This window comes from Rattus norvegicus, chromosome Y, assembly GCF_021556685.1.
Source record: "Rattus norvegicus strain SHRSP/BbbUtx chromosome Y, alternate assembly SHRSP_T2T, whole genome shotgun sequence".
NCBI classification, from domain to species: Eukaryota; Metazoa; Chordata; class Mammalia; order Rodentia; family Muridae; genus Rattus; species Rattus norvegicus.
Window position 1 is genome coordinate 39,894,743 of NC_141555.1, and position 72,089 is coordinate 39,966,831.

Sequence of the window (72,089 nt, forward strand, 5' to 3'; positions counted from 1 at the left end):
TGATGTATACATTAGTACTCAAGAATTTTAAAAGCTGCTTTATAAATTTTGATTCAGGTTAAATTTCAGTTCAGAAAACAGATTCAATAAAGATAATTAATTTTTATGCTATCAAATTTCTCAACTATTTCATAAAAACACAAATATTTACTTTAGTTATGTGACTGTATACCTTTTAGCATGAAACATAACTAATTAGCTTTTCCAGCATGTGATATAATTAGAGGATAATACTAGACCTATGTGAGGGAGAAAATATATCAAAGTACTCAATATGTGATAGATCAGAGTGATAGATAGATAGATACATACATACATACATACATTCATACATACATACATGCATATTACACTGATTAAAGATCACAGATGATATTGTCTACTTTCCTGTCCATCTCCGCTAACCTCTACCCCTCAACTTTTATAGTGATTGTCCCCTCCACATTAATATCCCCTTACTTAATGTCCCAGACAAATAAATATCCAAACTTTTAAAATTGGTTAGAGTGCTAAACCAAGAATTCTCAACTGAGGTACCTCAATAGCTGAGAAAAACATCAAGAAATGTTCAACATCCATACTTATCTGAAAAAGGCAATTCAAAATGAACCAGAGATTCTACATTACACCAATCTCAATGACTAAGATAAAAAACTGATGCAGTAGCAGAGTAAGCTAGGATGTAGACAAATGGAACACTCCCTCACTGCTGGTGTTATTAGTACCTGTAGAGCCACTTTGGATATCAATATGGACGTTCAGAGAAAATTGCAAATAGCTTTACCTGAAGACCCAGCTTTACCACTCACTTCAACACATATACTTAACCTTGATCCACATACAAAAAGGACATGAGGTTGAACAGGTTCACAACAGCCTTACTTACAATAGTCGAATGCTGGACGCAAGCGTGATTTACCTCAACTCCACTGAGGAATAAATAGAGAAAGTGTGCTATATTTAAACAAAGGAACACTACTAAGGTATTAAAAATGAGGACACCAAGAACTTTGTAGGCAAAGGGATGGTGCTGGAAATTAGTGAAGTAACAGAGATCAAAAAGGACATAACATGGGATGAACTTAGTGACAAATGGATGTTAGCCTTAAAGCTCAGAACTCCCATTATTGAGAGCATTTATCACATGAAAGGTAACATGTTACGAGGCCAGATTGCGAATCCTTGCAAACAACTTAGAATGGAGAACAAAATAATCATGGAAGGCAGAGGGACGGAGGGACTTATTTAGAGGTAGAGAATGATGGACAAAGTGGGGGGAGTTGCAACAATGAAAAGAGACAGGAGAGAATTCCAGAGGCAAAGTGTAATAAATGACAACAAACATCAGTGGTTGGTGGTGAACTTGGGTTTCCCCAGGAAAGTCCCAGGTGCCAGGGATGCAAGAGGTTCTGATAAACCTAATGGGATGATGGTAGTTGAAATACCAAGCAGCAAAGAGATAGAACCATTAGAGACTGCCTCCTGTAGCTAGACATGCCCACCAGTGAAGGAATGGTGCTTCCCACACAATTCAAAATCTTTATCCTATATACATCCAAGGTCTAAAAAAAGACAAATACAAAAACAGAGCAAAAACTGAAGGAAAGGCCCTTCAGAGACACACCACCATAAGAAACATTTCTTCCACAGACTCTAAATCCTGGCCCTATTCCTGATTTCAAATGTGCTTACAGATAAGACCCTAATATGTTTGCCCTCTGAGGGGCTCTGCCATCACCTGACTGTGACAGATGCAGAAACACCTAAGCATTTGACAGCACCTGACAGCCACAAAAGAAGAGTTAGGGGAATGCCTTAAGTATCTGGAGGGGATTGCAACCCAATTTGAAGAATAACAGTATCAACTAAATATAACCTTCAGACCCTCAAGAAATTTTCCACATCCTAGAGTATGCTTTGCCCAGTCGAAGACTTCTGCTACACAAATAGCAGAGTACATAGTGAAGACAACTGCCTCATCTGCCATATGTGTGAAGGGAGGCATTTGGTCCTGTGGAGACTTCATATCCCAAAGAAGGGGGATGTTAGAGGACTAAAGCGGAAGTGCGCATGTAGATGGGGAGCACCATATTAGAAAAATGAGGAACAGAATAGCTTAGGGGATTCAAGAAAGAAAGACCAGTTTGGGAAATGACATTTGAAATGTAAGCAAATAAATAGATTATTTTACATATATAATGTATATAATTAATATTTTTTTATCAGCAGAGATATTCCCATCTGTCTCCTTAAGGACTGTATATTTCACTATCTGTACTATAGCTTTATTGAAAGTTGAAATCCATAAGTACTGTGAGTTTCTTATTATTGAAATTTCACATAGAAACACCCAATCAATGTTTTATCTTCTGTCCTTATAGCTTTAAATCTTTAGTTTGACAAAAAACATAATTAAATAAAAAAATAGTTTTTATTTCTGTTGCATATGGTTTTCATTCAATGCCTCAAACGTCTCCCAATTTAACTGTACATCTCTACATTCCATCCATTGTCATACTCTTCCCACTCTCTTCACATTTGACATTCCTGTTCCTGACAGTGTTCCTCTGCAATCCATAAGTACATTTGTACATCACAAAGTGAGGATAGTCTGGACCACATCCCTTGACTTTTACACTAAACTATTCAAACAGATACAGTGTGGAGAATTAATATTCAGATTAAAGTGAAAATGTATCCCATTTTTCTCTTAGGTCCAGATTATCTCAACTATGATGACTTTCACATGATCCATTCATTATCCTGAAAATTACATGCTTTCCTTTTCCAATCTGTAAAAGCACCACATTTTCTTTATGCATTCATTTGTTAAAAAACAACGTGAATATTTCTAAATATTCAAGAGTCTCTATACTAGCATGAATCAACATTTGGATATATTTTCCTCGCGTTATATCTTTAGGTGCATACATTTCCATGTTCCTGAAGAAACATCATACTGATTTCCAAAGTTGCTGTTGAAGTTTGCATTCCCACCAGAAGAATATCAATGTTCCCCTCTCCCCATAACACAGCAAACATAAGTTGACTCATGTGTTATAAAACTAAAATTTCTGAAAGGGAGGAAAAAAATCTCAGAATAATTTTGATTTGCATTTCTGTATTGTATAAGGATGATAAATATTTCACTTTCGATTCTTAGTCACTTGAGTTTCTTCACTTTTGAATATTTTGCTTAGACATGTAGCCAAATTTAATTATGTTTTCTTGATATATAGTGTTTTAGTTTTTTCTATTATTATAATTTATAGAAGCCTGTTTTTGAACATGTACATGGAAATAATGCTTACTATTTTTGAAAATAGCCACTTTAAACTTATTAAAATCAAATTACATAATGCACATATTCAACTCACAAAATTGGCAGATCTGTTTTAACCAAGCGAAATCATAAGGTCGCTTCATGAAGTATCCCTATATAATAAAATATTTTCTATGTACATAACATTGAGGAATAGAGTTCATATATTTTATTCTTTGAGAATTTCCGCCAATGAATTTTGATGATAATCTTTCCATTTTTTTTACCCACTCACTCTATTTCTTTGAATCCTAAATTTGTATATCTTCTACATTAAAGTACTGTTTAATAACTCTATTATAAACCCTTACAAATAATTTTTCAACCCTCCAACTGAAGATACTTACTGTCCATAGTATGTCAGTTATGTACAGCAGTTTTTAGGCCTTTTCACTGCATTCTTGACTGTTGACTGGCTTGAAGCTTTGCAGGAAACCACAGCTGCTATGTGACATGAGGGCAGCACCTCTTGTATCAAGAAGACGCTTTATGTCTGATCCCATCCACAATTTTGGGGACCTATAGTCTCTTTGCATCTTGTTTCAGGATGGCTTTTTAGCCTTGGGGAAGGGTTATAGCATGTATATCCAACTCATCATGGCTGAAATCAATAAAATGTAGACAAATGTAGAAAATATAATGAATGAAAGGAAGGGGTCACTCTTGGAAAGTATTAACAGGATCGTCATAACCTCTGGCCATGTTAGGTAATGAAAGGTTTGAATTAATAAAATGAAAGAGAAAATCGGAAACATGGAGAAAACACAGATTATTTATATTTACAGTCCAAAATCTAGAATTTTTTTAAGCATTCGGATTTACTGTGGGGAGCGGGTATAGCGGCAATCCCAAAATGGAGCCCGGGACTGCTGCCGCGTCTCATTAATAGCACCTGAAATTAAGCCATTCCCCATCGTGAGAGCTGCGCAGGCACACCATGACGATATATCAGACCATGTGACGTGGACCTAGGAATGGAGGTCACGCAGACTGGACGGTTGAGGTGGTTGAGGGAGGATATAAGGGAGTGGGCTCGGGGGCTGAATGGAGGCATTGTTCCTGCTTGCAGACAAAAGAGTTCCTGAAAAAACTGCTTTGAGAAGAATGTGTGGTGTCTCTCCTTTCCTGCTGGTCGGGGTTGGAAGTGACAGTAAATACTAGATGTATTTATATACCAATATTAAATCAGCTCATTTTGCATAATTTAAAAAGCTATATACTAAACAATTACAAAGAATCAGGTTTTTAATTTCTCCCACCTGAAATATCATAGGACCACATGTATTCAGTTGAACAGAAATGAATATACATTTAAATAGCATTTAAAGTGTCTAAGACTATTCAATAAAGTAGACAAAAGGATTGAATACATTAAAATTGTATTTTGAATCTGGTATTATCTAACAATGACAGACAAAATAAGGAGAGAGAATGAGACATGGGGACAATGAGGCAAAAGGGAAGGTAATGAGAGAGGGAGAAAGAGTTACAAACGACTGACACAAAGAGAGGAAGAGAGAGAATTACACACTAATTTACTCATATACACACATATTCTCAATAAAATACTTGTGAACAGATTCAAGTCAACATTAAAAATAATCTTCTACCAGATAAGCTTTCTTCAAATCCCAACATAAAAGTTTGATTCGTCCTGGGGAAGCTGTAGATATGGAGGATATAGTTCAACATAATAAAGGCAAGGTACAAGAAGCCCAGCACAAGCATCGTGCTAAAGAGAGAAAAATTCAAAGCAGTTCCACTACAAGCAGGAAGAAGACAAGAATATACACTGGTTTCACAACTATGTATTACAGTATGTGTAATTTTAGCTAGAGCAATATGACAACCGAAGAAGATCCAGGGAATACAAATGAAAAATGAAGAAATGAAAGTGTTCTCATTTTCAGATGTCATGATACCATTTTAAAAACTCTAAAAATATGTCAGTCTCTTAAGACTGAAAAATACAGTCATAATAGCAGAATATCATATGAACACACAACATTCCTTAGCCTCCTTTATGCCAATCCAAACCATACTGTGAGGAAATATGGGTGAAATTCCCCTCACAATACTCTGAAAATATAAAACAAAATATTGTGGACGAAAGTATTTAAAATGCAAAGACCACTATGAATTAGCTAGACGTGATCCTGAATAGAGACAATTTTTCTTTAAAAGATTAAGTTTCTTAAAGCTGAAAATGCATTCATGAAATAGTAGAATTCAAAGTGAACACTCAAAACACGTTATCTTTTTGTTTTCCAATTTCAAACTATGGGCGAGTCATCAGGGAAATATTCCACTTAAACACTCTTAAAATATATATCAAATACCCTGAATTCGCATTGTTAGAAAGAACACTGTGAGTTAGAAGACATATGAAGTAACCATGATACATCCAGATTATACATAAGAACGTTCCAGCTGATGTTCTGAAGGACCTTACAGCCTTGAATGAATCAAATCTTTTATAGTTTTAAGGATAACTAGATAGTATAATAATGTCAATTTTTGATTATTTAATAAAGTTAATGCAATAAATATTGATTAGAATATTTTACTACAACAAATCACCCACTTTTATGAAAATCAAAAATTTGACTATACTATTTCTATGGGACATAAGATAACTTAAAACGACAAAGTGCTAACATGTTTAGGGAGATAATTTTAAAGAGAAAAAATGTGGGAGGAAAAATATGAGATTAAAAAAGTAAGTTACATACACAGTGTGATTTTGTTGGCAGAGTGAATATGTCAAAAGTTTGGAGTGACTTGGATTTATTTATTAATTTAAAAGGGTAGGTTACATGCCAGCAGGAGGATGGACTATCGGATCAGATCTCAAGAAAATGCCAAATGTTCCAGTTAGTATGACTATGTTATAGTAAACATAAAAATGCCAGTGTGGGAAATTGAAGGTTTAATTCACCTCACAAGTTCCAGTTCATAATCAATGGAATCCAAGAAAAGAACACAAGGCAGCAGCATGAAAATAAAGAGGAACTCTGCTTACTAATCTGCTCAGCTACCTTTTCTCTGTAACCTCCTCAGCTTACTAGTGCTGTTACCATCCACAGTGGGCTAAGTCACCTTACATAAACTAACCATCAAGAAAATGCAAAATACTGATGCCCGCAAGCCATTCTTATGGAGTCAGTTGCTCAATAATGCATCATTTAGACAGTCACAATAAGCAATCACAGCAAGCCATAAAAGCAAAATAGAAAACTTAGCCAACGAAAGATAAGAGTACCCCTTCATGAACGGAATTTGAGGTCAAAAGTGAAGTTCTATGTGAGGAAGAAATTAGAAGGAATTATGCCAGAAATCACATTTTATTTAAAATAAAAAGTGAAAAAAAGACAAAGCCACAATTAAAATATTGTTATGTTTGACACTTTGAAACCTCTTCTGGATTGCAGGGTAGAGTCAGGACTTGGTTTTTGGCTGGCAGCACAATTGATAGTCCAGAGTTTTGGTGGAGGATTTTCCATCAGAAGCCTTAGCTTTACCACAGAGGCTAGATCCAATTTAAAAATCATAGTCAGTCAACAGTTTGCCAGATCTTGTGCTCCAAAGAAAGGAGCAGTTCATTTAGTGATGATTTGGTGATGACTCTAATTCATTTCAGAGTCATAGATATTGCCAGCATATAGAAAACCACAAAACCCATTGTCAAACACCAATATTCTCTGCATTGCCCACAGTCACCATAGTAATATCAGTGTTGAGCTCTACAGTATGATTTTTTTCTCTTTCCTGTTGTTGCAGCTTATAAACCTTGTTTCTTTGACCCACAGAGAAGTTTCAAATAAAATAATGACAAACTTTTGCATTGAAAGCTATTGGTGACTTGTAGTTGTAGTTAAAAATGAGGACCTCAAGCAATCTTCACTCAGTCCTCTTCTTTTAGGATTGGGTTGATTAGCTATTGCTTTTGCTTTTGGTTTCATTTTGGTGATTTTTTGTTTTATTTTGTTTTCTTTTTCTTTTTGTTCTTTTCTACATGCAGAGATCAAGTGTGGTTAGAAGAATTTCAAGTACAAATTCAGATGGCTGGAAAGAGACCAGTCTTTCTAACAGGTCCACATTGTTTGCTGTACTAGGGATTTTTCTCTTGCCTTTAATGTTGCCAATTTCCACTTTTTGGATCCTTTTATCCTGGCATAATTAATACTACATATATATTATAATTATTTAAATTTCAACTCTGAATCTAAGTGCTCTATCTCCCTCCCAAAACCAGAGACATGGATTGAGTCTTGTTTGCTATCGTTTTGATTCTTAGATCGGGAATCATCCTGCGAACACTGAAGGTCAGGTTCCCAAATTGATTCTGTATAGTTCAATAAAGATGCTCTTGGCCAATCAGTTGTGTGGATTTCTACCAACAGGCTAGTAGACACAAGGGTGGAGAAAAGATTTAGGGTGGAGCAACAGTTACCAGTGATGTGAGATCTAGTATGGAGTGGCCATTGGTGTAGCAGGCAGGATGTTAAAAACACAGTAAGATGAGTGCATATTTGGGGTGCTGAGCTATGACTAATGTCAATTGAGAAATTGAGTTAGGGCAGATTTAGAGGTGTTGAGAAGGGGGTAAAAAGGACAGCTTGCTATTTGGTAGAGGCTTAAAAAAACCTGACAATAGAGCTAAAGCACATCAAAAGTTCCTAAGCATATATGGCTTTCAAGTGCATTGTAAGGGAACTTGAACAGCTCTGGTAGCTTGTAATTCCTGGAGCTTAAAGTGAGGCAGTAGGAACAACCTTCTGCAGAGTATTATGAGAGCAATCCATGACCATAAGGAGCATGTGCAAAGTCATCTTGACCATGAGAGTTAGACTGTCCCACATGTATCTTTTGATTATAACCATTTCTTCTTTGTGATCTTTTAGTGTTCCATTTGCTTAAAACTATTACTTAAAAGGGTAAAATGATTCTAAAGGCTACTCTTCATTGTCAACTATTCATTGGAGATTAATTAAACCCCAACGATAGAGGGAATATGTGAAGAATTTCTGCATAATATAAGGTCAATGTCAAATGAACTTCTTATATGTATCTTTGTGGTAAGATGTTTCAACTTTAACCTAGATCTTTATCAAGAAATATTCTTTCTATTATTTTTTCAGGCATCTGCAGATACATCCTTTTGAGGAATGAATTCTTCTTACTGGAGACTATAGAGGGGACCTGCATTTCAGTGATAATTAAACGTCACTTCAAGACATCAAAGCAAAATATCAAAGTGAGAATGGAATAAATTTATTAAGACAGTGTTTTGCAAACAACTTCTTTCACAAACATCTTTGGAAGGAGAATTCTGAAATTTTGCATTTCCTATTTGACTTTGCTGGTACTCTGACAGAATCAACTCTCAATTGTTTGGGACTTTACGGGGAATTAAACACTACAAACAGAGATGAATGCATCATATGCTCTGCCGTCTGTGTTAATATGGCTTCAGTGAAGAACAACCATGCTACAGCTATTCTTCTGTTTTTTTAAATATTATCCTCATACAAAGTGTGGAATCTAAGGGTTGCTGGATGGATAGGTCGAGAACACTGGCTGAGAGCTACAAATGCAGAAGTGGGATGGTACATGCTTGGGGCGTAAAAAGCCTGTGTGTAGATCATAAACAACTTCAAAATATTCATTGCTTTAATAATTACTTGGAAGTGGACTTCTGTAAAATGACTTCAGCAGACCAGCATGGTAGAGAAACAGTAACTGATTCCCTGGAGATTTAAATGCACTGGATTGTGAAACATGGACTTAGAGGTAGAGACAAGTCAGTGAATGAAGACTGGATTATCAATCCTCTGTTGTCTCTTAAGTTTCCCTGCCCCATGGTTTGAGGCCTACAGCAAAAGATTTTTTGGAATGAGGAATAGAATGAAAGCCAATTTGTTGAAAATCCCAGTCATAAGAAAATACTGACATCATCTGTGACAAACATCAAGTCTCAGCATGGCTTCAGCATGTCTGAATGTCTGCTGTCAGCATGGGCTTTTACTGCCATCCCTTTAATAAATGCAGAGCTCCAATCTGCTTCAGCCACATCATCATCTCTTCATTCTGTTGCAGGTAGATTAGATCACTGTGTCTGCCTATGCAGTCTTTCTCTACATATAAGGACCCAAGGAACAATTCTCACTCCAGGGAGCTGTTGAAAGTAATCTTGAATTGCATTGGTGTTGTTAGTAGATGTAATGTCTTCAAATCCCAGAAGACCATGTTTGCAAAGGAGTTGATTGAGGAAGTCTTGGGTATTTCAGTATTAGGGGCAGGTTGGATCGATGAAAAGGCCGGCCTCCCAGACTAGATCTTGCAGTTCACATACACGTGAGCCATGCTGACAGGGTGCAGCTTCCAAGAAAAGAATGTTCATTTGAAGATATTGGTCTATTTGAGAATGGCAAACCCAATGTATTCTAAACCATGCATTCTATTTGAATCCCCGTAGAAAACAGGGAAGAAAGAAGCCTTTACTTTTTCATTTTTGCACTCACAGTGATACCAAATCCTCATAGACATTAGAACCTGCATACTGAATATTTATCCATATGTCAATGACCAGATAAGACATCTTGCCTTTTGGACTAATAAACTAATGGATTCTAGGACTTTAAAAATACTCAGTCATTGTTAAATTATGTGCTCCATAGTCTGTGATCATTGTGACTAGTCCGATTTCTCTGTACAGAGAGATTCATCCTTTACTGTCTGTTGGGGAACACCAACTACTGCACCAGATATCTAGAGAAGACCTTTTTATGGCATTTTGTCTCTAGTAAGAGTTTCAGGTCAGTTACAAATTTCCAATGGCCACATTACCTTAGTCGGATTTTCATATGATGCTTTGATACAGTCCTTCTTTTTTTCTATAGTTCTTGGCAACATAATTAAAATAGCAATTGTAACCTATTAAAGAAATGCACAGTAATCTATTTGCATGAATGCAGCAGAGAGGATTATAGGATAAACAAGAATTGGAAAGCAAGATATCCTTCCTTCCTAGGACCAAGACCAGGAAATCTTAACTACATAAAAATCTGAGACAAGTTGTCTGAAGTTTGTTCTTTTCTTCAATCATGGGGATCCTAGTGAAGGAGCTCAAGTCTGAAGAGTTGGCAAAAATTACCTTCATTTCTGATCCAGGTCAACTGCTGAATACCTCATTCATGGACCTGAAGAAACTCTGTATCCATCCTTCTATAATGTGTATATATCAATGTATCATTCATAGAATGGACACTTTACTGTTGGTTTGAAAGCAACAATTTGTCCCTGGAGAGACACAGATTTCTTCTTTCGCACATTATTTGACAGGCTGATGGTGGGTCTCATAAGTTCATTCCCGGATTTGCTTTACAATAATCATTCAGTTATCTGGAAGAAACACTTTTTAATGTAGTGAGATCTACTAGAACAATATCAACCATCATCTTCCATTCCCAGTTTAATGCTGAATCATTCTCCACTAATTGTCTGTGGTCTCTGATGACAGCAGCATCTCCACAGACTAGTCTGAATATTGCTCTTAGCACTGCATTTAGGATACATCAATGTGATTTCCTTACCACTTTCATTCCCAGGAGAGTTTTTCAATTTATTTCATCTGATGCGTCTAATCTACATTGTCAGCCAGGATGAGTTTTGAGAGTTTTTCTAAAAAAATAAAGAAAAAATGGAAGAAATGAAAGAAAGGAATCCGGCAAGTATATCTCACCAATTGACTCAGAAATCTAAAGTGTTAGTCAGTGGAAATACTAGTGGAAAGTCTGAGATCATGAAGTCTCAACTAGAAGCACTTCTCTCTCCAAGGTATTAGTGTAAGAGAGAAACTGCACTATTGGTATCCAAAGCATGGAGAAGTTTACTCTGAGCAGAGGACACAATACTTGCCTTTTATTTCTTACTTAGGACCTTTTTATAATTGACAAAAAGAATAAATGCAATGAGCTCTCAGTAAAACATCTGTTACCTTCAAAATTCTTGGCATTTGGAATAAAGAAATGAATGATATAAAAACTCTGACTTCCAGGAGCCATAAGAACTGCGAAGTACAGATGTTTCTGAGAGGCTCACAGCTCTAGATTCCCATATGCAGAAGGCTCAGAACAAGTCTATCTCTTCAGTGATCCTACTCAACTCCTACAAGGACTCACTGAGCTTCCCGAAGTACCATGTATTTCATCCTTTTTTTATAACAAGACAGAAGACCACCTTCCTTCTTCCTATCTCTGATCTCATCATCCTCTTCCTTCTCACTCCACAATGACTGTTTACTCTCGATTAGAGTTAAATTAGTAAACACTAGAGGTACTGAGGGGATATCTGAAGGGAGTTGCAGTCACGACAACACTTGTGACATCACAGAAGAAGCTAGTCCTCTCCAGGTTTCAATAGATGTTTCAGGGAGGGCCTACTGATTATGTCATTGTGATGTGCCATGGCTTACCTGTTAAACATCTTTCCTTACATTGACCAGATTCAAGGGTGCCCATTCCACGTATGTCTCATGTGACACAGTAGAAACCTTTATGTACTCCATCTCTCTAAAGCTAGAGACTTCTCTTTGCTTTATTAGCAGTTACAAACTTGGGATGGAGAAAGGTAGTCAGTGGCTTGGCATGGGTAGAAAAGATTTTGGAACATCTAGTGTAGAAGATTCTTCTAGATAATATTTTTATTCTCAGGTTCATTCCTGAGATATAGAGTTCAATTTTCTTTTTTATCTATGTATCACAAAGGCCAGTATTTTCCCTACAGACCTTTAATTAAATGAATATTGTATATCACTTTCTTATTGTACTTTCCTTGACAGGGGACTTCATAAATATTCCTGAATGTGTACTGAAAAATTCTTTTTTCCTATTCCATTATCTGCAACAAAGTGATTTTGGCAACAAAGTGTGCCCAGTTATAGAGTGAGCATAACAGTGTGAGTACTGTGTACTCACTTCAATTAATAAACTCCTAAAAGCTTCTTTTATGTAAAAATTACCAGGCATCAGAAAAGCAAAGGGCAACATGGACTACAGAATTTGGTTCTCTAGTCCCATTTGATATCAAACGTGCACTACCTATCTTCCTGTGTTCCCATGGCCAGAATTAAGGGTTTTGGATGTTTTATCATTATTCGTCCTTAAGTAGCAACCTTAGATACAGGAGGATAGGCAGGGAGAAGAATGACATGTTTATCAGTCAAACCTCAAACTCAATATGTTCATAATACAGGAGGGAGTCTATTTGACAGTGTCATTTCTGAATTCTACATTCTTGACCTAGTTTGGCAGATTCTATGTTAATATTCCAACGAACCACTTAGCTGTAGGAGCCACCAAAAGTGTATGTGTGTGTATATATATATATATATATATATATATATATATATATATATACACACATCTGGCACCAAAATGATATAAAATTGATGAACCTAAGAACTGCAATCGGCCAGGAATCATATATAGACATTTCCTGAGAGACACTGCTAGAGTATGTGAAATACAGAGGTAAATGATAGTGGCAAACCCATGAACTGAAAATGGACTTCTTGTTGGTAAATGTTGAGAAAGGATTACAAGATCTGAATGGGGCTTTAATCCCCACAAGGACAATGCCAATACACGAAACCTTTCTGGTACTAAATCAATATTCAAAGACTGCTCATGGGCAGACCAATGTCTCCAACTGCAAATGTAGCAGAAGATGGCCTTCGTGACACCAATGAAAAAAGAGGCCCTTGGTCCTCCCTAGATTTGATTCCCAGTTCAATGGACTGTCAAGAGGCAGTAAGGGGGGTTATTGAAAAAGGGGAGGGGGACAGGTTAGGGCTCTTATGGACAGGAAACTGAGAAAGGAAATTACATTTGAAATGTAAATATAGAAGTATCCAATTAGAAACGCAATAAAAATTCCTAAAGAAATGATAGAGTTAAAAGAAAAGAAAACTGTCAATGAATCACACATATTGATACAGAAATCTAAAGGGTAACTGTCATGGAATGGTAATCAGAGAAATACTAGTGGAAAGACTGAGATGATGATGTCTGAACTAGATGCACATCTCTGTCCCAGATATCTGTGTCAGAAACAAAGTGCACTATAGGAATCCAAATCAAGGAGGAGTTTACCTTGAGATGACATGACGATACAATACTAGTTGTCCCTCCTTCCTCTGGACTATTTTTCCTGGGGAAAAAGAATGAAAGTCATTAGCTCTCAGAAAAACAACTGTAAACTTCCGAATACCTGACTTTTGGAATAAAGAAATTAATGATAAACAACCTCTGACTTCCAGGAACCATAACAAGCAATGAAATCCAGATGCTACCGAGAGGCTCCCACCTCCTGAATCCCATATGGGGAAGGCTCAGATCAAGGCTATGTGTTCAGTGAACCCTCACAACCCCTACACAGCACTCCTTGTGCTTTCCCATGTACCACATATTTCTTTGTTTTTTAAACTAAAACTTCCTAGGCCAACTTCCTTCTCCCCATCTCTGATATCTACATCTTCTTTGATCTTCCTCACAAATAGCTGTTTACACTGAAATAAAGGCCAATTAATAAACCCTAGAGGTACTGAATGAATGTCTGAGAGGCAGTTGCAGTCTGGAAAACACTGTGACATCACAGGAGAAGCTAGGGATCTCCAGTATACAAGAGATTTTTCAGGGCCAGCCTAATGATGATGTCACTGAGAACTGCCATGGCCTACCTGCTAAAGAGCTTTCTTTATATTGACCAGATTCTAAGGTGACCTTTCCAGGTGTGTCTCCTTTGACACAGTGGACACATTTATGTAGAACATCACTCTAAAGCTAGACAGTTCTCTTTGCTTTATTAGTGGTTACATGCTCTGAATGGAGAAAGTTATTACGGGTTTCGCATGTGTAGAAAAGATCTAGGAACATGGGATGTAGGACAATCTTCTGGATTATAATTTTATTCCCAGTTCCATTCCTGTGACAAACAGTTCAATTTCCTAAGTTCTATCTGTTTCCCAAAGGCCATTGTTTCCCTACAGATATTTAATTGAGTGGATTTTGTATTTCATTTTCTAATTGTTCATTCCTTGATAGGGCACATTATAGATATTCCTGAATATGTACTCAAAAATTCTGTTTTGCAATTCTAGTTTTTTGCAATGATTTTCGCAACAAAGCTGCTCAAGCTAAAGAGTGAATGTAATAGTGTAAATATTGTGTTCCTACTTCAAGTGATAAACTCCCAAATTTTTATTTTATGCAAAAATTACCTGACATCAGTAAATCAAAGGACAGCATGGACTATAGCATGCGGTTCTGTAGTCCCATTAGGTATCAATTCTGGAATATCTACCTTCCTGTGTTCCAAGGGTGAGACTTCAGGCTTTTAGATATTTTACCATGATTCTTTATTCAGGCCATACAAAAGATACAGGATGATGGGAAGGGAGAGGAATGCCTTGAGGCCCAGTAAAAGCTCAACTTCGATAGGCGCATAAGAACAGGAGGGAGTATATTTGGTATTGGCATTTGTGGATTCTCCATTCTTGACCTAGGACCTCAGAATCCATGTTAAAATTTCAACTAATTTCATAGATGTATAAGCCATCAAATATATGTACATATATATAAAAATAGATATAGATAAATAGATATAGATATATAGAGATAGAGAAGAGATAGAGCTAGAGACAGAGGCAGAGATAGATAAATATATGCATAGATAGATAGATAGATAGATAGATAGATAGATAGATGGATGGATAGATAAATAAATAGATCAGACACCAAAACTAGATACGATTCAGATTAATAAAGCTAAGAAGTGCATGCTGCCAGTAACAGGTTATAGATCTTCCCTGAGAGACACAACTAGAGCATGTCAGTTACCGAAGTGAATGCTAGTGGCAAACCAGAGAATTGTAAACGGACCTCTTGTTGATAAATTTTCAGAAAGGATTACAAGAGCTGAAGAGGCTATCAACCCCATCAGAACAATGAACAAGAACTTTCTGGTACTATACAGATAATCAAAGACTGTACATGGACAGGCCTATTGCTCCAACTGCATATGTAGCAGAGGAAGGCATTGGTGGACACCAAAGGAAGGTCCTCCCTAGGTTTGACTCCCAGTTCAAGGATATGTCAAGGGAGAGTAAGGGTGGTTTAAATGTCAAGGAATGGAAACATTTAGGTCTCTTATGGAGAGGAAACTGGGAAAGGAAATAACATTTAAATGTAGATATAGAAATATCCAAAAAATATTAAAATTAGCTTAAATTAAAAAAAATTATGAAAGAGATAAAAGTAAATAAAACTGCAAGGTAATCAGACATATTGATTCAGAAATCTAGAGGGACACTGTTAGGAAATGGTAGTCAGCATAACACTAGTGGAAAGACTGATATGATTAAGTCTGAACTAGAAGCATTTCTCCCTCCCAGATATCAGTGTCAGACACAAACTACAGTGTAGAAATCATGTACACGAAGGAGTTTACTCTGAGCTGAGGATACAATACTTGTCTTTCCCTTCCTCCTCAGGACGTTTTCCTTCTGGAAGAAAAAATAGAAGCCATGTGCTCTCAAAAAAAAAAAAAAAAAAAAAAGCTGTACCCATCCCAACACCTGACTTTTGGAATAATGAAATTAATGATAAAAAAAAAAAAAAAACCTCTGACTTTCAGGAACCATAACAAGCAAGGAAATCCAGTTGCTACTAACAGGCTCCCACTTCCTGAATCCCATATGTGGAAGGCTCATGTGTTCAGTGAACCCTCACAAACCCTACACGGCACTCACTGCACTTAACCATGTACCACATATTTTTTTCATTTTTTTCAAACTAAAACAGAAAGCCAACTTTCTTCTACTCATTTTTGTTATATACATCCTCTTTGTTCTCTTTCCCAAATGGCTGTTTGCACTGAAATAGAGGCCACTTAGTAATCCCTAGAGATACTGCAGGAATATATGTGATGCAGTTTTCTGTGACATCACAAAATTAGGGCTCTCCAGGGTACAAGAAATTTTTCAGGGAGGGTCAAATGATGATGTCAGTGAGAACTGCCATGGCCTACCTCCTAAATAGCTTTCCTTACATTGACCAGATTCGAGTTTGCATTTTCCAGGAATGTCTACTGTGAAACATTGGTAACATTTATGTACTACATCTCTCTACAGCTGGAAACTTCACTTTGCTTCATCAGTGGTTACAGGCTCTACATGGAGAAACTCAGTTAGGGGCTTGTATTGAGTAGAAAAGATCTAGGAACATGGGATGTAGGCGATTCTTTTGGATAATAATTCTATTCCCAGTTCCATTCCTCTGACAAACAGATCAATTTCCTATTTTTTCCCTGTTTCCCACAGGCCATTTTTTCTTTACAAATGTTTAATTGAGTGAATATTGTATTTCATTTTCTAATTGTTCATTCCTTGAAAGGGGTCTTTATAGATATTCCTGAATGTGTACTCAAGTATTCTGTTTTCAAATTCCAGGTTTTGGCAATGATTTTGGCAAAAAACGTGGCTAAGCTATGAAGTGAATTTAACAGTGTAAATATTGTGTACCTACTTAAAATGATAAACTCCCAAATTTTTATTTTGTGCAAAGAAATAACTGCCTGAGTAAATCAAAGGACAGCGTGGACTATGTAGTCCCATTAGATATGATCTCTGTAATATCAACCTTGTCGTGTTCCAAGGGTGAGATTTCAGGGTTTTGGATGTTTTAAAATGATTCTTTCTTCACGCCAAAGATAAGATACAGGAGGATTGGCAGGGAGGGAAGAACTAGAGGTCCAATGAAACCTCAACTTCATTAGGGTCATAAGAATAGGAGCGAGTCTACTTGGCATTGCCGTTTGTGGATTCTACCTTCTTGACATACCTGCTCAGAATCCATGTTAAAATTGCACGTAATCTCATAGTTGTAGGAACCACCGATATATATATATATAATCAGCCACCAAAACTAGATAACTAGATAAGATTGATGAACCTAAGAAGCACATTCTGTCAGAAACCAGATATAGATCTTCCCTAAGTGACACAAAAAGAGCATGTCAAATACAGAAGTGAATGTGTTGTTGCAAAAATATAAAAATAAAAAAGTTGTCTTATATCCCGCTATCTCTGGCACTGTAGTTTCCCAAGTCTCTGCTAGATTTCTTGGTTGAATACATCACCACTCCTCAGCTGCCCAGTGTCTCTTATTGCCACACATGTTTTTACACTCAAAACCTCACATGAAAGAACACACAACACAATAATCTTTGACCCAATTGATAAGATATAGTAGCCCACATAAGCATACAAAGCCTGGTACGATCCATACCTTAGGGACAATAATAACAACCAGTAAATACACAGAGCAGTATCTTAAATTCACCTGCCATGGCTTCTCACCCTCTCCTCTTCCTGTCTCTCCTTTTTCCTCTAGTCTCTTCTACTTCCTTCAAACTTCATTCCTGCCCATACTTCCTTCTCTTCCAATGATAGGCCTGCTTCGATCCTGTACCTGCCCCTCACCTGTACTTCACAAATTTAATGTGAAAGCTGTTCTGTAGAATTCACCTGAGTTCTGAGTACAGGACAAGGCAGCTGTCCTTGGAGCAGTGGATTAGCATCAAAATACAGATAACTTTAGTGTAAACAACGTTTCCCCCTTTTTGTCCAGTTAAACAGACTTTTCATTTATATATATCAATTGAGTAAGATTATTACTATTCTACAATTTATAAAGCATTTGATATACTCAAAACCCAGTCTGTCACTATATCAGTTAGAAAGAGCATTTAGTTCTTCATTCCAGCTTCAGAAAGGCTTAAAATCTATATTATGTCTTGGCTAGCTTGTATACTATCTGATAACTATCCAGTAAAATATGTATATTCAGAGTTATACAGCCTGATAAGCAATGAGGCTATAATCAGTCTCCTACCCCGTCAGAAATCTGAGAGTGACAAAATATCTATACACATAGGATGTCTTAGAGGGCTTCTAGAACTGAGAGGTTGTAGAGACAAATCTCCAATAGCACAATCCCCTGTTAGCAACATGTGAGCTTAAGTCTTCAGCCTTCTGACACAAGATCAACTGACAGCCTATTGAAAGGCAGACTTGGACGGGCTGATTACCCTGTATTGGCAGGGTTTATTCCTCAAATCCTCTGCATAATTTGTCCTTTTCTGGATAGTATTAATCTGCATATGAAACAGGCATTTTTTTCCAGTGACTGCCTAGCCACAAAGTATTGCCTCATTTGGAGGTAGAGATGTTCAAATTCTTCATTAAATTTGCCAAAGTGGAACAGTTAGGAGAAGATATGACTCAACAAAAGATACGTAAGAACTTTAAATCTCAAATTTTGTGGATTTCTTACATTTTTGAAAAGCATCTATCTATCTAAGACAATCTGGACTGTTGTCTTTATATCTTAATTTTTTCTTGATAGTACTCTTACAAAGTCAGATGCATGACTTTAATATTTCAATCTTGACTCACAGGTTTAATCAACTCAGAAGTGTGTAATGACAAAAATAATAGAACTGGCTCTTGTAATTTTAAATTTTTTTCCAATTATTTCTATACCCAAACAAAGATAAGATTAAGCTTAGTTACCAAATACGATTATGACTGTATAACTAAATCTAGCTTATTCCTCCCTGCTAAATTTCAACCAATTTTCAATTCTTTATAAAAACATCTTTAGAATAACCACTTCCAGCCCCACCCCACAAATTCCAGGTAATTGAGACAATGGATCCACCATAACTTCTTCAAGTTGTACATGGGTGTTGAGATATCCTTAGGTGTAGGGGATAGGAAAAATGAAACAAATGCGATAGCCGATATGTCCTGACTGGACCCAGCTGAAATTCACTGAAACCAGGATTCCAAGTAGGTACACTCTACAAAATACAACTCTCAGAAAAAAGGTTAAGAATTGATATATCTTTTGTTTGATTCTCCCGAATATATATTTGATAGCCGTCTACTGATATCAAACCTGATCAGTATGACTCTGTGAGGTTTCCAGAATCCTAATCACAATTTTTAAAAAGACAAGGACAAAATCTTTCTTCCAAAATACTCTGTTTCTTAATCTGAAACCAGAGAAGCTTGTATCTTGCACTCTCTCCCAGAATAATAATATAAGCATAAAACTCAAAGTCACACCCATCCTGAAGATTAAACAATTTTTAAAAAGGAATTTATGTATAAAATGAGCCTGATATAACTCAGTACTTGGTGATATCAGGAAATAAACCCAAAGTTCCCATGGAGCCCATGTTAAGAGAAATTGAACTTGCTATTGTCGTAAATATCAAAAGTAACCACAAATCATCGCTAAGCGTCATCAACGAGCCATATAGTGGGATAATTCATAAAACTAATCGAATACCTTCTATCAATTCTAATATCAATAAGAAAACTTCAAACCAGGACTTTTGCCCAAAAAAGCTCAGTCTGTTAAGCTCTCTACCTGAAGCCACAGATTTTTCTTTATCGTTAATAACTTCTACAATATATGTCTGCATTCACTTTCCCTGTTGTTACAGACATTTCATCAAAACTCTCTACTTGGTAGTGCCTAATTTTTCCCTAAGTTCTGAGCAGTAGATGAAAATCCCCACCTGATTCAGGTAATTTCTCTACTCTCTTCTTTCTTAAATAAAACTTAATCACTTGTTAATAATACCTTAATAGAAGAAGTATCTTGTGTAACTAGGATTTCCACAAAAAATTCCCCTGTGGAGCCTATGTTAAAAAGAAAATGTGTATCCTGAAAGACTTACTAAACAACTCTCATTAAAAAGCAGCTTTAATCTCTTAACTCTCTGAACTGCCATTACTTATCACACAGCAGGGGACCAACAGCCTGTCAGCCCTTGCTTCTTCCCCATTTTTGTTTTATATTCTGCTCTTAAGTTATCAAGAATTAATATGGCACAGGTGTCCTCTTACTTAGAAAATAAAAAGGTTCTCTCAACTTTTTGATTACTAGTGGATTCTTGCCCATCACCTTGTTTTGCCATCTGTTGTTGTAAAAAAAAAAAGAAAACTTGTCTTTTACCATGCTATCACTAGCACCGTAGTGTCCTAATATAATAGGTAGATATCTTGGTGAAAACACATCCCTACTCCCTGTCAGCCCAGTGTCCCTTGCCGCCACACACTTTCCTATACTCAATCCCTCACATAGAAAACACACATCACAAAAATTTTGACCCAATTGCTAAGATATAATTGCGCACTTAAATATACAAAGCCCTTTACCATCCATCCCTTAGGAACATTAATAATAACCTGTAAATACACAGACCATAATTGTAACCTCACCTGCCATGACTTCTCACCCTCTCCTCTTCCTATCTCCCCTTTTTCCTCCAGTCTCCTCCTCTTTCTTCAAACATCTCTCTCACCCATTCTTCCTTCTCCTCCAATGACCTCCTTCTTTACATGGTAAAGAAAAGTTCTTTACATAGTACAAGTAAAGAAAACAAATTACACCCAAAGCATCCTTCTATCATGTACCTGCCCCACACTTGTACTTTACAAATTCAATAGGGAGGTGGTTTTGGTGAAGTCACCTGAGTTCTGAGTACATGAGTAGGCAGCTGTCCTTGGGGCAGTAGAATTAGCATCAAAATACAGATAACTTCAGGGCAAACCACAGCAAATAGCTTTGATATCCTAGTGAAATCTTTCAAGCCAAGTAAAACTGCAAATGTGATAATGTTCTAGTTTCTTCTCATGCTTGATGCTGAAAAGAGTGATAGTGTATGAGAAGAAATATTACATAGTACACGTAAAATGAACAAATTACTCCCAAGGCCAACAAGGCTCATAAGTAAGCAATTTGTTATAGAGTAACAAAGAGTAAGCAAAGTAGTTTTCTCATTCGGTTTCCCTTCACTGTAGGCAGCATTTTGAATTTACAGAGAAATGGTTGATATTGTATCATTTATCTTTAAAAGTACTCTAATAAGAATCTTTTAAAAAGCACAAATCTAAATATGTGTATAAAAATGTCATATCTACTTTAAATGATCAGAATGCACACCTGTGATTGTCAATCCTTATTAAATCCTATCAGAGAGCTGAGGGTACAACTGGGACAGAAATCAGTCCTCAACAGTCCAGCATGTGTGACAGTCACACCATTAGCCTGTGCCACCATTGTTCTTGATCCCTGGCCTTAAAAAGTCCCTGTCTTTTCGAACTTCAAATTGTTCCCTAATTTTTTTTTTTACATCAGAGGCAGTAGTTAAAACATGTTAGCCAGCTTAACAAACAATTTTATTTTTCCAAATGCTTTTTAAGGGTGCTGGTCGTCACTAATTATTCTACATTTCCTTTGGTGATGGTGGAAGCATTGGTCTTCCACAGAGGAAATTCCTAAAAGACCTCGACCACTATTATTGCAAATGCCAATGATGTTGCTCCCTGAGTGGTGGTAAGCTCCAGGAGGATTTTTATGTACTTCTTAGAATTAGAGAGATATGAGGGGAACAACCGAGCGAAACGCTGCATGAAGTTCTCAGTACAGTTGGTCCTTGGGGCTATGACTCACCAAAGAGCAATGAGGCTGTTCTAAAGAGTGGGCCATACCCCAGGATTTTTAAAATGTTGTGCCATTCCTACTTCACAGCACTTGGCAATACTCCATGTCAGAACCAAATTTGAACCATGCTTTTACCCTGGATGGAATTTCAAATACTATACTGAATAGGGAGAGTGGGCAGCCTTACCTTGTCCTTCACTTTAATGAATTGTTTTAAGTTTCTTTTTATTTAGCTTGACGGTCATTACAGGTTTCCTCTCCCTTGCTTTTACTATGTTTCTCCATAGGACTTGTCTCCCTTATCACTCACACTCTTTTATCATGAAGTGGGGCTGGAATTGCTTTTTCTGCATCTAATGAGATTATCATGTAATTTTTCCTTCAGTTTCACTTATAGTGGATTATACTGATGGATTTTCAGAATTTGAACCATCCCAACCTCCGACTAGAAATTAAAAATTACACAGCATAACCTACGGAAGTACTCGCCTGCATGCTCTAACAACCCCCCCCCCCGAAAAAAACAAAAACAACATGCAAACAAAAAAAAATCATTCACCCTACAGAACAGATTTTATACTAACATACACACTCAAACATCCCACCCAAAAAAAACAAAAAACCAAAATACATGCAAGCAAGAAAACCCTGCACCCACAACATCAAAATAGCATGAAGTTAGTATCACTGGTCATTAATACCGTTAAGCATTAGTGGCCTCTATTCAACAACAAAAGGACAGAGGTTAAAATAATGGATGTAAAAACAGGATCTGTCATTCTGTTGCATTCAAGAAGCACACTCCAGCAATTGAGATAGACATAACCTTAGACTAAGGTGTTGGAACATATTTTCCAAGAAATAAAACAAGAAACAAGATGGTGTAGCCACTCTAACATCCAGCAATCAGACTTCCAAACAAAAGTAATCAAAAGAGAAGGGGAAGGACACTTCATATTTATTAGAGGAAAAACCCACCAAAATGGCATCTCAATTCTGGATGTCTATATCCCAAAGACAAAAGTAGCAACATTGGTGAGAGAAATATTGCTGAAGCTCAAATATCACATCGAACCTCACACATTAATATTGGGGGATATCAATGTCCCATCTCACCAAGGGCAGGCCATTGAGAAAGAAACTAAAAATAAAACAATAAAAATAGAATATATAACTGCCAGGGGTTTCAATTAATCTGACCTCATTCATATCTACAGAATATTTCACATGAACACAAAAGTACACACTTTCTTTTCTGTACCTCATGGAACATTATCCTGAAATGATCATGTTCACCCTCAATAAACAAGTCAAAACAGACAGAGAAAGACTGTGCTAACCATTGGATCTTCTCAGATCACCATGGATTTAAACTGGACTTCAACAATAACAAAAAGTCTATAAACTCATGGATATTCAATAGCTTGCAACTGAAGAACCACAAGTTCAGAGAAGACTTGAAAAAAAAAAGTTCCTAGAATTCAATGATAATGATGGCATATTGTCTCCAAACTTAAGGTACATAAGGAAAGCAGTGTAAGAGGAACGTGCACATGCAGCACAGAGCAATTTTATAAAGAAACTGGAGAGACCCCATACTAGCAGCTTCCCAGCACACATGAAATCTCTAGAATAAAAAGAAGCAAACACATATTAAAGGAGGGGATAGAAAGAAATGATCAGACTCAGGGTGAGAGTGATCCACCAGAAACAAAAAGAATACTAATATTAACAAAAACAAGAGCTAGTTCCTTGGGAAAATCAACCAGACAGACAAACCCTTAAATAGATAATGTAATACGAGGTAAGACAGCATCCAAATAACAAAATCAGAAATGAACATGGAGACACATCGATAGACAAAGATGAAAGTCACAGAATCCTTAGGTCTCACTTCAAAAACCTGCTTTCTACAAAATTAGAATCTCTGAATTAAATGGATGTTTGTGTAGATGGATAACACTGACCACAGGTAAACTAAGGTAAGATAAACTATGTAAATAGCTGTAAAACCCCTAAAAAGACACAAACAGTAATTGAAAGTTTAACCACTGAAAAATTCTCAGGGCCAGTTTCATTGAGCGCAGACTTCTACCAGATTTTCAAAGAATTCTCAACCTACTCCAAAACACAGAAACAGAAGGAAAATCACCAAACAGATTCCACGACAGCCCTGTCGCCTTGACACCGAAATCACAAAATGACTCAACAAAGAAAGAATTTCAGACGAATTTTCTTTACAGACAATGGTGGAAAAAATACTAGGTAAAATGCTCAAAAACAAAATGAAAAGCATTTCAAACTGCCATTCAGTGCAATCATGTAAGCTTTCTCCTGAGGATGCAGGAGTGGATCAATCTATGAAAACCTATTAAAGTGATCCACCATATTAACAAACTTAACTGAAAAAAAATTGTGCCCTCTGCACTTCAAATTAACGTGGGAGCTCCCCTTGGATTTAACTTTTTGGTAGTTGCATATCATAATATATATTTTTTAATAAAATACATATATATCTTAATAAAGTAACATTAAATTGTTATATCCTAACATCATAATATATAACTAATATTAATATACTATGTTAATATTAACATGTATTTATACATTAAATTATTATATTAATAAGGTAAATATAATTAATATTAATATATTTTGTTACTATATTAAATTAATATATTGATATAACAATGTAACTGATATATTGCATTAATATATCAAAAATAATATATTAATTATTAACATATTTAATATGATTTATTAATATTCACTATTACTCAATGGTGTGAAGGAGCAGAATTAAAGAAACAAGGAAAAAATGCAAGACTATCTCTTAAATGCTGAAAATGCTTTTGACAAAATCCATCGTCGTTCCATATTTAAGGTCTCAGGGAGACCAGGGATGTCAGGCACATACCTAATGTAATAAAATACTAAAATAAATACAAAAAATATTACATAAAATGCAATATAGCAAGCCAACAGTTAATATCTAAATAAGGGGTAGGGAAGCAAAAGGCAATTCTACTAAATTGGAGAATGAGAACAGACTGCACACCTCGCAGCATCCTTTCAGTAAAGTCCTTAAATTCCCAGCTAGAGCAATAAGACAACCAAAGGAGGTCAAGGGGATGATATCACAAAAGGAGAACTCAGTGTATCACCATTCACACATCATATAATAGTGAACATATGTGATCCAAAAGTTTTACCAGAAATGACCTACATATGAAAAACACCTTCAGCCAAGTGGATGGATGAAAAATTAAATGAAAATAATATGCCATGCAAATGACAGAGAGGCTGAGAAGAAATTATGGAAGACATGCCAATCACAATGGATATATATATATATATATATATATATATATATATATATTATGAAATATAAATTAACTCTAACCTAGCACATCAGAAGCATATCTGGTGTGAACTCCAAGTCTCTGAAAAGAGACACTGAGGAAGGTAGCAGAAGACAGAAAGACCTCCCATGCTCACAGACGGGTAGGATTAAGAGAGTTAAAGAGGCCATCTTAGTTTTGGGTGTAGATTCAAAGTTCCTATCTTACAGTCAGGATGACATGGTTGCCAAGGTGCATGCAGGAGAAGAGGCAATCTTGCAGTCACATGTGGAGTCAAAGATGACATCATCTTGCTGTTTGGGTGTCACATGGTTGCTCATTGTGCACATGTGACATCATTGGCTGTGGAAGCAGGGTCAACCTGAAACATCTCTGGCTTTCTACCATGCAGATGGTGTTACAATTTCTAAATCACATCAATCACCAAAAATAACCAGGGTAAAAACCTGTGACAGAGGGATGGCAGCCATTACTGGAGAAGGAAATGGCTTTGATGTCCCTAAGAAAAAACTGCTCATACCATGGCCATTCAGGCAAAGCAAGCATAATGGGATGAGGAGATCTAGATTTAGAGACTGAATGTTTAATGTTTTCTTGGGAAATTTTAGCCTACTCACGAAGGTTCACTGTTATCAGAAAATTTTTAAAGTGGAATAATATGCAGGTATGAGCAATAAGGACATTGTGAAGCTGCAGTTAACTAAGTGGAACAAGTTGAGAAACCTGAAACTCCTCTGGGTGAGATCATTGAAAACCTTGAGAAAAAGGAACACTGGGCATGGATCACTGAAGAAACAGATATCCACAGAAAATACAAGAGACATGACTGAGGAAGAAACAGCTGTATCTACTGGACTATGGAGCAATAGTTAGAGCCCCTACAAGGGGTGATCTCTATTAACAGAAAATTTGATTCAGAAATACTGTTGAGGAAAGCTTGTTGGAATTTCCAAACCCAATGACCCATAAAGAAAACACACAATTTGGTTATTATAATTATAATCTATAAACGTGTATTGGGTAGATCCAACGTTATCATAACTTATACTCCAACCATAAAACCCCTGCTACATGTGCATTCTTCAGGCCACATGGATTGTTTCCATCATTACTTCCTCCTCTTTTTCTTCAGTCTTCTCCCTTCCCCTCTTACCCTCTTCTGCCTCTCTACCTAACCCCACTGTCATACCTCCGGTACCAACTTTCCCCTCCGGCTATCTGTAATAGGCTCTAGCATTTACTGACCGGTTAAAATGGGAAGAAGTTTCATATGTGATCACCAGTGTCCATGATAGAGGGCTAGTTGGTGGGGGGAGACCTCCTTTGAGGAAGCAAATAAATATCAGGATACAAATTGCATTTGCTTGGGAAGAGCAAATCTGTATAATGCTATCAATATCTGTCCAGTGGATTGTGAGAAAATGGGGAATATTCTTCCTAAAGACCCAGCTATACTACACCTGGTCTTATATCTGAAAAGACCTCTGCCATGCAGAGAGTACATGTGCTCCATCATGTTCCTAGTGGATTTCTTCATAATGAACAGAAAATAGAAATAAGCCAGATGCCCCTCAACCAAACAGTGGCTACAGATAATTTAGTTCATTTACACTATGAAATACTATACACATATGAAAAATAAGGACCCCAGCTCTGAAAAAAAGAAAAAAAAAGAAAGAAAAATAAGGACATTGAGAAGCTGCGGTCAAGAAGATGGAGTGAGAAAGTATTTTCCTGAATGAAGTAATTGAGACCCAAAATAACATGTATATAATCACTTAAAAGATGGTATTAGCCATTAAGTACAGAATTCACACACTAAGTTCTATGGAACCAAAGAGGATAAACAATAAGAAAGGGCCAAGAAAAATGTTTGAATTTTACTCAGAAGGAGGAACAAAGTAATGAGAAGAGGCAGTTGGAAGGAAAGGATTGGGTGACTGAGGGGATGGGAAGGTAAATAGGGTTTGAGAATCATTTCTTGGGAGAGACGAGAAAGAGGGACAGAGCGCCAAGAGAATAAACTGAAATCAGTGACTGTCCAGGGTTGGTACTATCTCTATGATTTGCCAGCAATCTGGGATGGGTGAGGATACCCTGGCGTCCATGAGGGTGACTTTAGCTGAGACTCGTAACAGTGGGGATACGGACACCGAAATGGTCAATTTCTGTAGCCACAGAGGACCCAAGGTGGAAGGATAAGGAACCAAACACATCCCCAAAATTTTGACCCAGAAATTGCCCCCTCTATAAGAGACACACGGAGAGAGATGGAAGAGGAAATGAGGAAATGGCCAAAGGAAAAGTGGCCGGATGTGAGACTTATCCTATGGGCAGACGGCAAACACTGACATTATTAATGGTTCTTTCTTATGTTTGCAGACGGCAGTGTAGCATTATTGTCCTCTGCAAGGCTCCAACGAGCAGCCGACTGATACAGATGCACAGGCACAGGGCTTGATATCAGACAGTGCTCAGTGAGTCTCACTAAAGAGCTGAGGGAAGGACTGAGAGAGGTAGAGGAGCACAATGGTTCTCACATGAGTTCAGTAAACCCGTTGCCTGTCTGTGGATCCTGTTCTCCTACCCGGGCTGCGTTTTCAGGACCTAGTGGGAGACGATGAGTCTAGTCCTGCAGAGACTTTATGTGCCAGGAGATGGGGTGTACCCAGAGGGGTCCTCTACTCAATAAGAGTAGAAGGGGAGAGGATAGGAGGAAGAACTGTAAATGGTGGGTGCCTGGAGGAGTCTGGTGACAGGGCAGAATTCAGAATGTTACCTGGTGAATATATACAACCATTCTAACAAGGGGCCAAGGCATGACATCATGGGGGTGGGGCATGACATCATAGGGGTGGGAGAATGACATCATAGTGGTCGAGGCATGATATCCTGAAGCCAAAGAGAAAATAGATGAAACTAGAAAAAAAAATCAGCCCAAGAGGGAAATGAGACCTAGAGACACAAACATGGCAGGCGTTTACCTATGCATGGTATCGGCTGTGAGATAAATCATATTCCATCTACAATCCACAAATGCAGAGAGGACAAAGGAAAGGAGAAGGCACCTTGAGAAGAAAAGCATCGACCTATCTGAAAGGAAAAACTGGAACAGGTTCTGTGAGTGAGTGAGTGCGACTGAGGACAGGAGCAGAAGTTCAGAGGGGAAGATGGAGGGATAGTGGGGTGTAGAGAGAACCGGCCAGAAATAGAGGACATACGGGTTAATGCAGAAACTCGATGGAAGCACTGGTTAATTCATGATGTCTAGAGGGCCACGTTCCTGAGGATTTATTCTGACAGAGAATGCATAACATGAACCTGCAATCCTTTGAAATCGAGCAAGTAGGACCTCAGGGTTGGGTATGGGGCACATTCAGTGGAGTCGATTTCTGAGTAGGTAAAATGGAGATCACTGAACAACAGACCGATGCTGGGTCAGAGATTATAAAGATAAAGCAATAGAGGACTTCCTGGTACCTTAAGCCTGCAACTGATGTAAGTGCACACAAAAACCCCTTCCTGCTCCCCAAGGTTCGTTTAGCCCTTTTGACCCTGAGTAAATTATATGCACACAACCATAGCGTGTCCTTGAATACCTTCTAACAGAGCTGTGACACTGAAATCCTTGGAAGACACCAAAATTCACTTGCACGCAGACCAATATTCTGCTGACTAACTGTTTCCTGGGTCCACTTCATCCTTTCACACGTTTTATGCACCTGGACACTCTAGGTAGGAGACAAGAGATGAGTGTGTGTGTGTGTGTGTGTATGTGTGTTTATGTGTGTGTGTGTGTGTACATAAGTGTGTTTGTGTGTGTGTCTGTCTGTCTGTGTCTGTGTGTGTATCTGTATATTGGTTATCGTCTCTGTGTCTGTGCTTCTGTATATGTGTGTGTGTCTGTGTGTTTGTGTCTGTGTATGTGTGTCTGTGTGTTTGTTACTGTCAGTCTCTCTGTGTGAATGTCTGTTTGTCTAACTGTCTATGTCTCTTTCTGTGTGTCTCTGTGTATCTGTGTGTGTGTACATACATATGTGTCTGTGTGTGTGTTTGTGTGTTTGTGTATATGTTGGGTGTGTTAGCCATGCATAAGCTAACCATCCTCACACAGAATATCTGGATTGCTTTTCTTTATAGAATGTTGGCGAATCTTTCTCTTGTCCTAAAAGACCACTCTGGTTCTCAACTCTCTCTGTGAAGCCATGACAGTTTGAGTGATTTTCATGTGAGAGGAGTCTGTCCTATTGAAAATTGCTTTCCTGGATACAATATCACTTAAAAAAACACATCTCAACATTTATTTTCCTTATAACGTGATCCCTCGAGGGGATTTTTCCATCATCATCATCATCATCATCATCATCATCATCATCATCATCATTATCATCATCATCATCACTATTATTATTATTACAGGACTATTCCATTATATTGTTATCTGTGTTGTTACCAGTGTGCTAAAGTTCATTGATGGCAGAAAGAAAGATATTGTTTCATGTGGGTCTTGGACAGCCACGATTTTGTTCTTGAAACTGAAAGATTTATTTGCATGCTCCCATGAGTAAATACATGCAAGTACAGAAAGTTCCTTGGTCTTCTACATGAGAGTGACATCCTCACATAGTCCTCAGATCTACATGAGAAACAGAGAATTTAGATGGGCAATGAAAAGTAGGGTGATCAAAAACCAAGTTGGGGAGAAATAGGACAGTTTTCCACAATGTTTCAGGCTTTGGGGATTGGTAGGCATTACATAACCATCTTATTATTCATAGCAGAAATAGTCAAAATTAATAAAGGCAGAAATTTTAACAACATATTTATGCTGGCTAATTTAAATTCCCATATTTCATCTGTGGAACATTATATATTCTCTTTCAGGTTCTTCTTGAAATTATTTGAAGAAGTGAAAACTGGTATGTGTTTATCTATTCACATTCATAAAGCATCACCGTTGCTCTAGTGATGAACAGACTGCACAACTGTCAAGAGACAGACTGACTTTCTTGCCAAAGAAAAAAATCTTCACCTTCATGGAGGCAGTTTCATTCTTAGGTGCAGAAGTTTAAAATCCCCTGAGAATGCTTCCTACAGGTACCATTTCCTGTATATTGTAATATCCTAGAAAATGGGTTTCTTTTTGCATTTTATTTCAAGTGTTAAGATCTACAAACAAGTTTTGAGTGCGTGTACTATTTGTAGATGTAGTCTTTTTTCTTTCCTATAGATGGATTCTGGTTTGTGGACTCTCAGGCATTTTTGATCCATCTCTCACAGCAGGGGCTGCAAATGAGATGAGTCTTAATCAGGAATAAAGGAAAGAAGAAAGGTAAGGTAATAGATGATGCCCTTATGTATTTAACCCTTCTGAGTCTGAGATGGCTGTTGTCATCAACCTGTATATCTAAACTTTAACTTTGTAACAAAGTACACTCACATGAGTTTAAGCCTTTGTACTTTTCATTGTGTAAATATATGCAATAAAGAGAGCTTTCAAAGTAATAAAGTTGTGTGATGTGTGTTACTCATTTAACAGATGCCCTTGTATAACTTAAAAGAATATATAAATGGTTTTCCTTCATGTTGAAGGTAATGAAGACAGTGTCTCTTCTAACAGTATATGTAGTAATTTTGACAACTATTAAAATAAATATGTTCGTATCTTGACAAAACATCAACCACAATTGCTAATAGGATACTTCCTATACTTTCTCAGTGTTTTTTCCTAAATATTGACTTTAAAATGCAGTTAGCAGAATTGATATTGAGGAGGATGGTGGGAGAGAGGAAACTGAATGAGAGGGGAGGTTGGGAAGGGAGTGGCCTTTGCAGGAATTAGGTATAGGGAAAGCAGGGAAATGAGAATGGAAGATAACCTCATACTAATACTGTCCAAACTCTTCCACAAAATTGAAACAGATGGAGCACAACCACATTCCTTATATGAATCCACAATTACTCTTATACCTAGCCCACACAAAGACTCAGCACAGAATGAGGAATTCAGACCAATTTCCCTTAGGGATATTGATGAAAAAATTCTCAATAAAATTCTTGCAATCCGAATATTACAACACATCAAAAAAATCATCCATCATGATCAAGTAGACTTGAACCAAGGGATGGAAGGATGGTTTAATATAGGAAAATTCATAAATGTATTCCATCATGTAAACAAACTCAAAGATAAGGAGCGCAAGGTCATTTCATTAGATGGTGAGAAAGCATTTGACAAAATTCAACAACCCATGTGAATAAAAGTCCTGGCAAAATCACGAACTGAAGGCTCATATCAAAATATTATGTAAGAAATATACAGGAAACCTGTAGCTAACATCAAACTAAATGGAAAGAAACTTGAAGCAATCCCACTAAAATCAGGGACTAGACAAGGCTGCCCACTCCCTCCCTACTCATTCAAAACAGGACTCCATGTTATAGTCAGAGAAACCAGACCACAAGGGGGTCAAACTGACACAAATTGGAAGGGAAGATATCAAAATATCACCATTTGCAGATGATATGATAGTATATACTTAAGTGACCCAAAAGTACCGCCAGAGAAATTCTTAACCTGATAAATAACTTCATCAAAGTGTCAGGGTATAAAATTAACTCAAACATACCAGTAGCCTTCCTCTCCTCAATGGATAAACAGGCTGAGAAAGAAAATATTGAAATCACACACTTCACAATAGTCCCAAATAATATAAAATATCTTGGTTTAAGTTTATTCAAGCAAGTGAATGATCTGTATGACAAAAGATCAAGTATCTGAAGAAAGAAATTGAATACTATCTCAGAAGATAGAAAGAGCTTACATGCTCATGGATAGACAGGATTAATATAGTAAAGATGACCATTTTGCCAATCAATTTAATTTTACACATTCAATGCAATCTCCATCAAAATTCCTACTCACTTCTTTAATAGAGATAAAAAGAGAAATTTCCAAATTTATTTAGAATAAGAAAAAACTAGAAGAGCTTAAACTATCCTCCACAAGAAAAGAACTTCTGGGGGAATCATCAACCTTGAACTCAAGCAGTATTACAGAGCAATAGTGATAAATACTGCATGGTATTGGTAAAGACACAGATGGATAGACCAGTGGAATAGAAGTGAAGACACAGAAATGAACCCACACACCTATCATTTTATATTTGGAAAAGTAGATAAAAACCATTCAAAGGCAGAAACATAGCATTTTCCAAAAATAATTCTGGTTCAACTGGAAATCAGCATGAAGAAGAATGCAAATTATCTCATTTTTATGACCATGTACAAAGCCTAAGTCAAAGTGAATCAAGGACCTACACATCAAACCAGAGGGAGAGGAGAAGGAGAAGAAGAAGAAGAAGAAGAAGAAGAAGAAGAAGAAGAAGAAGAAGAAGAAGAAGAAGAAGAAGAAGAAGAAGGAGGAGGAGGAGGAGGAGGAGGAGGAGGAGGAGGAGGAGGAGGAGGAGGAGGAGGAGGAAAGGAGAACAGGAAGAAGAAGAGATTGAGGAGGAGGAAGAAGAGCAGGAAGAAGCAGAAGAGGAAGAAGAAGAAGGAGGAACAGGAGGAAGACAAGGAGGAGGAGACGGAGGAAAAGGAGACGAAGATGAAGAAGAAGGAGGAGAAGAAGAAAAAAGAAGAAGAAGAAGAAGAAGAAGAAGAAGAAGAAGAAGAAGAAGAAGAAGAGGAAGAAGGAATTTAAACAGAAAGAGAACTAAACTTCCATTCTTCCCCATTCCCTCTCTTCCTCAGCTGTTGTTTAGGCAGTTGTGTTAGTGAGACGTTAACAGTGTAATTTCTGGTGTTACTTTGAGACACCAACTCATAGTAAATTTTAGTCTCTTAAAATCTTCTTTCATGAAGTAAGACACCCATGGCTACATCATTCTCTCTTCTCCAGCACTTCACTTAGTTCTTTTGAATAGGCAGTGTCAAAATTATATAGGGTCTGTTCAGATAGATGTAAGTATTTTGAGTTCTGGAGGGCCACAATTGTATCATGCTCAGTGGACAGCACCTCACAGATCTCCTTACCTATTAATAAGCCCTTGAAAGAACCCAAGGCCTGCATATCACCTTATCTCTAATTTGGAAGTTATCTCCATTGGATAATCATGTGAAAATGAAAACTTAGTTTTCTCCAAGGGAATATCACTGGGTACACAAACTAATTTTAAGGGTAGACTGCGTATAAAGCACTAAGGGAACTGAACATCATCTTTGGAGGATCCTTGTTTCATAATGGGTCAGGACTTTTTCTTCAGAATGTCTTTTTCATTTTGTTTTATGTTTATTTATCTATTAATTTTTGCTCTGTATGTTTTGTGTATATATTTTTCCTGGTTCTATGTTTCCATGGAATTCCAGAGTGTGTGAATGGAAGTCTGGGTCTCCGTGTCTGTATCTGATTCTTGACCCTTGTTTTGGCTCTTTTCTATATGCTTGTTTTGTTCTACTCCAATTCATTAACTTTCATTTTATTTTTATCCCTTAGATGATGGTTTGTTTTGAGAGTCAGAAGGATGTAGATACAGATGATAGGAGAGGAATAGAAGGGGGGAATAGAGGGTAGAGTAATCATAATTCAAATATATTGCATGAAAAAGTCTAATTTTAAGAAAATAATTTTAAAAACATACTTTCTGGGGCCTGTCTGCCCCCTTTTCTCAAAATCCTTACTAGTTTCATATAAAAAGTTAATGAAAATATTTTAAATCTTTTCCAAGGCAAAGAAAATTGTTTGTTTACATCTGATCTGGAACTGCCACTATGGGAGTGAAGCTTCTGTAGAGTTGCAATAATGCAGTAGGAGAGTCTATAAATGCTTTCAGAGAAATCAATACACTGAGGTTCAGCGGGAGTTTCACATGACTGATGTTACAAATTTTCAATGGGAAGATATACATTTTCGATACTTCAGTTTTCATGAAATTCTTCAAGATCAAATAACAAGTAGTATGGAATACAATCATAAAATAGGTTTGTTCCTTTGAAAATTTCAAAATTACCCCAAATAATACTTAAATATCATTAATAAATCAGAACATTTTGTATCCTAAACCCATATAAACATGACAATTATGAAATAGAAGTAGATGCGTATTTGTGGATAAAAGCTGTTTCTGGAGAGGCACTATTTTATGTCTGGGATAATTTCACTTCATTGGTAGATGGGTTAAATCAAAGTCTGATAATGAAGACCTTGCTGTAAAAGACCATTCTCTCACTAAGGGACTCTAAAACCCTGTTGTATAGAGTGCTAGCATTTCAATGTATCTCTTAATGACACTCCATTGGTTAGATGTGCCATATTTCCTGTATTCATTCCTCTGTGGAAGATCATCTGGGTTCTTTCAGCTTCTGGCTATTATAAATAAGGCTACTATGAACATAGTGGTGCTCATGTCTTTGTTATATATTGGGGCATCTTTTGGGTATATGCCCAAGATAGGTGTAGCTTTGTCTTCAGATAACTCAATGTCCAATTTTCTGAGGAACCTCTACACTGATTTCCAGAATGGTTATATCAGTCTGCAATCCCACCAACAATGGAGGAGTGTTCCTCTTTCTCCACATCCTCTCCAGCATTTGCTCTCACCTGAGTTTTTGATCTTAGACATTCTCACTGGTGTGAGGTGGAATATCAGGGTTGTTTTGATTTGCATTTCCCTTATACTATAGTTGTTGAATATTTCTTTAGGTATTTCTCTGCCAATTGATATTCTTCAGCTGTGAATTCTCTGTTTTGCTTTGAACCCCATTTTTCAAATGGTTATTTGTCTCCCTGTAGTCTCACTTCATGTGTTCTTTGTATATTTTGGATATAAGCTGTCTATCAGTTGTAGGATTGGTAAAGATCTTTTTCCAATCTATTGGTTTCCATTTTATCCTAACAACAGTGTCCTGTACCTTACAGAAGTTTTTCAGTTTTTTTAAGATCACATTTGTTGATTCTTCATCTTAGAACATGAGCCTTTGGTGTTTTGTTCAGAAAATTTTCTCCAGTGCCCATGTGTTTGACATGTTTCCACACTTTGTCTTCTATATGTTGGAGTGTATCTGGTTTGAAGTGGAGGTCCTTGATCCAGTTGGACTTATGCTTTCTACGGGGCAGTAAGAATGGATTGATCTGCAATCTTTTACACACTGACCCACAGTTGAACCAGCACCACATGCTGAAAATGCTGTCTTTTTTTCCATTGGATGGTTTTGACTTCTTTCTCAAAAATTAAGTGACCATGGTTGTAGGGGTTCATTTCTGGGTCTTCAATTCTATTCGACTGGTTTATTTGCCTGCCTCTGTCACAACGCCATACAGTTTTTTTTTTTTTTTTTTTTTTTTTTTTTTTTTTTTTATCACTGTTGCTCTGTAATACTGCTTGAGTTTAGGGATAGTGATTCCCATGGAAGTCCTTTTATTGTTGAGGACAGTTTTAGCTATTCTGTGTTTTTTTTATTACAGATGAATTAATGAATGTTCTGTCTAAATCTTTGACGAATTGGATTGGAATTTTGATGGGGATTGGAATGAATATGTAGGTTGCGTTTAATATAATGGCCATTTTTACTGTATTAATCCTGCCAGTCCATGAACATGGGAGATCTTTCCATCTTCTGAAATCTCCTTCACTTTCTTCAGAGACTTGAGGTTCTGCTCATATGCTCATATTTTTTACTTACTTGGATAATGTCACCCCAAGACATTTTATATTATTTGGGGCTATTGTGAACGGTGTCATATCCCTACTTTCTTTCTCTGCTTGTTTAGCTTTGTGCAGAGTTATTTTTATACTCAGCCACTTTGCTGAAATGTTTATCAGGCTTAGTAATTCTCTTGTGGAATGTTTGAGGTCACTAAGTATACAATCATATCAACTACAAACAGTGCTATTTTAACTTCTTCTTTTCCAATCTATATCCCTTTGACCTCCTTCAGTGTCTGCTTGCTCTGACTAAGATGTCTAGAACTATATTGAATAAGTTGTGAGAGAGTGGGCACCCTTGTTCAGTCCCTGATTTCAGTGTGATTGCTTTAAGTTTCTCTCCACTTAGTTTAATGTTAGTTACGGATTTGCTGTATATGTTTAGGTGTGGGCCTTAAATTCCTGTGCTTTCCAGGACTTTTTTCATGAAGTGATGTTGAATTTTGTCAAAATCTTTCTCAGCATCTAATGAAAGGATCATGTGGTTTTTATCTTGGAGTTTATATAGTGAATTATGTTGTTTGTTTTCTGTATATTAAAGTATCCCTGCAAGCCTGGGATGAATCCTACTTAAACATAGTAGATGATTGTTTAATGTGTTGTATGAATAGGTTTGCAAGAATTTCATTGAGTATTTTTGTGTTGATATTGATAAGAGAAATTGGTCTGAGTTATCTTTCTTTGTTGAGTCTTTCTTTGTTTTAGTTATAAGAGTAATTGTGACTTCATGAAAGCAATTTGGTAGTACTCCATCTGTTTCAATTTTATGGAATAGTTTGGACAGTATTGTTATGAATTTTTCAATGAATTTTGGATGGATTTCTGCACTAAACCCATCTAATCCTGGACTCTTTTTGGGTGGGAGAGTTTTGATGATTGCTTGTATTCCTTTGGGAGTTATGGGTTGTTTAAATGGTTTATCTTTTCCTGATTTAGGTTTGGTATCTTGTATTTGTCTGGAAAATTGTCTTTTTTTTCCAGATTTTCAAGTTTTTTGAACCTAGGCTTTTGTAGTACAGTAATTTTTTTAATTTCCTCTGATTCTGCTGTTCTGTCTCCATTTTTAATATTTGATTTTGTTAATTTGGACACACTCTCTGTATCCTCTGCTTAGTCTAGCTATGGGTTAATATATCCTGTTGATTTTTTCAGAGAATCGGGTATTGGTTCTGTTGATTCTTTGTATGGTCCCTTTTTTTCTACTTGGTTGATTACAGCCCTGAGTTTGATTATTTTCTGCCTTCTACTACTCCTGCATGTATTTGCTTCTTTTTGTTCTAGAGCTTTTAGGTGTGCTGTCAAGCTGCTGATGTATGCTCTCTCCTGTTTCTTTCTGCAGGCACTCAGAGCTATGAGTTTTCCCCTTAGCACAGCTTTCATTGTGTTCCAAGAGTTTGGGTGTGTTGTACCTTCATTTTCATTGAATTCTAAGAAGTCTTTAATTTCTTCCTTTATTTCTTCCTTGACCAAGTTATCATTGAGTAAAAAAATTGTTCAACGTCCATGTATATGTGGGCGTTCTTTCCTAATTTTTATTGAAGAACAGCCTTAGCCCATGGTGGTCTGATAGGATGCGTTGGATTATTTCTATCTTTCTGTATGCTTTGAGGCCTGCTTTTTGACTGATTATATGATTAATGTTGGAGAAAGTGCCAGGAGGCTGTGAGAAGAAGGTTTATCTTTCTGTTTTAGGATAGAATGTTCTGTAAATATCTGTTAAGTCCATTTGGTTTATACCTTCTGCTAGTCTGTCTATATCTCTGTTTAATTTCTGCTTCTGTGATCTGTCCAGTGATGAGAATGGGGTGTTGTAATCTTATACTATTATTTTTTGCGGTGCAATATGTGCTTTGATCTTTAGTAAGGTTTCTTATGTGTATGTAGGAGCCCTTGTATTTGGAGCATAGACATTTATGATTTTGAGTTCATCTTGGTGGATTTTTCCCTTGACGAATATGAAGTGTCCTTCCTTATGCTTTTTGATGACTTTTGGTTGAAAGTCGATTTTATATATTCTTCAGATCATTTGCTTGGAAATTTGTTTTCTAGCCTTTTACTCTGATGTAGTGTCTGTCTTTGTCTCTGAAGTGTGTTTCCTGTAGTGCAAAATGCTGGGTCCTCATTACATATTGTGTGTCAATCTGTGTATTTTTAGAAAGGAATTGAGTCTATTGATGTTGGAGATATTAAGGAATAGTGATGGTCACATTCTGTTATTTTCATAATTGGAGGTTAGTTTATGTTTGTGTGCTTCTCTTCTCTATGTGTTGTTGTGAAAAGACTAATTTCTTGCTTTATCTATGGTTTTACTTGAATCCTTGTGTTCGGTCTTGCCAGTTAGTGTCCTTTATAAGACTAGATATGTAGAAAGGTATTGTGTAAATTTCGTTTTGTCATGGGATATCTTGGATTCTCCGTCTTTGTTAATTGAGAGTTTTGATGGATACAGTACCCTGGGATGGTGTTTTTATTCTCTTAGTGTCTGTATGACATCTGTCTATTATCTTCTGACTTTCATAGTATCTGAAAAGAATTCTGATTTAATTCTGATAACTTTGCCTTTATATATTACTTGACCTTTTTCCTTACAGTTTTTAACATTTTTATTTGTTTTGGGCATTTGGTGTTTTGACTATTATGTGATGGGAGAATATCCTTTTCTGGTCCAATCTATTTGGAGTTCTGTAGGCTTTGTGTATGTTTATGGGCATCTCTTTCTTTAGATTAGGGAAGTTTTATTCTATAATTTTGTTGAAGATATTACTGTCCCTTGATGTTGACAGTCTTCACTTTCTTCTATACCTGTTAAGACTAGGTTTGATCTTCTCATTGTGTGTTGGATATCCTTTATGTTTTGAGCTAGGTCTTTTCTGTTTTACATTATGTTTGACAGTTGTGTGATTCTTCTGCTCCTTAGATTATGTCTTCTATGTCTTTTATCCTGTTGGTGATTCTCACTTCTATGACTCCTGGTCTCTATCCTAGGTTTTCCATTTCCAGGGTTATCTTCCTTGTGCTTACTTTATTGTTTCTATATCCATTTTTAACTCCTGGGTGGTTTTGTTTATTTCCTTCTCCTGTTATGCTGTTTTTCAAGTAGTTCTTTAAGGTAGTTTTGTGTTCCCTCTTTCTTGCATTATATTTGTTTACTTCAGTTTTTTCTATTGTCCTGCATTTTCTTAAGGGAGTTACTATTCTTAACATCCTCCATCATCATGATAAATGTGAAATTATATTTAGATCTTCCTTTTCTGGTGTGTTTAGATATCCAGTGTTTGTTTTGATGGGAGAATTGGGTTCTGTTGAGCCCAAGTAGTCTTGGTTTCTGTTGTTTGTGTTCCTGTGCTTTCCTGTGGCCATCAGGTGGTCTCTGGAATTAGCTTGTCTTGCTCTTTCTGACAGTGGCTTGACCGTCCTGTAGGCTCGTGTGTCAGGTCTGCTGTAGACCTGTTTTCCTGTTTTCTTTTACCCAGTTAAGGGAACAGGGTATTCTGCTCTCAGGCATGTAGTTGCTCCTGTCTACTTACTTTCAGCTGTCCCTGTGGGCGGGAACCAGAAGGAACTTCCCATACTTCTCCTAGGTCCCTCTGTGGGGGGAGGGGGCACAGATGGTACAAGGTGTTTTCCTCTTGAGTCAGGAATCTGGGCAGAGAGTAGTCTCCTCTGATTTCCCAGGAGTGTCTGCTTCTCTGAGGCTCTAGTTACCCCACCATCATGATTTGGTTACAGGGAGCTGTTTGACAAGATCAGTTCTGATCCAGGCACAGTCTGGAACATGGTGCTCCAGTAGATTTACTCCTCCTCTAGTCCAGAGTCACTATGCAATTTTGTCTTGGGCCAGAGATGTGGGTAATTGTGGGCAGAAGTGGTAGTCTGTGTGCATTGTATGCTCAGTATTGCCCACACTCCTGGGTGATCAGCTCTCTCTCCCACAGTTTCTAGGAGAAGGGAGCTTTGTGCTGGAATCAGCAAGGTTCAGGAGCCAGCTTGAAACTGGAAATGCCTGATCCCAGAGGAGTTCTGCCTTTGCATGTCCTGAGTCAACCAGTGAGCTCACTTCAAGCAGAAAAGTTGGAATCACCTCTTCTCTCAGGCCTGAACTCACTTGTTGGGCTGACTTTCAGCTTTCCATAAGGGCTGCAACCAGAAGTGTCTTGACCCTACTGCTCCTAGGTTCCTATGCACAGGAGGCCCAGATGGAGCTAGGTGTTTTTTTCTTGAGTCAGGAATTTGAGCAGAGTTCTCACGGGTTTCTGCCCCTCTGACAGTGTAATACTTCCCCACCCCTCATGACATTTGGGTGTAGAATACTGTTTGGACAAGTTCAGATTCAGCTGCAGTTTGGACTGCAGGGCTCCTGTAGATTGACTGCTCCTATATTCATGTATCCAGTGGCACTATGCAGTTTCCTCTTGGGCTAGGGATCTGAGCACATGTGGGAAGAAGTAGCAGGGTCTCCTCGCTGAGGTCTCAGTATTGCACACTCTTCTGGGTGTTCAGCTCTTGTCCCACAGACTTTCCAAAGGATTTCAAATGTTCACTCCCTATCTTACAGGTCCTCAGTCTTTCCAGTTCTCCTCCAAATTTTGTTTGAGAAGACGCCTCTGGTTAAGGGGAAGTACAACAGGCCCAATCAGAAAAAAAAGGGCTGGAAATCTTCTTCTCTTAAAGGTAATCTCAGTGATTTCTCATATTCCACAAGTGGAATAAGTCCTGCCCCTTCTCCAGAAGAGACTTTAATACCTTTGCCAGCTGCCAAAGCAGGGCAGAGAGCTCTGTCCATTCACAAAGACAGTCAAAGATGTGCCCTATCTCCACCAACGTGCTTATGAAATCTGCTTCGGGTAAAATGAGTTTGAAACCTGATTCTGCTGACAAAGCGGATTGCAGAACTACCCTATTAAGCCAAGAGGACATTCAAAGTCCTCCACTATTAAAAATGCGATTAAATCATCACTTATGATCCAAGGTGTACAAAATACAGTTACAAATACCCAAGTGAACCTCATAACACACATACCAGCCCAAGAAGAGACAAAATTTTCTGCATGTACACCATTAGATCAAGGACCATTGACAGTTTCAGAAGAGGCTCTTGAGAGTTCCACACCCACGCAAGATGTGGTAGAAACTTCTGAATCCACCGATGGAACTCCTGTGCCTTCTGCACATAAAAAATATGTTCTAGCAGCCTCACCATATCCCCCAGTACTTCAAATGTCCCTATATAATAGAGAATTATTCAAATATCCTCTACCACTGAAGGGACCCTCCTGACATCCCATTAGGCCCCAAAAAGCCAAGTTTATCAAAACACACTGTCAATGAGCCATGCAGACTCCATATTTATACAACGTGCAGAGAAGATAAAATATCCCCTACCTCCTCAGGGGACTCTAAGTCGTTCTGTCCTGAAAGCAGAGGCTCCAAAATTTTCCACATATACATCAGAGATGCTAGAACTTCCCAAAACTGAGCAGTATTCTCTGAGTATTACTCTATCTCATAAAGAGACTGTGGGACAAGAAACTTCTACAAAAGGAGGTCTACCCATAGCTACATCTTTAGAAATGTCTTGTGGATGTGACACATATACAAAAGATATTCTAGGACAGATTCCATCTGTAGAGAAGTTTATGGACCCAAACATATGTGAACCATGAAATGCGAACACCAGAGTCTGTAGCATCCTCGACAACTGAGGAAAGGGATTCCTTGTATTCCATTAGTGTAAAAGAATGAATACGACCTCCACAAATTCCACAGTAGGCTATAGGAACTTCCTTATCTCCTCAAAATCAGCCATCTTCCCCAAATACAGAAGATGCTACACACTCTTCCAAATATTCAGAAAGGATTGCCATTCCTTCTATATACCCACAAGCAGACCCAGAACATCTGCCAAATACCTCAAAAGCTCTGGATTTTACCTCATCTTCTGAAGGGGCTTTGGAGCCTGTTTTGCCTCTCAAGCAGGCTAGGGAACCTGACACTTCTATAGGAAAGTCGGTTTCCACTTCTCCAGCAGAAGAAATTTCTCTTGGAACTTCCACAGTTACAAAACAATATCTAGAATATGTCTATGATGCTCAGGGAGAGGTCACATTTTCAGAGGTAGCTCTAATACTCTCCATTCTGATATCACAGTAAGGATTCTACACGTATACACGGTACATTAAGACCTTCCTCATCTGAGAAGGATGTCTTAGGATCTACTGCATCTGAACAGCATGTTTTAGAACTATCCCCATATACCTAAGTAGATTTATTTAACATGTCCACTCTGGGGATAAAGAGGCGACATTCTCCCTCTACCAAAGTGGACCACAGGCATCCAGTTTCTATAAAAAAAAAGGTTAAGATTTGATCCTTCTGATGTAGTCTTGAGAAATTTCCTCTAAAGAAGATAGTTTCAAACATCCCCCTTCTGCCAAAAGGGATCTTGTGCCATCTTCTGCAGCCAAAGAGACAGCAAAAGCTACATTTTCTCCTCAGGTGAGTCCTAACCTTCTCCATCTGTCCAAAGGGCCATGGAATTTCCAAAAAATATGAAGGAATTGTGCAAAGATGCCATTCCTTGAAAGGACTTGCTGGACATTCCATATTGTCCCAAGATGCTCAAGTAACTCCTCCTTCTACAAAAAAGGCATGTTCACCGTCTACCCTAGGGTTTCAGAGAATTTCTTCACTCCTCTCTAGGGCTCCAGAAAGTGTTCTCCATGCTCAAAGTGGTTTGTCATTGTGCAAATTAGACTTCAAACATATAAAACGCTTTTTTTTTATATTACCAAAGGTCTGAGGGAAAGTCCACATCGAAAAAAAATCATTTAGACCTTGTGCCATTAGTCCAAGTATATCAGAAAAATTCCATGTCTTTTAAAGCACCTAAAAATCTATCTTGCTCTAGCAATCATCCTAGGAAACAATTACCTTTAGTCATACAATCCCTAGGATCATTGAAATACAAAAAGGGGTGTCTAGAAACTTTACCATCTGCCAAAAGGTCTTTAGGATGTTCACCAACTTCTCCAAGAGCTCGGTTAACCGATAGAAGAACAAAAGAACTAAAGCCATCTGCTCAGGGTGTTTTCCAAAAACCACTTATTTCTTCTTTACTTTTATACCAAGACAAGAGGCCAGCTTCCTCATCCCCATATCTGATCCCTTCTTCCTATTTGTTCTCTCTCCCAAATCGCTCTTTACTCTGAATTAGATGCCAATTACTAAACCATAGACATATGGAAGGAGGTAGTTGCTGTCAAAACAAAACTTGTGATATCACAGAAGAAGCTACGGCTCTCCAGGACACAATAGAATTTTCAAGGAGGGCCTAATAATGATGGAACTGCCATAGCCTACCTGCTCAACAGCTTCCTTGCATTGACCAGATTTGGTTGTGCACTTTCCAGTAGTGTCTCCTGTGATACAGTAGAAACATTTACATGCTACATCTCTCTAAAGCTAGAGCCTTCTCTCTGCTTTATTAGTGATTACATGCTCTGAATGAAGAAAGTTAGTCAGGGGCTTGTCATGGGTAGAAAAGATCTAGGAACACAGAAGGAAAGATATTCTTCTGGAGATTAATTTTATTCTCCGGTCAAATCCTGTGACATAAAGTTCAATTCCCTGGGTTTTCCCTGTTTCTCTGGTGCCAGTATTTTCCCTACAGAACTTTAATTGAGTGAATATTGTTTTATATTTTCTGATTGTAAATTCATTGACAGGGGACATTATATATGTTCCTGCATGTGTACTCAAAATTTCATTTTTCAAATTCCATTTTTTGCAATGAATTTGGTATCAAACGTGGCTCAGCTATAGAGTGAATATAAGAGTGGAAATATTGTGTACCTACTTCTAATGATCAACTCCCAAATCCATATTTTATCCATTAATTACAAGACATCAGTAAAGCAAAGGACAACATGGAGTAAAGAATGTGGTTCTGAAGTTCTATTAGATATCAGTCCTCTAATATCTACCTTTTTGTGTTCCCAGGGATAGGCTTGAGGGTTTTGGATGTTTTACCATGATTCTTTCTTCAGGCCACACATCAGTTTCTGAGTGATGGGCAGTGATAGGAATGGCTTGTGGCCAATGAAACCTCAAATTCAATAGGTTATAAAAAACAGGAGGGAGTCTATTTGCAATTGTCACTTGTGGATCCTATAGTCTTCACCTTGTTATGCAGAATCCATCCAAATATTAAACCAAAATTCCTAGTTGTAGGATCCACCAAAAGTATATATATATATATATATATGTATATATATGTATATATGTATATATGTATATATGTATATATATGTATATATGTATATATGTATATATGTATATATGTGTGTGTATGTATTCACATATATATATATATATGTATTCATATATATATATATGTATGTATGTATGTATATATATATGTATGTATATATATATATATATATATATATATATATATATATATATATATATATATATATATATATATGGCACAAAAACCAGATAAGATTGATGAAGATAAAATTGCATTCTGCCAATAAATGGTTTTAGATCTTTCATGAGAGACACAGCTAGAGCATGTCAAATACAGAAGTGATTGCTAGTGGCAAACCAGAGAACTGAATACAGACCCCTTGTTTGTAGATGTTGAGAAAGGATTACAAGAGCTGAATGGGCTTTCAACCCCCATAAGAACAACAAGTTCAATTAACCAGGGCTTTCTGGTATTAAACCAATATTCCATGACTGTTTATGTACAGACCTGTGGCTCCAACTGCATATGTGGCATAGTATGGCGATGTTGATCATCAATGGAAGGAGAAGCCCTTGGTTCTCCCTAGTTAAAGGGAATGTCAAAGCACAGTAAAGGTTATAGATAAGGATAAGGGGACCAGCTAGGAATATTAAGGACAGGAAACTGGGAAAGGAAATAACATTTGAAATGTAAATATAGAAATATCCAATTAAAAAAGGTATATACGGGGCTGGGGATTTAGCTCAGTGGTAGAGCGCTTACCTAGGAAGCGCAAGGCCCTGGGTTCGGTCCCCAGCTCCGAAAAAAAGAACCAAAAAAAAAAGGTATAAAATTTGCTAAAAAAAAAAAAGGAAAAAAAAAGATAATTAGCAGCTAATCAGACCTATTGAGTCAGTAATCCAAAGGGTTCCTGTCAGGGATTTATAGTCAGAATAATACTAGTGGAAAGATTGAGATGATGAAGATTAAATTTGGAGCACTTCTCTCTCCCAAATACCAGTATCAGACACTTACTGCTCTATAAGTATCCAAATAATTGAGGAGTTTACTCTGAGCTGAGGTAAGTATACTTATTTTTCACTTCTTCCTTAGGACCATTTTCTTCTGGGCAATAAGAACAAAAATCCATGAGCTCTAAGGAAAAGAACAGTGTCCTTCCAAACACCTGGCTTTTGGGAGAAAGAAATTAATGATATAAACTCTCTGACTTCCAGGAACCATTAGAAGCAGGGAAGTCCAGATTCTTCTGAGAGGCTCCCAGCTCCTGATCCCATGTGTGGAAGGATCAGATCAATTCTATCACTTCAACTTACATATTCCACTCCTACCAAGGCTTCAGTGAGATTTCTCAGGGATGATGTATTTCTTCCTTCTTTTATACCAAGACAGAAGACCAGCTTCGTTCTCCCCATCTCTGATTTCTTCATCGTCTTTGTTCTCCCTCCCTAATGACTGTTTCCCCTGAATTTGAGGCCAATTAGTAAAACCTATAGGTACTGAAGTAATATCTGAGAGGCATTTGCAGTCAGGACAACACTTATTACATCACAGAAGAAGCTAGTGCTCTCAAGGATACAAGAGATTTTTCAGGGAGAGCCTAATGATATTGTCACTGAGAACTGCCATGGCCTGACTCTAAACAGCTTTCCTTACATTAACCAGTTTTGAGGGTGCCAATTTAGGTATGTCTCCTGTGACACAGTGGAAACTTTCGTTCTCCATCTCTCTAAAGCTAGTGACTTCTGAATGGAGAAAATGAGTCAGGGGCATGGCATGGATAGAAATTATTTAGGAACTTGGAGTGGAGGAGATTCTTCTGGATAATATTTTTATTCCCAGGTCAATTCCTGTGACATACAGTTCAATTTTCTAGGTTTTCTTAATTTTATAAAGGCCAGTACTTTACCTACACACCTTTCGTTGAATGAATATTGTATTTCACTTTCCTATTGTACATTCCTTCATAGGGGACATTATAAATATTCCTGAATATGTACTCAAAAATTCTGTTTTCAAATTCCATTCTCTGCTATGATTTTGGAAACAAAGTGGGGCCATCTATAGACTGAGAATAACAGTGTAAATATGGTGTACCTACTTCAATTATAAATTCCCAAATCCTTATGTTATTCAAAAATTACCAACATCAATAAAGCAAAGGACCACATGGAGTATACAATTCTTTTCTCTATTCACATTTGATATCTGTACAACATTATCTACTTCCTGTGTTCCCATGGCCAGACTTGAAGGTTTTAGATGTGTTGCCATGATTCTTCCTTAATGTCATATATAAGAAACAGGAGCATGGGCAGGGGGAAGAAAGACTTCAGGAACAGTGAAACCTCAACTCAATACCTTCATAAGTACAGGAGGGAGTCTCTTTGATATACTCATTTGCAAACTCTACATTCTTGACCTAGTTGTGCAGAATCCATGTAATCATTCCACCTAACCTAATAGGTGTAGGAAGCACCTAAAGTATATATATATATATATATATATATATATATATATATATATATATATATATATATATATATTCAACCACCAAAACTGGATAACATTGAAGAAGCTAAGAAATGCATTCTGCCAGGAAACAGATATAGATATTTCCTGAGATACAAAGCTAGAGCATGTCAAATACAAATGTGAATGTCAATGGCAAACCAGTAAACTGGAAATGGAGTTCCAGTTGGTAGATTCTGAGAAAGGATAATAAGAGCTGAAAAGGCTTTCAACCCTTAAGAACAAAAATGCCAATGAACCAGATCTTTCTGGTACGAGACCAATATTCAAAGGTGGAAAATGGAAAGACCTAAGGCTCCAACTGCATTTGTAGTAGAGGATGGCCTTGTTGGGCACCAAAGGAAGGTTAAGCCCTTGGTCCTCCCTTGGTTTGACTTGCATTTAAAGGGAATGTGAAGGGACAGTAATGGGATGGTTTATAGAAGAAGTGGAGAGGGACCTGTTAGGGATCTTACGGGAGGAAATTCTAAAAGGAAACAGTATTTTAAATATAAATATGTAAATATACATTTTAAAAAAAGAAATAAAATTTGTAGAAAATAAAAGATATAAGAAATAAAAGAAGAGAAAACTACCAGCTAATTACAGCTATTGACTCAGAAATCTAATGAGTCACTATCAGGTAATGACAGTTATAGAAATAATAGTTGAAGGACTGAGATGATGATGTTTCAAATAGAAGCTCTTCTCTATCCCAGATATCAGGGTCAGGCACAAACTGCACTATAGGAATCTAAAGCATGGAGGAGTTTACACAGAGCTAGGGTTACAAAACTTGTCCTTCCCGTGTTCTTTAAGTCCCTTTTCTTCTTGTCAAAAAGAATAAAGGCCATGCACTCTCAGGAAAACAACTGTGCCCTTTCCATCCCTTGGCTTTTGGAATAAAGAAATGAATGATATAAACTCTCTGACTTCCAGGAACCATAAGAACAGGTAAGTCCAGATGATTTTGAGAGGCTCCCATGTCCTATTCCCATTTGTGGAAAGCTGAGATGAAGGCTGTCTCTTCAGGGAACCCACTAAACACCTACCCCGGACTCACTGAGCTCTCAAATGGACCAGGTAATTCTTCCTTTTTGATACCAAAACAGAAGGGAAGCTTTCTTTGCACATCTCTGATTTCTTCATCCTCTTTGTTCTCCCTTCAAAAATGTCTGTTTATTCTGAATTAAAGGCCAATTAGTAAGCTCTAGGGGTACTGAAGAAATATCTGAGAGGCAGATGCTATCAGGACAACACTTGTGACCTCACAAAAGTAGCTAGGGCTCTCTAGGTTACAAGAGATTTTTCAGAGAGGGCCTAATGATAATGTCTCTTAGAATGCCCATGGCCTACATGCTGAACAGCTTTCCTTACATTGACCAGTTTCAAGAGTGCCTTTTCCAGGAGAGTCTCTTGTGTCACAGTGGAAACATTTACGTACTCCATCTCTCTATAAAGTTAGATACTTCTCTTTTCTTCATTAGTGGTTTCATGCTCTGAATGGTGAAAGTTAGTCAGGGGCATGTCACGGGTAGAAAAGATTTAGGAAGATGGAGTGGAGGTGATTCTTCTAGATAATATTTATACTCCCAGGATTATTCCTGTGACATACAGTTCAATTTTCTAGGTTTTCTCTGTTTCGCACGGGCAGTATTTTCCCTATAGACCTTTAATTTATTGAATATTGTATTACAAATGTGATCATATTCTAGTTTTCTTCTCTTGCTTAGTGATGAAAAAAGTGATACCCAGTACTGTATTAGAACAAACATTATATAGTACACCTAAAGAAAACATATTGCTCCCATGGTCAATGTAACTTCATAAGTAAGCAATCTGAATTCACAGAGAAATGGTAAAGTATTGTATTATTTATCCTTAAAAGGATACTTGTAAGAATCTTTTAGAAACAGAAATCTAAACATCTGTATAAAAATGTTATATCTGCTTTAAATGATCAGAATGCACATCTGTGATTGGCAAACCTTATTAAATCCTATCAGGAAGCTGAGGGTAAAACTGGTTCAGAAAGCAGTCATCAACAGTCCAGCATTTGTGACAGTCACACCATTAGCCTGTGCCGCCATAGTTCTTGATCCCTGACCTTAAAAGATCCCAGCCTTTCCGAACTACAAATTGTTCCATACATTGTTTTTTATATCAGAGTCAGTAGGGAAAAGATCTTAGCCAGCTTCACAAACAATTTTATTTTTCCAAAAGCTTTTAATGGGTTGTGGTCCTCGCTAATCATTCTACATTTCCTCGGGCAATGATAGAAGCAATGATCTACCCCAGAGGCAATTGCTAAAAGACCTGTATCACTCTTATTGCAAATGCCAATGGCACTGCCCTCTGAGTGGTAGAAAGCTCCATGAGGATTTTCATGCACTTCTTAGATTAAGAGAGGATGAGTGCAATAACTGAGCACCACTCTGCCTGAAATCCTCGTGGGGTTCATGACTCACCAAGGTTCAACGAGACTGTGCTGAAGAGTGGGCCATACCCCAGGATTTCTAAAGCTCTGTGCCATTCCTCCTTCACAGGCCTTGGCAATACTCCATTTCAGAACCAAATTTGAACTATGCTTTTACCCTAGATATAATTTCAAATACTATACTAATCAGGGAGAGTGTGCAGCCTTACATTGTCCTTGACTTTAATGGAATTGCTTTACATTTCTTTCCATTTAGGTTGATGCTGGGTACCGGCCTGCTGTCCATTGCCTCTATTATGTTTCTGCATAGGACTCGTATCCCTGATTGCTCTCACCCTTTTAACATGAAGGTGGGTTGGAATATTTTTGCAAGCTTTTTAAATATCTAATGAGATTATCATGTGATTTTTCTCTTTCAGTTTCATTATATAGTGAATTATATTGATGGATTTTCAGAAATTGAAACATCTCTGCCTCCCCCTAGAAATTAATAATTACACAGCATAACCTACCGAAAGGATCTCACATTCACATGCATACTCCAATAGCTCCCCCCCAAAAAAAACAAAAAAATACAAACAAAAAAAATCATGCACCCTACTGAACAGATGTAATACTCACATACATACTCAAACATCCTAATCGAAAACACAAGAACCAAAAAAACATGCAAGCAAAAAAAAAAAAAAAAAACCCTGCTCCCGCAACATCTCATTAATACCTTTAAGCATTAATGTCCTCTACTCAACAGTAAAAGGACACAGGCTAACACAATGGATGTAAAATCAGGATCTATCCTTCTGTTGCACTCAAGAAACACAATCCAGCAACCAAGATAGACACAACCTCAGACCAAGGGGTTGGAAAAGATTTCCAACCTAATGGACACAAGAAACAAGATGGTGTAGCCATTCTAACATCCAGCAAATCAGACTTTCTACCAAAAGTAATCAAAAGAGACGGGGAAGGATACTTCATATGCATCAGAGGAAAAATCCACCAAAATGACATCTCAATTCTGGATGTATATAGGCCAAAGACAAAAAGCAGAAATATTGGTGAGAGAAATATTGCTAAAGCGTAAATATCACATCGAACCTCACACATTAATAGTGGGTGACATCAATGTCCCATCTCACCAAAGGCAGGCCATTGAGACAGAAATTAAAAAAATAAATAAATAAATGATTTAACAAACACGGGGTTCAATAAAATTGACCTCACTGATATCTACAGAATAGTTCACACAAACACAAAAGTACACACTCTCTTTTCAGTACCTCATGGAACCTTATCCTAAAATGAACATGTTCTCCCACTCTAAAGAAGCCACAATGGATACAGAAATACAGCACTAACCATTGGATCTTCTCAGATCACCATGGATTAAAACTGGACTTCAACAATAAGAAAAAGTTTATAAACTCATTGAAATTCAATAGCTGGCAACTTAAGATCCACCAGTTCAGGGAAGAGATGAAAAACGAAAAGTGCTCCTAGAATTTAATGAAAATGAAGGCACAACTTCTCCAAACTTACCTGCATATGCAGCACAGGGTGCTTTTATAAAGAAACCGGAGAGACCCCACAGTAGCAACTTCCCAGCACACCCTAGATCTCTAAAATAAAAAGAAGCAAATACATATTAAAGGAGGAGACAGCAAGAAATGATCAGACTCAGGGTGAGCGTGATCCATCAGAAACAAAGAGAATACAAAGATCAAAAACAAAAACAAAAAAACAAAACAAAAACAAAACAAACAAAAAAAAAAAAAAAAAAAAAACAAGAGCTGGTTCCTTGGGAACATCAATCCGACAGACAAATCCTCAGACAGATAATGTAATAGGAGGAGAGAGCATCCAAATAACAAATTCAGAAATGAACAGGGAGCCGTATCAATGTACAATGATGAAAGTCACATAATCATTAGTTCTCACTTTAAAGTGGATGATTGTGTAGACTGATTGCACTGACCACAGGTAAATTTAGGTAAGATAAACTCTGTAAATAGCTCTACAACACCTAATGAGACACAAACAGTAATTAAGTTTCCCTACTGAAAGAGCCCAAGGGCCAGATTGTTTGAGTGCAGACTCCTACCAGGTTTTCAAAGAATTCTCAACCTACACCAAAAAACAGAAACAGGAGGAAAACGCCAAAATGATTCCATGACACCAGTGTTGCCCTGACACATAAATCACAAACGACACAACAAAGAAAGAATTTCAGAAGAATTTCCCTTACCAACATTGGTGGAAAAAATACTAGGTAAAATGCTCGAAAATAAAATCCAAGGGCATATCAAAACCGCCATTCAGTGCCATCATGTAGGCTACCTCCTGAGGCTGCAGGAGTGGATCAATCTATGAAAACCCATCAAAGTGATCCACTATATAAGCAAACTGAACTGAAAAAAAAATATTCTGCCCTCAGCATTTCACATTAACGTGCGAGCTCCACCTGGAGTTAACTTTGTGGATGTTGCATACCATGCAGTATATATATATATACACATATATATTTATATTTATATAAATACATATATATATACACATATATAAAATATTATTATAATAAATTAATATATTAAAGTGATATGTACAATCATTATAATAATATAATTAATAATATACTATATTAACATATTAAAGAATATTATTATTAAAATAAATAATATAGTCATATTTTATTAATACATTATATTATTATATATTTATATCATAATAAAATATAATTGATACTAATATATTATGTTAGTATATTAAATTATTATATAGTAATAAACTATACCTCTCTTACCCTCTTCTGACTCTCTACCTAACCACACCCTCAGTACTCCAGTATCAACTTTCCCCTCTGGCTCACTGTCATAGGCTTTAACATTTAAAGAACAGTTAAAAGGGACAGAAGGTTCATATGCGATCTCCTTAATCCATGAAAGAGGACTAGTCAGGGGCAACCTCCTTTGAGGAAGCAGATAAATATCAGGATACAAATAACATTTGCTGGGTGAAGATCAAATTCGAATAATGACTTTGCATATCTATCCAGTGTATTCTGAGAAAATGGGGAATATTCTTCCTAAAGACCCAGCTATACTACTCCTGGCCTTATATCTGAAAAAACCTCTGCCATACCGCAAGGACATGTGCTCCATAACGTTCTAACTGCTTTCTTCATAATGAGCAGAAAATAGAAATAACCCAGAAGCCCCTCAACCAAAGAATGGCTACAGAAAATGTGGTTCATTTACACTATGGAATACTACACAGTTATGAAAAATAAGGACATTGTGAAGATGCAGTGGAGTAGATGGAATGAGAAAGTATTGTTCTGAATGAGGTAACTGAGTCCCAAAATAACATGTACATACTCACTTAAAAGAGGGTATTAGCCATAAAGTACAGAATTCAAACACTAAGATCTAAGGAACCAAAGAGGCTAAACAAGAAGAAAGACCCAAGAAAAATTATTGAATTTCACTCAGAAGGAGGAATAAAATAATGAGAGGAGGCAGATGGAAGGAAAGGAATGGGTGGCTGAGGGGATGGGACGGGAAATGGGGTTTGAGAATCATTTCTTGAGAGAGACGAGCAAGAGGGACAGAGGGCCAAGAGAATAAAGAGAAATCAGTGACTGTCCAGGGTGGGTGCTATCTCTAAGATTTGCCTGCAATCTGGGATTGGTGAGGCTACCCTAGCGTGTATGAGGGTGACTTTAGTTGAGACTCGGAGCAGTGGGGATACAAATACTGAAATGGTCACTTTCCATAGCCACAGAGGACCAAAAGTGGAAGGATAAGAACACAAAGCCACCCCCAAAATTTTGACACAGAAATTGCCCTCTCTATAAAAGACACAGGTACAGAGATGGAAGAGAAATGAGGGAATGGACAAAGGATAAGTAGCCGGATGTGAGACTTATCCTACGGGCAAACCTCAAACACTGACATGTTTGCAGACGGGAGGATAGCATTATTGTTCTCTGCAAGGCTCCACCGAGCAGCCGACTGACACAGAAGCAGAGGTGCACGGCCAAAGATCGGATAGAGCTCAGAGAGTCTAACCAAAGAGCTGAGGAAAGGACTGAAAGAGGCAGAGGAGCACAGTGGTCTTCACGAGGGTTCACTAAACCCGTCGCCTGTCTTTGGATCCTGTTCTCCTACTCGAGCTTCGTTTTCAGGACCTGGTGGGAGATGATGAATCTAACCCTGCAAAGACTGGATGTGCCAGGGGAGAGGGTGCACCCATTAGGGCACTCCACTCGCTCAGAGAAGATGGGGAGAGGATAGAAAGAGGGACTGTAAATGGTGGGAGCCTGGAGGAGTGTGGTGACAGTGCAGCATTCAGAATGTTACCTGGTGAATATATACAACCATTCTTGCAAGGGGCACAGGCATGACATCACGGGGATGGTGGCGTGACATCATGGGTGTGGCTCATGACATCGTGTAGGTGGGGCATGACATCATGGGAGTGGGGCATATCCTCATGGGGATGGGGTCATGCTATCATGAAGCTTCATGGAAAATAGTTGAAAGTAGAAAAAAAAAAAAAAAAAAACAGCCCGAGAGCGAGCTGAGACCTAGAGACACAAACATGGCGCGTGTTTACCTATGGATGGTATCAGGTGTGAGGCAAATCATATTCTATCTACAATCCACAAATGGAGAGAGGACAAAGGAAAGGAGAAGGCCGGTGAGAGGGAAAGCATCAACCTCTCTGAAAGGAAAACTGTAACAGATTTTTGATTGAAGTGCTGACGACTGAGACAGGAGCTGAAGGTTGGTGGGGAAGAAGGAGGGATAGCGCTGTGCAGAGAGAACCGGCCAGAACTGGGGGACATATAGGTTAATGCAGAAACTCAATGGATGCACTTGTTAATTCATGGTGTCTAGAGAACTACCTCCCGAGTATTTAATCTGATAGAGAACGCAGAGTCCGAACCTTCAATCTTTTGAAATCAAGCAAGTGGAACCTCAGGTTTTGGGATGGGGCACATTCAGTGGAGTCGGTTTCTGAGGAGGTCAAATGGAGATCCCTGAATAACAGACCGATGCTGGGACAGAGATTATAAAAAGATTATAAAAGCTCAAGCAAATGAGCCCTTCTGGTACCTTAAGCCTCCATCGATGTAAATCCACCCGAAAACCCCTTCCCGCTCTTCAAGGTTTGTGTAGCCCTTGTTCAACCTGAGTAAAATATATGCACACAGCGCGTCCCTGAATACCTTCTAACAGAGTTGTGACACTGAATACCTTGGAGCAACCCCCAACTCACTTGCAGGCAGACCAAGATTCTGTTGACCGACTAGTTCCAGAGGCCACTTCATCCTTTTGCACCTGGACACTCTAAGAAGCATACATCAGAGATGTCTGTGTGTGTGTGTGTGTGTGTGTGTGTGTGTGTATTTGTCTGTGTGTGTGTCTGTGTATCTGTGTGTCTGTCTGTGTATCTATGTGTCTGTCTGTGTGTCTGTGTGTGTATTTTTATGTGTGTGAGTGTTTGTGTGTGTTTGCATCTGTGTGTGTCTATCTCTGTGTATGTGTGTGTATGTGTGTTTATGTGTGTGTATGTGTGTTCCTGTGTTGTGTCTCTCTGTGTGTATTTTTATGCGTGTGAGTGTTTGTATGTGTGTATGTCTCTCTGTGTGTATGTGTGTGTATGTGTGTTTATGTGTGTGTATGTGTGTGTATCTGTGTGTGTGTATCTGTCTGTTTGTCTGTCTGTGTCTCTCTTGGTGTGTCTGTGTGTATGTGTGTGTGTCTGTGTGTGTGGATATGTGTGTTTATGTGTGTGTGTGTGTGTGTGTGTGTGTATGTGTGTGTGTGTGTGTTAGTCATGCACAAGCTAACCATCCTCACACAGACTGTCTGGTTTGCTTTTCTTTTTGGAAAGTTGGCAAATCTTTCTCCTGTCCTAAGAAAAGACCACCCTGATTCTCAAATCTCTCTGTGAAGTCATGACAGGTTGAGTGATTTTCAAGTATGAGGAGACTGCCCTAGTGAAAATAGCTTTCATGGGTAAAATAACCCTTGAAAAACATGTCTCAATATTTACTTTACTTAGTCTGTGATCCCTTGAGGGGATTATTCTATTATTATTATTATTATTATTATTATTATTATTATTATTATTATTATTATTATTATTAAAATAATCATCATTTTATTATTATTATCATTATTATTATTATTATTATTATTATTATTATTATTATTACTATTCCAGGATTATTACATTATTTTATTGTCTGTGCTGTTACCAGTGTGCTAATGTTCACTGATGGCAGGAAGATTATTTTCCATGTGTGTCCCATTCGTCGGCCATGTTTTAGTTCTTGAAACTGAAAGTTTCATTTACATGTTCCCAAGAGCAAATACATGCAAGTACAGAAAGTTCCTTGGTCTTCTACATGAGAGTGACACCCTCACATAGTCTTCTGATCTATTTGAAGAACAGAATTTAGATAGGCAAAGAGAAGGTTGGTGACCAAAGACCCAAGTTATGGAGAAATAAGACAGTTTTCACAATATTACAGGTTTTGGGTGTTGGTAGACATTACATAACCATCTTTTCATTCATAGCAGGAAGAGTCAAAATTATTAAAATATTGTAGGCAGAAAATTTTAACAACATATTAATGCTGGCTAATTTAAATTCCTGTATTTTTTTCTCTGGAACATTATATATTCTCTATCAGGTTCTTCTTGAAATTATTTGAAGATGTGAAAACTGGTATGTGTTTATCTGTACACATTCATAGAGCATGGCCGTCACTCTAGTGAAGGACAGACTGCACGACTGTCAAGAGACAGACTGACTTTCTTACCAAAGGAATAAATCTTCATGTTCACGGAGGCAGTTTCGATCTTAGGTGCAGATGTTTAAAATCCCCTGAATGCATCCTACAGCTACCGTTTCCAATATGTGGTTATAACCTCGGATGTGGTTTGTTCTTTGAATTTTTTTTTAAAACTACAAGAAAGTTTCGATTGCATATACTATTTGGAGATGTTGTCTTTTATCTTTTCTATCAATGTACTCTGGGTTGTAGACCGTTAGGCATTTTATGATCTATCTCTCACAGCAGGGGCTGCCGATGAGTTGAGTCTTCATCAGGAATAAAGGAAAGAAGACAGGTAAGGTAATAGAGAACTCCCTGATGTATTTATCCCCTGTGAATCTGAGATGGTTGTTGTCATCAAACCGTATATATAAACTTTAACTTTACAACAAAGTACACTCACATGAGTTTAAACCTTTGTACTTTTCATTGTGTAAATATTTGCAATAAAGAGAGTTTTCAAAGTAATAAAGTTGTGTGATGTGTGTAACACTTTTAATAGATTCTCTTGTATAACTTAAAAGAATATATAAATGGTTTTTCCTTCATGTTGAATATAATGTAGACAGTGTCTCTTCTAACAATATATGTTGTAATTTTGGCCTCTATAAAATTAAATATGTTCATGTCTTGCCTAAACTTCCACCACAAGTACTTATGGAATACTTCCTATACTTACTTAGTGTTTTTTCCTAAATATTGACTTTAAAATGCATTCAGCAGAATAGATATTGAGGCGGATGGAGGGAGGGAGGAAACTGAATAGAAGGGGAGGTAGAGAAGGGAGTATGTAGGAGGAATTAAGTATAGTGAGTTTGGAAGAATTAGGTATAGTGATTGCAGGGAAAAGGGAATGGAAATCACAAGTGTGGGGTGCACATCTCTAGAAATTGCCAGAGAATGGTAAAAGGCGAATCCCCAGGGTGTCTACTGGGGTGACTCTAGCAATAGAGATACAGAACCTTAATTTGCCATTTCTGTAGCCAGGCATGACTCCCAATGATGTGACATGGAAGAAAACACACCCACAAAACGTTCAAACCAAAATGAACACAGCCTACAAGATCTTCTGAGACAAATATAGATACAACAGACATGGAAGGAACGTCCAACCAATGGTTAGCATAGATTGAGAACTACCTCGTGGTCAAGCACCGATCCCTGACACTATTAATGATACTCTATTGTGATTGTAGACAGATTCCTTGCATAACTGTCCTCTGAGTGACTCCACCCAACAGCTGAGAGAAACAAGTGTAAAGATTCATGACCAAACACTAGCTGGAGCTTGGGGAATCTTAAAAAAAAAAAAAAAAAAAAAACCAAAGAAAAACAGGTGAAGAATTGAGGCCCAGATGATATGAGGGACTCCACAGGAAGAACAATAGAGTCAACTCACAGTGATTCTTGTGATCTGCCAAAGACTGAACCACCAATCAGAGAGTGAAAGTGGACAGAACCTGAGCCCCCAGGACATAGGTAGCAAATGTGTAGCTTTGTCTTTTTACAGGTGCCATCGAAAATGAGTGTTGCCATCCCATGAAGACGGAGCACCGATTTTTGGATGTAAAGTGAGTAAATAAATAAATGAATTTTAAAGAAACAGATATCCCATCAACAGACAATATGTTTTGGGAAATTCCAATTCTAGTTGTTAGGTATCCGCATGAAGACAAAGACTGTGGAGTGCCTATGTCCTTAGAGGCCATAATCCTTTTCATTCTATTCTTCCATCAGAATCCCCAAGCTCCAACTGTGGTTTGACTAATGGGTTTTTGCATCTGTCTGAGTGAGCAGATTTGTGGAGTCTCTGAGACTAGACTCCTGTCTGCAAGCATAGCAGAGTGTCATTAATAGTGTCAAGGATCGGTGCTGATCCATGGGGGACTTCTCAATCTGTACTAACCATTGGATGACCATTCCTCACTCTCTGCTCTATGCACGGACCCTGCATTTCCTGTGGTCAGAATACATTTTGGGTCAAAAGTTAGTGTCTCTATCACTCCATTATGGTTGCTCTCTGGCTACAGGAGGAGGGCTCTTCAGGTGGATATCACTGAGGCTGTGAGTCTCAAATAAGGAAAAACCCATTGATTCATGGGCAACATTCTTACCCCAGCTCTAGGCCTCTTTCTGTATATGACCTCAACCTCCCCACCCCTATCCATCTAGACTGATGTGTCTGGACTCTGTGGCAGAGGATGTGACTAGCATCACAGAGACTGGACATGCATCATGAAAGAATAACCCTGTGGGGTCTGAAACTCTTTAGAGGAGAAAGGGCTGGGAGAAAGATTGTGAGAAGTGTGAACTAGAGGGGGGCAGAGTGCAGTATGTAAAGTGCATAAATAAACAAATAATTATATAAATAACTAGGTCTACTTGAAGGAAGGATGCAGTTGTGTGTGTGTGTGTGTGTGAATGTGTTGTCTGTGTGAGAATATATATATATATATATATATATATATATATATATATATATATATATATGAAGGTAAGAAGCAATTCTGTGAATTTAATATTAAATTATCACATTTGAGACAACAGTGGTCTATGCAGAAGACAGGCAGCTTAGGCACTATATTTACAAAAAAAATGGCGTTTGATGAATATGAAGAAATGATTCGGTAATTAATAGCACTATCTGTACTTGCAGAGGACCCAGGGCCAATCCCCAGCTCCCATGTTACAGCTTACAGGTGGCTGTAATTTCAGCATCACGGAATCTCACATGCTCTTCAACCTCCTGGGCAGAAGGCATGCATATGTCTCACATGTAGACAAGCAGGTAATACACTTACATAAGTACAACAAAAAGTACTAAGCTGTTCCTTGTTGAAATCATTTGATTTACGTGAATATTCAAAGTGATAATCACAGTCAAATAAAAATTGTATTGATCCATAATAATCAAAGCCAGAAAAAGTTAGCAATCACCTGAGTCACTTTAAATCTATTTATTTAAAAAATTGTAATAAAAATTTGCAGTAATAAAATTTAAATTTTATTAATATACATATAATATACCTTAGTATACTCATACATAGCTGAAAAATTATACTTTCCACATATTTGTTTAACTTTTATAAAGGTTGCAGTTTGTGGTTAGTTTTTGTTGGATATTGTAGGTGTTTATTTTCAAGTATTAGCTCATAGAGTCTCTAAACTCATGCAGAATATATTACAGGAACTGAGGTCCTCTTCTGTTGAATCCAGGAATGCTGCTATCTGTTTTTCTTGTTGTCTGATCATTTTTCTCTATGTATATATGAACAAGGATATTCATGTTCTGGATTTCTTCCAGTTTTGTCAAGCTGATACCTGATAGCTGATAGCTGATAACTGGAGAATATATAATTTTTGAAGATCATTTTAGGAACTATTTCTGATATCTGCACTATCAATGTTGTAGACTTTCTAATACATGTTCAAATGAATGGCTATTCAGGGAGTAAACATGCCTTAGTTACTGTTGTTTTGTCTTTTTAAAAGAAGAAATGTGAAAGGGATGGGGGTTGAGGTAAGGGACTCTGAGGGGGAAAATAGGAAGGAGGGCAGCATTTGAGACATAAAGAAATTAATAAAATGAATAAATACAAAAAATAAGCAGAAGTCAAAATATACAGAAAAATATCAGATTTAATTGATAGGAAACAATACTCTTTTGTATCGTACCCCACTCCTGAATTTTATATTACATAATCCATCTAATAACTAATTCTCAAAAATTAGATAATTGAAAAAAAACATATTACAAGTACCACAGTAGGTTGACCAAATCATAAAAGCAATGTTTGTATTACTGTACACTTTCTATATTCTATGCCCATATCCAATCCAGAAATCCATTGACATTCAATTATTACATACTGTACGTTATTCTATTCTGTGAAAATTCATTACTATTTTTATCTTCTATGACCAGACCTTTGAAGAGAAATAATTACTTTGGTAGAATGTCTCTGATTTTGGATTTGCCTAGCGTTTTTTTCTTTTTTAGGTTGAGATTGTATGTACTTGATGCAGATACCAAAAATTGTTTCCTGCTTTTTTTGTCTCAGTTCAGCACTAGGTGGACACCTGGCATTTTAATATCGCCCCATTAGGGAGCAATGAAATTATTGTAAATTATTTTCCTTTGATAGTTAAAAAATATTTTAATATATTTTTCTATTGGATTTCCTTTTAAAGTAATAGAAGTTTTAGAAGAATTACTTAAAAACTATGAAAAGACTGTGTGTCCCTTCAAAATTTTAGGCTTTGTTTTCAGTTTCTTGGTCATTTTTTTTCCAAAACTTTGGCCTTAATGGTCCTTCCTACCTCTAAGTAGATTCAAAACAAGACTTCTGAGGAAAATATAATCAATGTCTTAATGTTTGGGTGACTCATGACTCAAACAATACTCTAGTTTTAGTATCACTGTAATTTATATTTTAAAATCTTCCATATTGTCTGCACACCAAAATGGAATTCTATTTTTCTTTCATTATACACATAAAGACCCAAGATTCTAATTTTATTTTATTGGGGAATAACAACCAGTATCTAATTTTCTAACACTAGCTGACCTTTTATATTAGTCTTCTGTCACTTGTAAACTCACTTATTTTCCTTTATAATGTGTGCATGCATGCAGATGTGTCTTTGTGTGTGTGTGTGTGTGTGTGTGTGTGTGTGTTTGTGTTTATCTGAAACTATGATGTTGATTTTGAGAATCACCTGGCTGAAATTCTTTTCCAACACCCTGTTAGAAATCATAAAAGGGAAGAATGATTACTCCTGTTCCAAAATCATAGGCGCTGGGTGCCCAAATCTGACATGTGGACTGACCAAATGGTACACAAAGCAGAGTCTAACAATTCTCTCCCCTGAGAACTACTTAGGAGTTCCAGTCCAGTGAAATGAATTTACATGTACTGAGGAATATGGAATTGTGGCAAAATGAGCTGAGATCACTTGGAAGTATTTCTTGGAAGATCTCCAAATAGCTAAGAAAGGATACAGAGAACTTTCAAGGACCCTGAGACATTAGCATGTGGTTTAAACTCTGCCCAGATCAAAATATTTAAGTACTGGACTAATCTACTAAACTTATTTAATAGTAATCGTACTTTACCACTGTTTGCAATTAAGAATGGTGGTGAATGTAGAGAACACTCTAAAACAAAGTTATGTTTCTAAAAGTTTGTTTCAAGACAGCCAGAAAGAGCACAGTGGTTTTGTTTTCTTTCTTTCACAGACTATGCACCTTTTTGAAAAAGCACTTTGTGATCCTCAATTACCTATTTGTTATCACAACTTTCTTCAGACCCAGAGTTTTTCTCAATGCAGCCTTGACTTCTTGTTTATTTAGGCTTTAGATGATGGTGTTCAGCATGAATGTCACTGCTGTATAGACCAAGAGATTATCAACTCCTGATGGGTGATTAGATTTGGGCCTCAAGTAGTTTTGTCCCAAACCTACAGGGCATCCCATTCTCCATGAAATAATTGCCAAATGGACACACAGACCACGACTCATTTGGGTTGCATAGTGAAGATGGGCCATACGCTGGGCAAAGGCATGGGTGCAAATATGCATCACTCAGTTATACCAAAAAGTGTGAAGAAAAACATCTGTGTGGTACATCCCTCCTGAGAGAGTCGTAAGTACAAGGCTCTCCACACCTTAGGTGTGACAAAGCCCATGTAACCAATTTCCAGGATACATAAGTTCACCAGAAAGAAGTACATGGGGGTGTGTAGAGATGGACTGGTGAAGATAGCTAAGGCAATGAGAGAAGAATGTGGGTGAACAGAAGGAAGCATTCTCCAGGGACCTCAGAGAACTTGGCATTTGCAAAGCATTTGACAGTCAAGCCCTTCTCCTGCCACAAAGAGCAATTGACATAATTGACACTCATCTCCAGAAACACAGAACAGTAAGCAATTTTAAGATTATTGTAGATGAGAGATATTATTTTTTTTTAGTATTTTAAAGCCTCAGTTACTTCAGAGTCAAAGTCAGTCTGCAGTTACAAAAATCAAAGCTTAGAAAAGATTTTTTTCTCACATAATTTCATATCTTATACTTTCTCTCTTAACACCAGGGAATTTTTCAAAGTGTGCTAAGCATTGAGCCAAGTGTCCAAATATTTACAAAAGAATTTGGAAACATGTAGTCCTGGACTAATGATGCTCAGGTGTAAGATTTACCTTCGGTTTAAGTTCAGTTTCACAGGCTGTATAAGCTATCATTCAAACGAAGGAAAAGAAAACCTTGAGTGTATCTCGATTTTTACACATTCTTATCATTAACTAGTTATCAATGTTATACAGAAAAACTGATCCACCCACTCATCTCTATGCTTTCCTGATGCCACAGGTATAGTCTCTCCAACCACCCTGTGTGTGTGTGTGTGTGTGTGTGTGTGTGTGTTTGTGTGTTTGTGTGTGTGTGTGTGTGTGTTGGGCCCAGATTTTTCTCTGTTTGCCATTATGAATATTCAAACCCACACAATAAAGTTATCATTTCCTCAAGACTCATCATTTTTGAAGATGAATTAAAATCAAATAATCATTGGATAAATAAATAATTACTGGTTTACATACATAAATTTAAAGGCAGTGAACATCTAGATGTCTGCACAATAATGATGTGGACAGAAACAAATCTTAAGAAGTGTAAAATGAGCCATGAAAGAGAAGAAGGATCAACCAAACAACACCATAATTCTTCATGATGCATCGTTCAATATGGCAGCTGTTATCTGTAACTTAATAGTTCCAGTCTCTTTTTTTTTTGGTTCTTTTTTTTTGGAGCTGGGGACCGAACCCAGGGCCTTGTGCTTCCTAGGCAAGCGCTCTACCACTGAGCTAAATCCCCAACCCCTCCAGTCTCTTTATAGAACATGTTTTCTTAGAGAGAGTATGATTGCATAGGCTTTAAATTACTGTTTTCTTAATATTGTTCATGATATTCTATCAATCAGACTATTGATTTAAATTTAAAAAAAGAGAAAAAAGAGGTGGTGTCTTGATATGTATTCCAGGCTAACCTGAAATTCCTAGTTCCTCTCCCTCGGTCTCTTAAATGTGGGTATTGTAAGAGCAAGACATGGTGCCTTGCTTGATAGAAATTTCTTCCTATTCTTTCATCTCATCATCTTAAAATTCTACCAAATTGCCTGTATTTCTGTACACATAGTATCTATGCAGTTCATTCCTCTTTGCTCACTTTTGCATCAGGCAGCTGCTGTATTCTTGCTTGGTTACTTACATGGAAAACTGTTCAGTTCCAGCACAGCCTTGTCTGTTTTCAGATAACATCCTTCTCTTCTGTCTACAGTTAAACTCTGTATTTCACACTGTAACTGATAAAGTAGTTGTTAGCACTGTGGTGGTGACTACATTTCACCTTGTTCAAATTGTAGCCTTATATGGATATTGAATATGGTCTGCAAAGTTCTTATCATTATTTTTACCATATTACCAATCCGTGAGCTCTCATGTAATGAGAATTTCCAGTGTTTAGCTTATTTTGGCTCCTTAGAGATTCTGTCGGTCCCATCCCATTATATCTTCTGAAGTTCAATCTCATGTCTCTCAAGCATTGAAGATGTGTCAAACTCATTTTTCTCCCAGTTGATATCTTTTCTCTTCAAATGACATAACCTTACCTGTTTTTTTGGGGTGTGTATGTCTTTGCTGAAGTTTGGCTTTTCTTGCCAAAAAATACTTTCTCCTTACAAGGGTAGAATAGGAGATACCACCTGCCTATTAGCTTCTCTCTCTATTCACTTGATATAATGGGATTTCAGAGATTTGTGAGTAGATCAGTCACATGGTTGATCCACAAATCAAACGTGAGTTTCAGTATATCCAAATTATATATACACATGTTACCTATGTTTACAAATACCATATAAGACACACACACACACACACACACACATACACATGCACATGCACTCACATGTATGCCACATACACATGTGTGCCTATATATTCATGCAAAACACAGACACAGAGAAACAAAATAGAGAAAGAGCACATGGAGATTGTACATGAATTAAAATGTTAGTATAAACAAAAATGCAGGGTAACAGTATTTGTTTACATCCCATTTCACCATTAGATCACTTAAAGAAGCGACTAAGAAAAAATATATTCCCCATTGGATTGCTTCTATGTGAAATAAGTTAATTTCCCAAATCACTTAAGTTGATCTGGAGTTGAATGCTTGTCAGCTACATGAGTCAAGAGCATGTGTGCATGTCTACCAACACACATTTCATATTTAACTTTGTGTACACTCTGTTTTGGGGAACTTCTCATCATCATACATAATTTTCGTTTCTATTCAATAATTCATCACTAGATTAATTTTCTATTGGGGATAATGAAAAAGATAGCTCCCCAAACATCAACAACAAAAGAGCAAAACAATACGTACTTTCTCATGGGGGCAGGAGACATAATCACGTATACTAGCTTATTAGAACTATTACATTAGATCTGCACCCATTCATGCAAAGTTATAAAAATCTAAGTGTAGAGAACATGAGACAGACTTAAAGCTCTGACAATTATTAAGCAGTAGGTTTGTTGTACATAGTTGACCTCTCAGTGGACTTTGCTCTTGTAGAAAAATTACTGGAATGCAGAGGATTCTATTGTGATGGATTTCACACATATTTTGATGTATTGTAAATATGTCTCAATTTTCAATTAAAACAAACAAATTAACAAAAACAAATAAACAACCTTCCCACAGCTAACATAGAAAATGAATACTTTTATAATTTGAAATATTTTTAAAGAAACTTCCTTTTCTTTTTTTCTGTGTGTATAATAGGGCAACATATTTATTGTTCAGAGGCATAAAGTACAGACTACTGAGAAGCTAAGATGAAATAGTTATAAACCTGTCACATTATCAAAATATTCCATTTGCATAGCAGCATGGAAAGGTCGGTATACATTGTGACCCATTTTTTTCAATTATTTTTATTTATTTAATACTTAATAATAATTCTTTGGTTTCCGGGCAAACATCCCCCTTACCCCTCCCCTTCCTTATGGGTGTTCCCCTACCAACCCTCCCCCCATTGCCACACTACCCCAAACAGTCTAGTTCACAGGGGGTTCAGTCTTAGCAGGACCCAGGGCTTCCCCTTCCACTGGTGCTCTTACTAGGATATTCATTGCTACCTAAGAGGTCAGAGTCCAGGGTCAGTGCATGTATAGTCTTTAGGTAGTGGCTTAGTCCCTGGAAGCTCTGGTTGCTTGGCATTGTTGTACATATGGGGTCTCGAGCCCCTTCAAGCTCTTCCAGTTCTTTCTCTGATTCCTTCATCGGGGGTCCTATTCTCAGTTCAGGGGTTTGCTGCAGGCATTCACCTGTATTTGCTGTATTCTGGCTGTGTCTCTCAGGAGCGATGTACATCAGGCTCCTGTCTGTCTGCACTTCTTTGCTTCATCCATCTTGTCTAATTGGGTGTCTGTATATGTATGGGACACATGTGGGGCAGGCTCTGAATGGGAGTTCCTTCAGTCTCTGTTTTAATCTTTGCCTCTCCCTTCCCTGCCATTGGTATTCTTGTTCCCCTTTTAGAGAAGGAGTGAAGCATTCACATTTTGATCATCTGTCTTGAGTTTCATTTGTTCTAGGCATCTAGGGTAATTCAAGCATTTGGGCTAATAGCCACTTATCAGTGACTGCATACCATGTATGTCTTTCTGTGATTGGGTTAGCTCACTCAGGATGATATTTTCCAGTTCCAACCATTTGCCTACGAATTTCATAAAGCCGTTGTTTTTGATAGCTGAGTAATATTCCATTGTGTAGATGTACCACATTTTCTGTATCCATTCCTCTGTTGATGGGCATCTGGGTTCTTTCCAGCTTCTGGCTATTATAAATAAGGCTGCGATGAACATAGTAGAGCACATGTCTTTTTTATATATTGGGGCATCTTTTGGGTATATGCCCGAGAGAGGTATAGCTGGATCCTCAGGCAGTTCAATGTCAAATTTTCTGAGGAACCTCCAGACTGATTTCCAGAATGGTTGTACCAGTCTGCAATCCCACCAACAATGGAGGAGTGTTCCTCTTTCTCTGCAACCTCGCCAGCATCTGCTGTCACCTGAGTTTTTGATCTTAGCTATTCTCACTGTTGTGAGGTGAAATCTCAGGGTTGTTTTGATTTGCATTTCCCTTATGACTAAAGATGTTGAACATTTCTTTAGGTGTTTCTCAGCCATTCGGCATTCCTCAGCTGTGAATTCTTTGTTTAGCTCTGAACCCCATTTTTAATAGGGTTATTTGTCTCCCTGTGGTCTAACTTCTTGAGTTCTTTGTATATTTTGGATATAAGGCCTCTATCTGTTGTAGGATTGGTAAAGATCTTTTCCCAATCTGTTGGTTGCCGATTTGTCCTAACCACAGTGTCCTTTGCCTTACAGAAGCTTTGCCGTTTTATGAGATCCCATTTGTCCATTCTTGATCTTAGAGCATAAGCCATTGGTGTTTTGTTCAGGAAATTTTTTCCGGTGCCCATGTGTTCCAGATGCTTCCCTAGTTTTTCTTCTATTAGTTTGAGCGTATCAGGTTTGATGTGGAGGTCGTTGATCCACTTGGACTTAAGCTTTCAAAGGGTGATAAACATGGATCAATCTGCATACTTCTACATGTTGACCTCCAGTTGAACCAGCACCATTTGCTGAAAATGCGATCTTTTTTCCATTGGATGGTTTTGGCTCCTTTGTAAAAAATCAAGTGACCATAGGTTTGTGGGTTTATTTCTGGGTCTTCAATTCTATTCCATTGGTCTATCTTTCTGTCTCTGTACCAATACCATGCAGTTTTTAATCACTATTGCTCTGTAATACTGCTTGACTTCAGGGATAGTGATTCCCCCTGAACTCCTTTTATTGTTGAGGATAGTTTTAGCTATGCTGTGTTTTTTGTTATTCCAGATGAATTTGCAAATTGTTCTGTCTAACTCTTTGAGGAATTGGATTGGTATTTTGATCGGGATTGCATTGAATCTGTAGATCGCTTTTGGCAAAATGGCCATTTTTACTATATTAATCCTGCCAATCCATGAGCATGGGAGATCTTTCCATCTTCTGAGGTTTTCTTCAATTTCTTTCTTCAGTGTCTTGAAGTTCTTATCATACAGATCTTTTACTTGCTTGGTTAAAGTCACACCGAGGTACTTTATATTATTTGGGTCTATTATGAAGGGTGTCGTTTCCCTAATTTCTTTCTCGGCTTGTTTCTCTTTTGTGTAGAGGAAGGCAACTGATTTATTTGAGTTAATTTTATACCCAGCCACTTTGCTGAAGTTGTTTATCAGCTTTAGTAGTTCTCTGGTGGAACTTTTGGGATCACTTAAATAAACTATCATATCATCTGCAGATAGTGATATTTTGACTTCTTCTTTTCTGATCTGTATCCCGTTGACCTCCTTTTGTTGTCTGATTGCTCTGGCTAGAACTTCAAGAACTATATTGAATAAGTAGGGAGAGAGGGGGCAGCCTTTTCTAGTCCCTGATTTTAGTGGGATTGCTTCAAGTTTCTCTCCATTTAGTTTAATATTAGCAACTGGTTTGCTGTATATGGCTTTTACTATGTTTAGGTATGGGCCTTGAATTCCTATTCTTTCCAGTACTTTTATCATGAAGTGGTGTTGAATTTTGTCAAATGCTTTCTCAGCATCTAATGAAATGATCATGTGGTTTTGTTCTTTCAATTTGTTTATATAATGGATCACGTTGATGGTTATCTGTATATTAAACCATCCCTGCATGCCTGGGATGAAGCCTATTTGATCATGGTGGATGATTGTTTTGATGTGCTCTTGGATTCGGTTTGCCAGAATTTTATTGAGTATTTTAGCACTGATATTCATAAGGGAAATTGGTCTGAAGTTCTCTTTCTTTGTTGGGTCTTTGTGTGGTTTCGGTATAAGAGTAATTGTGGCTTCATAGAAGGAATTCGGGAGTGATCCATCTGTTTCAATTTTGTGGATTAGTTTGGATAATATTGGTATGAGGTCTTCTATGAAGGTTTGATAGAATTCTGCACTAAAATCGTCTGGACCTGGACACTTTTTGGTTGGGAGACCTTTAATGACTGCTTCTATTTCCTCATGAGTTATGGGGTTGTTTAACTGGTTTATCTGTTCCTGATTTAACTTCGGTACCTGGTATTTGTCTAGGAAATTGTCCATTTCCTGTAGATTTTCTAGTTTTGTTGAATATAGGCTTTTATAGTAAGATATGATGATATTTTTTTAATTTTTCTCTGAATCTGTAGGTATGTCTCCCTTTTTATTTCTAATTGTGTTAATTTGGACACACTCTATGGGTCCTCTCATTAGTCTGGCTAAGGGTTTATCTATCTTGTTGATTTTCTCAAAGAACCACCTTTTGGTTCTGTTGATTCTTTCTATGGTCTTTTTTGTTTCTACTTGGTTGATTTCAGCTGTGAGTTTGATTATTTCCTGCCTTCTACTCCTCCTGGGTGTATTTGCTTCTTTTTTCTATAGAGCTTTTAGGTGTGCTGTCAAGCTGCTGACATATGCTCTTTCCTGTTTCTTTCTGCAGGCTCACAGCGCTATGAGTTTTCCTCTTAGCATAGCTTTCATTGTGTCCCAAAAGTTTGGGTATGTTGTACCTTCATTTTCATTAAATTCCAAAACGTTTTTAATTTCTTTCTATATTTCTTCCTTGGCTACGTTATCATGGAGTAGAGCATTGTTCAATTTCCACGTATATGTGGGCATTCTTCCCTTATTGTTATCGAAGACCAGTTTTAGGCTGTGGTGGTCTGATAGCACGCATGGGATTATTTCTATCTTTCTGTACCAGTTGAGGCCCGTTTTTTGACCAACTATATGGTCAATTTTGGAGAAAGTACAATGAGGAGCTGAGAAGAAGGTATATCCTTTTGCTTTAGAATAGAATGTTCTATAAATATCCGTTAAGTCCATTAGGCTCATGACTTCTCTTAGTCTGTCTACATCTCTGTTAAATTTCTGTTTCCAAAATCTGTCCATTGATGAGAGTGGGGTGTTGAAATCTCCCACTATTACTGTGTGAGGTGCAATGTGTGTTTTGAGCTTTAGTAAGGTTTCTTTTATGTATGTAGGTGCCCTTGTATTTGGGGCATAGATATTTAGGATTGAGAGTTCATCTGTTGGATTTTTCCTTTGATGAATATGAAGTGTCCTTCCTTATCTTTTTTGATGACTTTTTATTGAAAATTGATTTTATTTGATATTAGAATGGCTACTCCAGCTTGCTTCTTCTGACCATTTGCTTGGAAAGTTGTTTTCCAGCCTTTCACTCTGAGGTAGTGTCTGTCTTTGTCTCTGAGGTGTGTTTCCTGTATGCAGCAGAATGCAGGGTCCTAGTTGCATATCCAGTTTGTTAATCAATGTCTTTTTATTGGGAAGTTGAGGCCATTGATGTTGAGAGATATTAAGGAATAGTGATTATTGCTTCCTCTTATATTCATATTTGGATGTGAGGTTATGTTTGTGTGCTTTCATTCTCTTTGCTTTGTTGCCAAGACGATTAGTTTCTTGCTTCTTCTAGGATATAGCTTGCCTCCTTATGTTGGGCTTTACCATTTATTATCCTTTGTAGTGCTGGATTTGTGGAAAGATATTGTGTAAATTTGGTTTTGTCATGGAATATCTTGGTTTCTCCATCAATGTTAATTGAGAGTTTTGCAGGATACAGTAACCTGGGCTGGCACTTGTGTTCTCTTAGGGTCTGTATGACATCTGTCCAGGATCTTCTTGCTTTCATAGTTTCTGGCGAAAAGTCTGGTGTGATTCGGAGAGGTCTGCCTTTATATGTTACTTGACCTTTTTCCCTTACTGCTTTTAATATTCTTTCTTTATTTTGTGTGTTTGGTGTTTTGACTATTATGTGACGGGAGGTGTTTCTTTTCTGGTCCAATCTATTTGGAGTCCTTAGGCTTCTTGTATGCCTTTGGGTATATCTTTTTTAAGTTAGGGAAGTTTTCTTCTATGATTTTGTTAAAGATATTAACTGGTCCTTTAAGCTGTGAGTCTTCACTCTCTTCTATACCTATTATCCTTAGGTTTGATCTTCTCATTGAGTCCTGGATTTCCTGTATGTTTTGGACCAGTAGCTTTATCCGCTTTACATTATCTTTGACAGTTGAGTCAATGATTTCTAGGGAATCTTCTGCTCCTGAGATTCTCTCTTCCATCTCTTGTATTCTGTTGGTGAAGCTTGTATTTACAGCTGCTTGTCTCCTCTTTTGTTTTTCTATATCCAGGGTTGTTTGTATGGGTTCTTTCTTGATTTCTTCTATTTCCATTTGTAATTCCTTCAACTGTTTGATTGTGTTTTCCTGGAATTCTTTCAGGGATTTTTGTGTCTCCTCTCTAAGGGTTTCTACTTGTTTATTTATGTTTTCCTGGAATTCTTTCAGACATTTTTGTGATTCCTCTCTGTAGGCTTCTACTTGCTCTCTAAGGGAGTTCTTCACGTCTTTCTTGAAGTCCTCCAGCATCATTATCAAATATGATTTTGAAACTAGATCTTGCTTTTCTGGTGTGTTTGGATATTCCATTTTTAGTTTGGTGGGAGAATTGGGCTCCGATGATGCCATGTAGTCTTCGTTTCTGTTGCTTGGGTTCCTGCGCTTGCCTCTCGCCATCAGATTATCTCTAGTGTTACTTTGTTCTGCTATTTCTGACAGTGGCTAGACTGTCCTATAAGCCTGTGCATCAGGAGTGCTGTAGACCTGTTTTCCTGTTTCCTTTCAGCTAGTTATGGGGACAGAGTGTTCTGCTTTCGGGCGTGTAGTTTTTCCTCTCTACACGTCTTCAGCTGTTCCTGTGGGCCTGTGTCTTGAGTTCACCAGCAGGTGACTTGCAGGGGAAAAGTTGGTCCTACATGAGGTTCCGAGGCTCAAGTGTGCTCGTGGGGTACTGCCTAAGTCCTCTCTGCGGCGGCAGCAACCGAGAAGATCTGCGCCGCTCTTTCTGGGAGCCTCCGTGCACCAGGGTTACAGATGGTGTTTGGTATTTTCCTCTGTTATCTGGATGTGCGCAGAGTGCAGTCTCTTCTGGTTTCCCAGGCGTGTCTGCCTCTCTGTAGGTTTAGCTCTCCCTCCCACAGGATTTGGGTGCAGAGAACTGAAACTTCCTTTTCATATGTAGTTTCTGTATTTGTATAGGTAGCTCTCTAGCTAGAGAGTAAGGCCTTTCCTCTGCCAGTTAAATATCCAGAAAATCACCTCAAGAACCAGAATGTTATATTTACATTTAAATTTGTGCAATAAAAATTATTCGCAGGAAATCTTGAGGCTGCAGGACAGGTTCACACATCGGCCCACCCCAGCCCACATCCCTGATGCAAGGAGAAATTGAACAGTGCTTCTGGACACTGGGATATAGGAACAGTCAGCTACCTATACCCACGGTTCTGGTCTGTACCGAGGACTGCACTGAATGGCAAAACAGTTCCCTGTATCCAAATCCCATAGGGGTGAGAGTTGGACCCTCAAGAGTGTGGATTTCCTGAAAAGTCAGAGGAGAATACCCACCTTCCCACCATACAGTCCCAAGAGTGTTTCCCACAGTCCAACTTTGGCCATGGAGGGCAAGGTCATACAGAAACAACCAGGGTCATGATCATTTGATTCCTGCCTGCAGCTAGAGCTGGACGAATGTCTCCAGGAGTGCCTACACCCATGAGAACAGAACACCTGTTCACAGGAAAGTCTAAAAGAAAACAGGAAAAAAGTTCTACAACAGTGCTGACACAGAGGACTACAGCAGGGTCAAGTCACTCTCAGAAGCAGCATGACAAGCAAATACCAGAGACAACCCAATGAAGAGGGTCAAGCATAGAAACCTAAGAAACAAAAACCAATACTACGTGGCATCAGCAGAGCCCAGTTTTCCCACCAAAGAAAATACTGATATTTAAACACACCAGAAAAGCAAGATTTAGATTTAAAATCACAGTCATTGATAATGATGGAGGACTTTGAGAGAAACCTAAAGAATTCCCTTAGAAAAATGCAGGAAAACACAAGTGAACA

The 72,089-nt window shown here is 37.6% G+C and overlaps 1 long non-coding RNA gene and 1 pseudogene across 1 annotated transcript; both read right to left on the reverse strand.

Moving 5' to 3' along the window:
• Positions 1-8,581: 8,581 nt before the first annotated feature.
• LOC147998018 (uncharacterized) lies at positions 8,582-45,673 on the reverse strand. The gene is made up of 3 exons (XR_015647319.1): positions 45,533-45,673; positions 13,477-13,534; positions 8,582-11,005 (listed from the first exon to the last, which is right to left on the reverse strand). It is a non-coding gene; the product is annotated as an uncharacterized LOC147998018 (long non-coding RNA).
• Positions 45,674-61,289: 15,616 nt separating this feature from the next.
• On the reverse strand, positions 61,290-61,914 carry LOC147998019 (olfactory receptor 5B2-like; annotated as a pseudogene).
• Between the last annotated feature and the right edge of the window lie 10,175 nt (positions 61,915-72,089).